This window comes from Lathyrus oleraceus, chromosome 1 (assembly GCF_024323335.1).
Source record: "Lathyrus oleraceus cultivar Zhongwan6 chromosome 1, CAAS_Psat_ZW6_1.0, whole genome shotgun sequence".
Classification (NCBI taxonomy): Eukaryota; Viridiplantae; Streptophyta; class Magnoliopsida; order Fabales; family Fabaceae; genus Lathyrus; species Lathyrus oleraceus.
The window spans coordinates 373,720,881-373,792,094 of NC_066579.1; the positions used below are offsets into that span (position 1 = coordinate 373,720,881).

Sequence of the window (71,214 nt, forward strand, 5' to 3'; positions counted from 1 at the left end):
ACTCCAAAGGTACATTTGTTCGGATTCAAGCGAAGTCTGAACTTCCTTAGACGCTGAAAAAGCTTCAACAAATGCTCAGCATGTTCAACTTCCGTTCGGGACTTAGCAATCATATTATCAACATAGACCTCTATCTCCTTGTGCATCATATCATGAAACAAGGTAGTCATAGCTCGTTGATACGTGGCTTCGGCGTTCTTCAAACCGAAGGGCATCACTCGATACCAGAATGTTCCCCAAGGTGTGATGAATGTTGTCTTCTCCATATCTTTGGGTGCCATTTTGATTTGATTATATCCGGAAAATCCGTCCATAAACGAAAAGACTTTGAATTTAGCTGTATTGTCTACCAACATATCAATGTGTGGTAGAGGGAAATCATCTTTCGGACTAGCATTATTCAAATCTCTGTAATCAACACACATACGGACTTTTCCGTCCTTCTTAGGCACAGGCACAATATTGGCCACCCATTGAGGATATGTGGAAGTCACCAGAAATCCCGCATCAATTTGCTTCTGAACTTCCTCTTTGATCTTCACTGCCATATCTGGATGAGTTCTTCTGAGCTTTTGCTTCACAGGCACGCACTCAGGCTTCAAAGGTAGGAAATGTTGCACAATATCTGTATCTAGACCCGGCATGTCTTCATACGACCAAGCGAAGATATCAGAATATTCTCGTAGCAAACTGATCAACTCCTTCTTGACAGACTCTTCAAGAAGTGCCCCAATCTTCACCATACGAACACAATCCTCAGACCCCAAGTTGACTGTTTCCAGATCTTCAAGGTGCGGTTGAATGATCTTCTTCTCGTGCTCAAGGAGACGGGTAATCTCATCAGGAATCCCTTCAACATCATCTTCCTCTGCCTCGAATACAGGGAATTCAAAATTGGGAGATGGCGTTGGATCATTATGTTCAATGGGTTTTAGGATCAACCTGCATAATGATTTTGGTTAATGAAAAACTTTAGAATTTAAACAAACAAACCATTATGCAGATGAAAAATGTTTGCTTTTATTCTTGTTTTTATGGGTTTTTTGTGATCACTGATTTCATGCAAAAGCAAAAAGTGAAAACAAATGGAAAAACAAATGTTTTAACAATGCATTAATTGAATGAAAACATCATTGTATATATATGCTGCCAACAATGTCATCACTTCTCCTTTTGGCATGGGAGAAGGGTTTTGAACAAAGTGAACAATTACTCTGATCTATGGATGACCGTAGGAACATCTACAGCGACCCAATTGTGGCAGACACCACCAGGTATGATGAAATTGTTCAGATCTTCTGTATCCTCTTCCAAGATAGCAGTAGCTTCTTCAGGTTGATCGTCATGGATGAATCCTCCACTCTTGAACAAACCTTGCTCGTTGAATGCCCCAGAGGAATAGCCAATGCCAGCCCGGGATCTGTTGTCTTCAAGCTCGATCACCTTCCCTAAACCAGCAACTGCACCACATTCAATGGCCAGTTTTGCATCACGATAGGAAGCAAATGAAGGAGACTTCTTCTCAATCGGCTCATCAATAGATAAAGCTTGGAAAGGCGTTCCAACTTCATCCTCGGCATCAATATACGAGAAAGAAGACAAGTGGCTAACCAGGAGAGCCTTTTCTCCCCCTACCACAACCAGTTTCTTGTTCTTGACAAATTTCAGCTTTTGGTGTAGGGTGGATGTCACGGCACCAGCCTCGTGAATCCATGGTCTACCAAGGAGACAACTGTATGATGGGTGGATATCCATTACCTGGAAGGTAACCTGGAAATCGCTTGGTCCAATCTTGATTGGGAGATCAACTTCCCCAATCACCGTTTTGCGCGACCCATCAAATGCCTTCACAACAACACCACTCTGCCTCATAGGAGGACCTTGATATGACAATCTGGAGAGTGTGGTCTTTGGCAATACATTCAGAGATGATCTAGTGTCCACCAGCACGTTGGACATGGCATCAGATTTGTAATTCATAGATATGTGTAAAGCCATGTTGTGGTCTCTTCCCTCCTCAGGGAGATCAGCGTCACAAAAACTCAAAGTGTTGAAAGCAGTAATGTTTGCAACTATACCATCAAACTGTTCTACAGTGACGTCATGATCAACATACGTCAGATCCAGAACCTTCTGCAGAGCCTCCCTATGGGGTTCTGAGTTCAGCAGCAAAGATAAAACAGAGATTTTGGATGGCGTTTGTAGAAGCTGATCTACAACGTTGTACTCATTCTTTTTGATGAGCCTCAGCATCTCATCACACTCCTCATTCACAATGCCACTCGGGCCAACAGAAGAAGCAGGAGTCTTTTGTACAGAGGAGGAGGGTTGTCTGGCAACAGCAAGTGCCGGATTCTGAATATTCACAGCAGTCCCAACCGGACGCTCAACGGTATCAGAAACAACAGGAGCCTTAGCCTGAGGCTTAGGCGCAGAGAATGCCCGACCACTCCGGGTCAACCCACTTGCATCAGCAATGTTGGTTACGGAGGTTGAATGCAACGACACTTCTCTCCCATCTTCAACAGCAACGGGATTATATCTGAACGACACAGCTCGGTCAGAAGAATAAGGCACTGGGCCTGCAGGCTTGATCGTTAGGGAAGGAGAGACCTTCGGCTTGTTGCTATCATAGCGAATAACAACAGGCTCGGGTAGCTTGAACACTGGTGAAATAACATTCACCTCCGGCTCATCCTCATCAACATTGCGATTCTGAAGGATCTCAATGGTACCCTCATCCAGCAACTCTTGAAGTTCTCTGCGCACCTGGTTACAACCCAAACGATTAACCGAACAAATGCGGCACTTGTCGTGGTCATGCTCCATGTGGCTGTATTGACACAGCAACCGATGTAATTCGACCAATGACTGTCTAATATGGCTAACATATTTGACCTTGTATTTCCCAGGGCATCCCTGGACCATATTCACAGATTTCCCATGCGCGGGCAATGGGTTCTTGGTAACATTCGGGCTTGAGTCTTTGAAGCTCAGAATGCCACATCTCATCAGATCTTGCACTTTGGTTTTCAGCTGAAAACAGTTCTCTACATCATGGCCCGAAGCGCCAGAATGATAGACACAGTGCAGGTCAGGCTTATACCACCACTGAGGGTTGACCGGTATAGCCGGAGGATCTCTTGGAGTAATCAGCTTCCGCTCTATTAGAGAGGGATACAACTCTGCATACGACATAGGAATCGGATCGAAACTGATCTTCTTCCTATCATAGTTCATGTTGGCTTGATTACTGGTACTACCACGAGGCTGGTAAGCCTGTTGCTGTGGACGAGATTGTTGTTGACGATACTGTTGAGAAGATTGTTGCTGATTATGTTGCTACTGCTGATATTGCTGATGTTGCTGAGGCTGATAACTGTCCCGGAAAACAGGTGCTATACTAGCCACCTGGTGCTGATGACGCACTGGCTTCCTTTTATCAGAGGGTCTCTTAGATTTAGCATGAGACTGCACAACATGTGCCTCTCCATCCTTCTTCTTAAACGCCCCATACCGTTTAGAAGAAGAGCCTTCATCTTTTGCTAAACGTCCTTCACGGACACCTTCCTCGAGACGCATCCCCATGTTCACCATCTCGGTGAAATCCGAGGGAGCACTTGCTACCATCCGCTCGTAATAAAAAGAACTAAGAGTCTTCAAGAAGATCTTAGTCACCTCTTTCTCTTCCAGCGGTGGAGTAATCTGAGCAGCCAGCTCTCGCCACCTCTGGGCGTACTCCTTAAATGTCTCTTTATCCTTTTGAGACATGGCCCTGAGCTGATCACGGTCAGGCGCCATATCAACGTTGTACTTGTACTGTTTGACGAAGGCTTCGCCAAGATCGTTCAAGGATCGGATATTAGCACTGTCCAAACTCATGTACCATCTGAGTGTAGCACCGGACAGACTGTCTTAAAAATAATGGATCAGAAGCTGATCATTATCTGTTTGGGTAGACATCTTTCTGGCGTACATGACCAGATGAGCAAGAGGGCAGGTGTTCCCCTTATATTTTTCAAAGTCAGGCACCTTGAACTTGATTGGTATCTTAACACCTGGAACAAGGCATAACTCGGCAGCAGACTTGCCGAACAAATCCTTCCCTCTGAGGGTCTTCAACTCCTTTCTCAGCTCAAGGAATCGGTCATTCATAGCCTCCATCTTCTCATTAACATCCGGGCCCTCAGACGGCTCAGAATGATAGATGGTGTCGTCTACCCTAGGCATGGTATGCACGACAGGAGGAGAAGCAACAGGGACCGGGCTAGATGCCGGCATATGAGCAAAAGTTGGAGCAGGAATATCAGGCATGAAACCCGGAGGCATTCCCCAAGGGAACCCGGCTGGCATAGCATGAGACGCGAAATGAGCACTGGCGGCTGGCATAGCCGAAGCTACGATCTCAGAAATAACTGTCCTCTAGACAGGAGTTGCAAGCGGTTGAGCAGGTTGATTCTGAGCAGCAAGGAGTTGCTCCATCAAAGCGCCAAGTCCGGCGACCTCTTATTTCAGTTCATGGTTCTCTTGTTCTAGCTGATCCATAACTCTTGCAGAATTGGCTCGAGTATAATACCGGTGAGTCAGCTTGTCTTCAAAATAAATGAAGAGCACGGAGTTAGGACAAGAAGACCAGAAATAAGGTACCTGCTTATGCAAAATGATGCATGAAATGTTCGTGCATATGCTTTGTTTATTTTCAAGGAACCCTTAGGGTATTATTTGCAAATTTGATCGTTTAAAGCGTTTTAACTTCATATGGAAAATATCTCATTCAATATAATCGAGACAAAGAAGTACAACATTTTTTTGATCATATTACAAAGAGAAAAGGAAAATAACATCCTATGGATCCCTAGAAGCTCGGGATGCTGGAAGACGAGAATCACACAGCTTCTTGATCTCTCTCTCATAGGCTGCTTCCATATCTGCTTTCTCCTTTGCAAGTCGATCATACTTCCTCTTCCAGAATTTGGAAGACTGAGGAAGCAGAGAAGTCCAAGTATCATTCGGATCGTCGATCACCCGATGCTCGAGAAACTCAATCAGAGTGTCCTTCTCTTTGATCTACTGCAGCAATTCTTCTCTTCCACGGATCCAAGCACGTGAAAGGTCTTCTTCTCTCAACTCCTCTACACGTTGGGTAGGGAGGGTTGAAGGCCCAGCCACATCCAAAGGTGTAGGTCTCGGATGATCATATGGCATAAGGTATACAGAAGCTCTCTGTCTGACCCAAGAAGTATATGGTTCCAAAGCGATGCAATTCTTCAGACCCAACTCATTCCTACTCTTCTTGCAGATCTTGCGCCAAGCGCGGACAAATCTGGCTTTCAGGCCTTGGGGATCTTTACCCTCCTGAAAGAATACACCTTCTAACATAATGTTATGAGGTTTATCCTTTAGGGGGAACCCAAGCTGACGTCGTGCTAAGATAGGGTTGTAGCTGATCCCACCACATGTACCAAGAAGAGGCACATTAGGGAATTCACCACAATAATCGATGATCTGAACGGTATCATACACGCGATCATACCAAGAGATATTATCATTAGTGAGACACATGAGTCTCTGAGACCACCGTAGATATCCCTTGTTCTCCTTGAAGGCAAGAGTCTGCGGCAAGTGCGAAATAAACCACTTGTACAGCAAAGGCAGACAGCAGACGATAACTCCTCCACCCTTTGCGTTCCTCAGATGCAAAGAGAAATAGGCATCACCCAACAGAGTCGAAACGGGATTAAGAACTGAAAAGATCCTAATGGCGTTCGCATCCACAAATTTGTCGATGTTGGGGAATAATACCAACCCATAGATGAGCAGCACAAATAAAGCCTCAAAGACATCCTCACTCATGGACTTCCCATAGATGGTAGCTTGAGCGATGAGGAAATCAGAAGGAAGACCCTGAATTCCACCTTTGGTAGTCAGATAAGCTTTAATCAAAGAGTCATCTATGTGCAATAAATCTGCAATCTCTCGAGCAGTCGGAATACTCTCTAAGCCGCTGAATGACACCTGATCCAGAATCGTGATCCCAATAAGATGAGAATACTCCTCCAAGGTAGGCAGCAGCTGGAAGTCCGGGAATGAGAAGCAGTGATACAGAGGATCATAAAACTGTGCCAGAGTACTCATCAGTCCCTCATCAACCTGAGTAGTCAACAGAGGCAGAAGCTTCCCATAACGAGCTTTGAAACCCAAGGGATCTAATACATAAGATGTCAGATTCCTTAACTCTTTCACATCGGGCTGTCTAAAGCTGTACTTCTTTGTATGCCTTTTCGGTCTTTCCCTGTCTGAAAATTTTGCAAATAAACCCTTTAAGTTCCTTGGAAATTTTCTTTTTTCTGATGACATGAATGCAAATGAATGCATGAATGCATGAATGCAACAATCACACTCAAGGATCAAGCAAGTCACACCAAACAAAGGTCATGGGAAAGCTCCTTGTATCCCTAATATCAATCATCCATTTTGGTGGATTTAGGTTTTCACCTTATCAACACCCAAGTTCCATTGATATTAACGGTACATGAACCGGTTCAATCATCCTTAATATCAACCATCCATTTTGGCGGATTATGGTTTTCACCTTATCAACGCCCAAGTTCCATTGATATTAAGGTTGTCTGAACGACTCAACCATGAATCACGGGTTTGCTGAGAGTCACGAGCATGGAGTCTCGGTTAAGAACCACCCAAAGGGAGTGTACTAGGGTTTAAACCTGCCAGACATGTTCTACCAGAGGTTCCCATAATCATCGTCCCATCTTTCGGATATTATCGGAGGAACGAATACTCGTATTCCAAGAATATTCTCAAGAGAGACTCTTATGAGTGTAGTATCGCGTGACAATCGCATCAGAACTGACATCTGAACGACCTCCGCACTACGTCCTAAAATAGGCCAAGATGGGCTTGGTAAACTACAGTCCTTGGCTTCTAAGGCACATGATTGAAAGAATAATGCCTAACCACAAATAACTTGTGTGACATTATTAATCCAACATGACCTCCACCAAGTGAATGGACTCGCAAGTCAACTGGCTAAGGAATACTCCACACCAGTCAACAAGACTACGCCATTCTCCTATCCTAGAGTGCACTCGAGTTCGGGTATAGAACTCATCTCACAGAGATCACCAAAGCAAACAGCAATTGTATATCAAGCAATTCAAACATTACAATCAATACAGTTATCCCAAATTGTACAAAAATATGTCAAATAACACATAAACAAATATCATACAACAAGGGTGAAAAGTAGGCAATACCACCAGGGAAGGTCTAATGTTATCCCCAGCAGAGTCGCCACTTTTCTGTAGCAGTGTATTCGTCGCTATATGATTTATTGATTAAACCATAAGCAAAGCATACAAAGAATCGAGTCGCCACCGCACTTTTATTTATCCAAAGGATTGGCTAAAAAGCGAACAAAAGCCTAAGAAGTTTTACACATAGAAAACTAATGAAAAGATCAGAGAATCTGGGTAAGGGGTAAATTACGCAATGGGAAGGTGTTAGGCACCCATCACGTCCTAGGTACTCCTAGGGAGCCCTTTTCACACTCGTTGTATAAGAAAATGTTTATTTGTTTATGACATATTGTGCAAACATGAATGGGATAATGAGAAAAGAATGTACAATTTTATTATTTTTGTGTTTGAACGGATGAACCCGTTGCCTACGTACCTTCCATCAAAGGTAAGGATCAAAACGCCGTAGTTCGGCTAAAAGATTTCCAAAAGTGTGTGAATTGATTTTAAAACAAAAGCATTAAGGTTTTTCATTACCAATGGGAGAAAACTCAACCTGAATCAACAATCCACCATGCGAGGACGGCTTCGACGTACTAGAGGGGTTAACCCTGTTTTCAGTACGGAAGTCTTACAATCAACTCACTAAGGATAAGGTAAGATTTACATCAACCACTATGGTAATTGAAACCTATGGCTAATGTATGAAAACATATTAACAATGGACAAAGCCACAAAACAATTGAATGGGTGAAGTTAATCGATTATGAGTATTCACAAAGTATGGTTAAGATATGATTAGGATTGATTCAAAGAAGTGTTATGAAATGGAGTTTGAAAAGTCAAGGACTTAGGGTCCAGGTTTCTAATTTGACAAGAGATGAGAATGTTTGCACAATAGCATTACGAGTTTTAAAAGTCAACAAGTGAAAGGGGATTTTGAATCAAAAGGGATGTGGATGAAGGAGTGTAAAACTTCCTAGAAGTTCACCTCTTGAAATCATATAGAAGATGATTCAAGTGTGTCCTTTGGAATGAGGCAACAAAACAAGCAAGCAAATAACGGCAAGGTGATACCGGATGCCAACAATGGACTTATACCAATCTCACAAACAAAAGCGAATATCGGATACCAATAAATGGATTTACACCAATCTCCTAAAACAAAACAATGATACCGGATGCCAATAAATGGACTTACTCCAATCTCACAAAACAAAAACAAAACAAAAGGGGGGATACCGGATGCCAATCAACTGGTCTTATACCAATCTCCAAAGAATCAAGACATGGATGTCAGATGCCAATCTATCTGGACTTACTCTAATCTCCAACAGATGATCATAGGAATACAAATGCCAACAACATGGTCTTACAATTGCATCCTCACATACAACAAACAAACAGAAGCAATGGACATAAGTGGCCAAATGAAATGGTCTTACACTCTATCCCTTCCAAATCACAGGAACAATGGCCAAATGAATGGACTTACAGTTGTCCTCAATGGGTAAACCAAAGATGGTCACAAAGATATGAAATGATGATCATGCAATAATGAACAATTAATGATGATAAGTGCACAAAGGCAAACAAGCAAACATGTACAAATGAACCAAGTAATCAATCAAACAAAGTCATTTAGCACACACTATATCCAAGCAATCAGGCTCAAGCAAGGGTTAGACTTTAAAGTCAACTGGAATGGGGTAAGTGGTGCTCTTAACCTTAACATTGAGAGTTAAGGTGAAACAGATGAAAGGATATGAGGGGTGTACCTCATGCTCTTATCCCTGGTCAGGGAGAGCTTTGAATGTCAGAAGGTGTGGGAGTTCAGAAAGTTGGAACTCTCTCCACAAGTTAAGGACTCGATAGATCTTGGGCTTTTACTCACTATGCATCAACACATGTGGTGTGAGCAAGGTGAGTGACACACAGAATAGTAGGAGATGGACTACACATCTCTTTTGTCTACCAATTGCCTTATTAGAAGGACTTTTCCTGCTTGGGGACAAAGATAAACAATCACAAACATTGCCTCTTAAGGAGGACTTCAGACAGGTGCCTGGCTAAGTAACAAGCCAGGTCTTCCAAACTACATGGAGACAAGAGATTCTACCTCAATTCTTAAGCTATCAAGCAAAGCAATAGAAAGTTCACAATGAACTATAGCAACTAAATGTACCTGTGGAAACATCAAACAAATTAGTACGCTATACAGACAAACAACCAACAGTTAATGCAACAGACAACCAATATAGGCAAAGGCATAAGCCACAAGTCAATCCCAATTGAATCAACTTCAACCTAAAAAACACACATTAGTAATCAAAAGCAAATATCAAATGCTCTAAAGATGAGGCATCATCAATTGTGTAACTTGCATGTGCAACCTGAAACAAAGCTTCAAACATGAGATGTAAACCCTTAGGCCAAAGCCTAGGGTCCAAGATAGGGAAAAATTTAAAACAGAACATGAAAAATGGCCAAAATCAATATTAGTCAATTAAGAACCAAGTCCAATTGGTCTCATGTCAAAACTATGCACCAATTCCATTTCACAAACAAATCATGTCAAACTAGTCAAGTTGAGAACACATTGGAGTACACAGAATGAACACAAGCATATCCATACCAAAATGGCTCAATAAATTCCAAGAAAAATTAGGCCTAGACAAAACACATTGAATGAGCAACACACCAGAAATCATGTCATTTGGATATGTGTAAGTATGTCAATTAAAATCAACAAGTCAAAGCATGTTCAAGCAAGCTCATACAAGGCACCAAATCATGCATCAACTTCAAGTAAGCATAAAACAGAAATGACATAAGATAAATGAACCAAATCAAAGCCATGTCAAACTTCAAGATGTCTATAATACACATGCCAAATTCCAAGTCCATCCAATAAACACCAAGGATTTCACAAATCATATAAGATCATGACTCACAAAAGGTTCACAATTGGTCAAACAGGGGAGAAATTCTCAAACAAATATAAAATGCATTCCAAAATTCCAGGAAAAATCATGCTTAAACTAGACATCCAGAAGATTCAACATGCAAAAATTCAGAGCAATTGGCAATCGAATGGCATGGAAAATAAAATCAAGAACATGAACAAGAAATGGTGTGACATACATTGTCACACCTCCAAAGATCACATCATATCTCACAATCCAGGAAGGCAAAAATCACAAACCATATACCAAAAGATCACTTAAGATGTCTAGATTATGCATATAAAGTTTCAGCTCCATAGGATCAAGCATCATGGTTTCACAATCAAAATGGTAAAGCATAGGCAAATAGCATACATGATCAAAACCATTAGACCAAAACAAAAACAGGCCGCGCACAACTTTTGCTATCATGCTAGTAAAAAACTAGAGGAAAAATGGAGATCAATGCAAAAATTCCCATTCAATTTGGATCATCCATGAAGTTTCTATGATTTTTTGAAGATGCATGATGAAATGAAATAAAAATTGAGTTGGAAAATGATTTAAATGAAGCGCATGGCAAACTTGTAAATAAGCAGAACTTTTGAATATTGGCGCCTGTATGAAACGCTGCGTTTCATTAAAGGAAACGCAGCCCCAATCATAACACGACAAGTGGACCACTCCATGCGCTGAAAACAGAAAAAACCATGCAAGCACGGGCCAGGCAGATCAAAGAGAATCTGGAAACACAAACCCTAAGAACTCATCGTGTTCTTCAGCATTCATCATCATCAAGAACAAAAAATCACAGAAACTTGCAAACCATATATCAATCGAACCAGCATTCATCCTAGATCACTAATCTAACGTTGATTTGTCCTAATTCTAACCATAACAAAAGGATCGATCAAAACAAGTTTTAACAATCAACATTCAAATCCAGATATCTTCCTCAATTTTGCATGAAATTGCTAGATCTAAAGTGCAGTGTACTCTACATACTAAGATCTACAAAAGCCATATGTGAATTGCAAGAAATGGAGTGGTCGAGGTTTACCTTGATGAAGATGCAGCAACCGATTTTGTTGGATTCAAAGCTTGGAAATATGAAAACAGATGCTCAATGATGCTTGGATGAGTGTATGGAATCAAGACTTCAGCTCAACACAGCTTGATTTCGATGAAATTTCCAAATGCCATGTGAATGTTCAAGCTTCAACAGTTCCAATTCTTCAAGAATCCTCCAATATTTGCTTCAACAGATGTTCAATTATACCTGCAGATGATGATCAACACAAGAACAAGCAAAATGAATGGTGAAATTCGATGCAAAAGTTGAAAAAAAGTTTGAGAGAATTTAAGAGAATTTGAGAGAATTTGAGAGATTTTGAGTTTGGATCTGAAATTGTGAATTGTTGATTGAGAATTCTGTTAGGATTAGTGCTTTATACCACATGTTAATCACACTAGCTAAACATGATTAGGCAAAATGGATTGGATTAGTGAAATGCTCATGTTATGTAATTTGGCCAAAATGCCCTCATGCTAATGTAACCAATGGAACAGTAAAATTTCACTTGCAGCAAGTCACAAATTCTGTTTTGAGGCAATGGCAATTGGTTTGGCATGAGAATTATGTGTACTTTTCAAAATGACCTTTTTTCCCACCAAAATTCAAATTGATTCACTTGAAAAATGCACTTTTTGTATGGTGATTTTTGATGAAATGTAATGCATGATTATGATAGAGGAGATCAAAAGAAATTTGCTCAAAAAAGAATCACATGAATTGGCCTTTTGGTTCAAGAGTTATGCCTCCTTGAAGTTCAATATTTCTTGACAATGATTTGATCATAACTTGCCAACCACACATGAGAAATTGATGTTCTTGGACGTTTTGGAAAGGTAAGAGCAATATCTTCAACTTTCATGTTGGACAAAATTTGATTTGAAGCTTTTTTAATGATGTAAAGTTGAGGAGAAGACCTTTCCATTTTTGGCAGTTTGAAATTACAGGTCACTTACTATTTTTGAAAACTTTTTGTCTGACCTCCAATTCTTCAATGTGGATGTTTGACATGTTATATGAGGCTTGTATGGACATGAATGAGACATCTCAGACCATTTCCCACCATCAAATCCCTGATTTTATGCACAGTTGACCACAGTTGACTTTGCTAGGGTTTTGGTTGACTGAACAATGCCTTGATGAATTCCAAACCTCTACCACTTGAGATCTTGATTCCAAATGATATCACAACTCATATGAGCTCTTGATGAATGATCATGGTGCCCAAATTCTTCAGAATGGCCACCATATATGGCTCAAGGAATGCCTTTGATTGGCTTGACCTAGTTTTGCTTCATCTGCAAGTAACAAGGTTAGACGACAATATTTTTGTACTTTTGGTTAGTAAACAAATGAAAAGTAATGATATACAAATGCTAAACATGCTTGGTGATCAAGAACCACTCTCAAAAGATAACCCACCCACTAGGAGGGAAGCCAAGGTGCACAATGATCCTTGAGGCAATGATGATATGATATGATGCCATGAGGGATCTTAGGGACAAAATTGGGGTCTTACACTGTGTTGGATGGGATTCTTTGAAATATTGATGGCATTGAGATTGTCACAGAACAATGTCATGACATTCTAAGAGACATTGTACTCAGTCAACATCTGTTTCATCCACACCAGTTGGGAACAACTGCTTCTAGCTGCTATGTACTCAGCCTCTGCAGTGGACAGTGATACACAGTTCTGTTTCTTGCTGAACCATGATATGAGATTGTTTCCCAAGAAGAAACATCCTCCTGATGTGCTTTTTCTATCATCAGCACTCCCATCCCAATCAACATCACAATACCCAGATAAGACAGGCTCAGAGCCATGAGAGTATAGCATACCATAGTCACAAGTCCCATTGACATACTTGAGAATCCTCTTGACTTGATTTAAGTGGCTCACTTTGGGTTCTGCTTGGTATCTAGCGCACACACCAACTGCATATGCAATATCAGGTCTACTGGCAGTTAGATATAGTAGACTACCTATCATGCTTCTATACAAGCATTGATCAACACTAGAACCTCCTTCATCTTTAGTTAATTTTAAATGAGTAGGTGCAGGATTTCTTTTGTGACTAGCATTATCCATACCAAACTTCTTGACTATGTTCTTGGCATATTTGCTTTGGGAGAGAAACATAGAATCCTCCATTTGGTTAACTTGCAGTCCAAGAAAATAAGTCAATTCCCCAACCAGACTCATTTCAAACTCAGATTGAATCTGGTGAACAAAATGTTTCACCATTTGCTCTGACATTCCACCAAAGACAATATCATCCACATAAATTTGGGCAATCATGATTTTTCCATCTTCATCCTTCACAAACAAGGTCTTATCTATCCCTCCTTTTCTGTACCCATTAGAGGTTAGAAATTCAGTCAACCTTTCATACCAAGCTCTGGGAGATTGCTTCAACCCATACAAAGCTTTCCTCAACTTGTACACATGTTTTGGAAGGTTAGGATCACAGAACCCTTTAGGTTGTTCTACATAGACTTCTTCATGCAAGTAGCCATTTAAAAAGGCACTCTTCACATCCATTTGGAACAATTTGAAATTCAGAATGCAGGCAACACCTAACAGCAATCTTATTGACTAAAGCCTTGCAACTGGTGCAAAAGTCTCATCAAAATCAACCCCTTTAACTTGTGTATATCCTTGTGCCACTAGTCTTGCTTTATTTCTAGTGATTACTCCTTTCTCATCAGACTTGTTCTTGTAGATCCACTTGGTACCAATGATGTTAGTCCCTTCAGGTCGTGGAACTAACTCCCACACTTCATTCCTTTTAAACTGCTCCAGTTCATCTTGCATGGCATTGATCCAATATTCATCAGTCAGGGCTTCTTTCACATTTTTTGGTTCAACCTTGGATACAAAACAGGAATTTGAGCTATTCTCCCTTGATCTGGTAGTCATACCACTATTGGGATCCCCTATGATAAGATCCTTAGGGTGGTCTTTCTGAATTCTGATAGAAGGCACCTTGTTGGATGCATCTACATCACATTTAGGAGGAGTTTCATGTACCTCTTCAGTCTTGACTGGTATGTCTGTTGAAGTATCAAGGAATGTTCCAACATCCTCTATGACATTGGATCCTTCCTCTTTATCATCCACAATAACATTTATGGATTCCATCAGGACATTGGTCCTGAAGTTGAACACTCTGTAGGCTCTGCTGTTAGTTGAGTATCCTGTTCACAATTTGTAAGAATGAAACATTTGCTTCCAAAGATATGAAAGTACTTCACAATGGGTTTTCTGCCTTTCCATATTTCATACAGAGTGGAAGAGGTTCCTTTTCTCAAGGTAACTCTATTGTGAACATAGCAAGCTGTATTCATAGCTTCGGCCTAAAAATGCATAGGAAGCTTCTTTGCATGAATCATAGCCATGGCAAATTCTTGAATAGTTCTATTTTTCCTTTCAACTATTCCATTTTGCTGAGGAGTTATAGGAGAGGAAAGCTCATGACTTATCCCTTCAGACGAGCAGAACTCATCAAACTTGGAATTTTTAAACTCCGTCCCATGGTCACTCCTAATTCGGACAACACAACTATCCTTTTCCCTTTGAAGTCTGATGCACAGATCTTTGAAGACATCAAATGCATCTGATTTTTCTCTGATGAAGCTTATCCATGTGTATCTGAATGGTCATCAACAACCACATAGGCATATCTCTTTCCACCCAGACTTTTAACCTCCATAGGTCCCATTAAGTCCATGTGCAAAAGTTCCAGAGTTTTGGATGTTGTAGGATGTCCCAGCTTAGGATGTGACATCTTGGTTTGCTTGCCAACCTGGCATTCTCCACAGACTCTTCCTTCATCAATAAGAAGCTTTGGGATTCCTCTAACTGCTTCCTTGGATATGATCTTTTTCATTCCCCTTAAATGAAGATGACCAAGACGTCTATGCCACAACTTCACCTCCTATTCTTCCTTGGCTGAGGAGCAAATTGTGGAGTAGTTTGAGACTTTAGGTTCCCATAGATAGCAGTTATCTTTGGATTTGGATCCTCTCATAACTTCCTGATTATCTCCATTCGTCACAACACATAGCTCCTTAGTGAACTGAACATAGAACCCTTGATCACACACCTGGCTTATGCTGATGAGATTAGCAGTTAGTCCTTTTACTAACAACACATTATTTAGTTCTGGAACTCCAGAACTGTCCAGCTTACCCACACATTTGATTCTTCCTTTAGCACCATCACCAAGGGTCACATAACTGGTAGTGTGAGGTTGTATATCCACCAATAAATTCTCCATACCAGTGATATGTCTTGAGCAGCCACTATCAAAGTACCAGTCTTCTCTGGTAGATGCCCTTAGAGCTGTGTGAGCTAACCTAGCAACCCATTGTCGTTTCTTGATGGGGGCATTATGCTTATATGCCTTATGCTTGGGTCTGACATGAGGGGTTTGGTTAGGATAACCATGCAACCTGTAGCAGAAGGCTTTTATATGACCAAATCTACCACAGTAGTGACATCTCCATCTCTGTAATTTCTTCTTCTGATGGTTACTCATCCTAGTTCCCTGATGTTGAGACATTGGTTGTGACTTCTGCTTGAATTTCTGAACTTCATCCTTTGAGCGTTTGAGTTCAGCAGAGGATTTCTTCACAAAGCCTAAACCAGACATGGTTCCTGACTTCTGTCCCACCTTTAGGATCTCTTCCAACGTGTCAGTTCCTTTATTTAGCATTCTGATGGATTTTGTCATTTGATCTAGCTTGGAGGTCAGCAAGGTTATCTCACCATTTAGACCATCTATGTCTGTCAGATGCTTCTTTTTCTCATCCTCTAGCTCCTTGATGAGTTTCTTCTGCTTTTCTCCTTGTACACATACTTCTGCACTTTTGACACATAGCTCTTTATATGAAGCAGCAAGTTCATCAAAAGTCAGTTCATCTCCACTTGAGTCATCATCAGAGGCACAAACACTGGTTAGTGCAGTGACATGTTTAGCAGATTCTCCTTCAGATTCACTCTCAGAATCTCCTTCAGACCAGGTGACAGATAACCCCTTCTTTTGCATCTTGAGGTAAGTAGGACATTCAGCTCTAACATGTCCAAAACCTTCACATCCATGATACTGGATTCCCTTGCCTTGGTTGAACTTTTCTTCAGATGTTGATCTTTTCCTGATGTCAGACGAAATGTTCTTGACATTAGGTCTACCTTTTTGACCAATCTTCTTTATGAACTTGTTGAACTGTCTCCCAAGCATGGCTATGGCTTCTGATATGCTTTCATCACCTCCAGTACTCCCCTCTTTTGAATCCTCTTCAGTATTTGATACAAAAGCTATGCTTTTGTTCTTCTTTTCAACATTCTCACACAAGCCCATTTCAAAAGTTTGGGGAGAACCAATAAGCTCATCAACCTTCATATTGCAGATATCTTGAGCCTCTTCTATAGCGGTGACCTTCATGGCAAATCTCTTTGGCAATGATCTGAGAATCTTTCTTACAAGTTTTTCTTCAGCCATTTTCTCTTCTAAGCCATCAGAAGTGTTGGCAATTTCAAGAATATTCATGTGGAAGTCATGAATAGTATCTTCCTCTTTCATCTTCAGATTTTCAAACTTGGTGGTCAGCATCTGAAGTTTAGACATCCTCAGCTTGGATGTACCTTCATGAGTTGTTTTGAGAGTATCCCAAACTTCTTTAGCCAGTTCACAGTGATGCACCAGTCTGAAGATGTTCTTATTTATTCCATTGAACAGTGCATTCAAGGCCTTAGAGTTTCCAAGGGCTAGTGCCTCTTGCTCCTTGCCCCACTCTTCTTCAGGAATTTGCAAAATAATTCCATCTTTACCTGTCTTCGTTGGATGTTCCCATCCTTTGTTGACAGCTCTCCAGACCTTGCTATCTAGAGACCTCAAGAAGGCTATCATACGAGGTTTCCAGTCATCATAGTTAGAACCATCCAACATGGGTGGTCTATTTGAGTATCCTACATCTTTGTCCATGGTACTAGAAAGTAACGTCCCTAGATCTCACCCAGAAATTAACAGGCAGGCTGCCTGCTCTGATGCCAATTGAAATTCTAGTTAACGGACTTTCGATGTCACACAGGATGTTATGACATCCGATTCTGTGCAGACAGGAATGTAAACAGCAGGTAAATGTAAGTGCAGTAAATAACACAAGGAATTGTTTACCCAGTTCGGTGTCACACACACCTACGTCTGGAGGCAACCAAGCCAGGGAGGAAATCCACTATTAGCAGTATTAATTCAGGCCTTAAACCACCTGTTTAATCCTATCACTTAATACCTACCCAATGCAATTTCAATCTTAAACTAAGACCAGAGTTTCTACTCACTCCCCCTCAACCACCTCAGTGATTACAACCTTTAATTAGATTAAAGTTAATGGTGAAGTTATACTTCAAACAACTCTTGATTGTGCTTAACAACTTTAATCAAGATACACAACACTCACGCTTAAAAGCTTAGAGTGACACAACACTTACAACTCAATGAACACCCTAGTCCAATGCAATCATCTAGGTGATAATTGCTTGGCTCACAAATACAACCTAATACAAAACACAATAAAAATACAGCTATGAAATACAGTGATGTACTTAAAGCTTCACACTTCGAAATCCCTGAATTGCTGAAAGTAGGATTGCCATCCTTTTATAATGCAGCACTTGGGCCTTGTACTTGAGTTTACTAAAATTAAGGTTAAGCAAGTTAACCTAATTTCCACATATTAGGGTGCTAACAAATAGGCTATTTGTTAGGTTCATTAATTGTAGCTCAGTTGTTAGTTTCCTGGATTTTAGCTCAGCTGTTGGATTCCTGAAAAATAGCCTGAGAAAAATACTGAAACAGAAAAACTAACCATCCTACAATTTAGCATATGCTGTCAGGAATGAATGTCACAACATTCCGTTTGACGTCCAGAACATATGCCATATGCTAAGTCTGTTATTTTCCTGAAAACAGACTGTACTAAATGTTGTACTGTAAAGGACCAACCAGTCTATACTGCAGTATCAGCTGACAGAGATAAATGTCATAACATCCAGTTTGACATTTTAACAATGAGCCTTATGCCAGGTATGTTATCCTCCAGAAGAACAGACTGAAATAAATACTGAACTGTAGCAGAAAAATCAACCTGCCTATTATTCAGTATATGCTGTCACTGATGAATGTCATAACATCCAGTTTGACATTCAGGCAATAGGCCTTATGTCAGGTCTGTTATTCCCTTGATAAACAGACTGAATTAAATACTGAGTTATAACAGACAACCAACTATTCTGTACCTCAGTATCTGCTGTCAGGGATGAATGTCATAACATCTAGTTTGACATTCAGTAAATCCTGTATTAGCTAAACCTGCAGCATACTACTCAAGTATGTCATGACATCAGTCAAGATATCAGAGTACAGTTAGTGTTTTAGCACAACATGCAGCCAATCAAACATCTCCAAGGCATGTCATGACATCAGTCAAGACATTAGAGTCCAGTTAGTGTTTTGACATAAAATGCAGCCAATCAAACATCTACAAACTCCCCCTTTGGCAAATTTTTGGCTAAAACAACTTGGTATCACAGCAGCGGAAAACACACATCTAGCAGGGAAATTAACCTAGCTAATACACTCAGAGCAGCAACACACTCAACACACATAGAAGTTAAATAAAAACTTCAACCAGCAGCACATACACAGAAGTTAAATAAAAACTTCTAACAGCAGGACACTTACAGAATGCACACATCAACACACTCACATCACACATAGGAGTTAAACATCAAGCTGTAGCACAACCTCTGGATTAGAGGATCTTCAATATCCGTTCAAGCACATAGCAAATCTGTTGTCCTGGGGCACCACAGGTGTTACTCCCCCTTTTTGTCAAAAATGTTGCCAAAGCAACACTTAAAATTACAGACCAAAATAAAACAAAATTACACAGACTTGTCAGAAACCCAATCTTGATCTTGCTTCTCAGCCTTGATCAAGACAACATCCACTTGATCTTGCTTCACAGCTTTGATCAAGTAGACACACACTCTGTCTTCATAGCAGGTATATCAGATGCCATGACTTTGTGTATGACATCTTGAACCACTCCTACATGAACTTCAGCAGGTACATAGGCTGTCTCATGTTAGGACATCCCCTTAACATCTTGTTAACACACTTGCAGCAAGTGAAATAGCTATGATTTGTTGACCAATCAGAGCACACTTTCAATTGTTTAATAGTTAAATTATTAAACTATACATTCCAAACATCCTTGGTTGCTATAAATCCTCAGAAAGGCATATTCCCAATTTGCCCCTTAAATTTTCAAACTGAGTAGCATCCAAAGCCTTTGTGAATATGTCAGCAAGTTGTAGTTCAGTAGCTACATGTTTCAAGGTAATCACTTTGTCTTCCACCAGATCTCTGATGAAGTGATGTCTAATGTCAATATGTTTCGTCCTGCTGTGTTGGATGGGATTCTTTGAAATATTGATGGCATTGAGATTGTCACAGAACAATGTCATGACATTCTGAGAGACATTGTACTCAGTCAGCATCTATTTCATCCACACTAGTTGGGAACAACTGCTTCTAGCTGCTATGTACTCAGCCTCTGCAGTGGAAAGTGATACACAATTCTGTTTCTTGCTGAACCATGATATGAGATTGTTTCCCAAGAAGAAACATCCTCCTGATGTGCTTTTTCTGTCATCAGGACTCCCAACCAAATCAGCATCACAATACCCAAATAAGACAGGCTCAGAGCCATGAGAGTATAGCATACCATAGTCACAAGTCCCATTGACATACTTGAGAATCCTCTTGACTTGATTTAAGTGGCTCACTTTGGGTTCTGCTTGGTATCTAGCGCACACATCAACTGCATATGCAATATCAGGTCTACTGGTAGTTAGATATAGTAGACTACCTATCATGCTTCTATACAAGCATTGATCAACACTAGAACCTCCTTCATCTTTAGTTAATTTTAAATGAGTATGTGCAGGAGTTCTTTTGTGACTAGCATTATCCATACCAAACTTCTTGACTATGTTCTTGGCATATTTGCTTTGAGAGAGAAACATAGAATCCTCCATTTGGTTAACTTGCAGTCCAAGATTATAGAGAGGATTAGATAAGTAGCCTACAAATTAGCCTTACCACCTTCTCTACCAGAAATGGATGACGTTTTTCACGAATCTCAACTTCGAAAGTTCATTCCAGATTCTCTTCAGCCTATTCTTCCAGATTAGATAGAAGTAGAAGCAGACCTAACTTTTGAATCTCTACCAAGTTTTATTACAGGATGGGAAGTTAAGGTATCGTGGAATAAAGAGATACCCATTGTCGCACCTCGAAAAAAATGGGGATACGACTTCAAAGCGAAGCGCGATCGCACGCTCGCAATGATGGACTGAACAGAGTCGCCACCGAACTTTATTTATTCCTAAAAAGGAAAGGGGAAATATCGATAAAACCCAAGACAAAGGAAAGGATAAGATATGGTCATCGCAACCAATATCAGGGTTCGGGAGTCGATTACGCAAGGGGAAGGTATTAGCACCCCTCACGTCCGTTGTACTCAACGGGAACCATTAGGTCTGTTGTGTGCGTTAGTGTTAGTTTGAAATGTTAGGCTTTTCAAGTTATTAGGTGGGAAAGAAAGAATAGAAGAGAGAAGAAATGTTTTTGTATTTTTGGACGAAGGACTAAACCTAAGTTTTTTATTAGTGGGCCTGACAAGATTTACAAATCCTGCTCCTACGTATCTCAACAGAGAAATCAAGGCTTACGTAGTTCTGGGTAGAAAAATGTTTGTTTGTTGGTCGATTTTAGCGAAAGCTATATTGTATTAATCGACGAAAACATTGTTTTACCCAAAACAGATGAGGAGTGGACGCATACCACACATCAAACGGATTTATAGATCTACATTCGGAAAAGCGTCGTTTATCTCTACTCAACAATCGTGGCCGAAACATTGTTTTGTATCACTTAAGACAATATATCTTTCATTTATGAAAAAGGTTTTTGATTAGTCGCACAGCGGCGAGAGAAGAGTTTGATTGGTTGGATGTATTTTGAGTGATGGCGAGAACTTGGATGAGCGAGATATACATCTCGAATCCTAGCCTCAGGAGTGCATGGTATACACCATGTTCCATTTCCATCTTTATTGAAAGAGGTTAAGATAGGAATTAGGTATTTTGGAATTTGATTGAGAAAGGGTTTGAAGAAACCGCATTGACAATTTTAGACGATGGCGAGAGTTAAGATTGGCGAGGCATACGTCTCGAATCTTAACCTCAGGAGTGCATGGTATACACCATGTTCCATTTCCACCTTTATTGAAAGAGTCTTAAATAAGATTTAAGTATCTTAGATTTGATTGAGAAAAAGGTTTGATGAAACCACATTGACAATTTTAGACGATGGCGAGAGTTAAGATTGGCGAGGCATACGTCTCGAATCTTAACCTCAGGAGTGCATGGTATACACCATGTTCCATTTCCACCTTTATTTGCAAAAATGTTTAATAAGCATTACGTGTTTTTGAATTTGATTGAGAAAAGGGTTTGAAGAAACCGCGTTGACAATTTTAGGCGATGGCGAGAGTTAAGATTGGCGAGGCATACGCCTCGAATCTTAACCTCAGGAGTGCGTGGTATACACCACGTTCCATTTCCATCTTTATTGAAAAAGTCTTGAATATGAATTAATATTTTTTTGAGTTTTTATTAGGGAAAATGGCTTGACGTTGAATCAAGCATTTGATGAAAGTTTGAAAGAGATGGGATGGAATGGGATGGAGGAATGAGTTGATTTGTTTATTGAGAAAATACTCGACGTTGGATCGAGTCATTTGTTTTTGTATTTTTGAAAATGTTGATTTTATTCTTGTGTTAGTAGCTAACTAAACAACCAAGCAATAAAGAAATGAAACAGTACAAGATTATTACACATCGGGGGAATGGGGTATATTTTGTTAAATGGGGATTAAAAAATCATGAAATAATAAAATCGGGCCCAAACAACAAATAATGCATGAGTGTAAGTGCAAGAGAACCGGCTCATTGTAAGAAAGCCCAAGAGTAAGCTATGTGAGGTTGACGGCGATTCTTGAAAAAGCAATCGACTTACAAGGGTGTGAAAAAGGGGCTCGATATTAAATCGAGAAAAGTATGATTTTTATAGTTTTCAAATGGTTTTGCAATGCATGATGGATTTAATAAAAAACATGGTCATAAAAAATATTAAAAGAAACAAAATGCTAAAAGACAATAAAACACTAAAAAATAAAATGCTGAAAGAAAAGAAAATGAAATACTAAAAGAAAAAGAAATACTAAAAAAGTGCTACATACGAGTATCGAACCCACTCCTCTTGAGACTATGAAAACCACCCTCTCTCCACTAGGCTATTTACCAACTAGCTATTATTTTATTACTAACTTAAATATGTGAACTAAGATAAACTAAAAAGGAATTAAAATAAAAAACTAATTAAAACTAAATGCAAGGAGTCTGTTACACTTCCAACTAAATGGTGAAGGAACCAAAAAACAAAACCCAGCCGCCTGGCTGTTGGGTATGGACTATGAAGATTCCCAAGACTAATAATTATTGTCACTAATTAATAAAAGATTAATGCCAAAGAAAACCAATAGGTAGACTTAAAGAGGGCACAGTAAAAATATAAGATGACATTAGATGGAATAAAGCTAATCCCAAAACCATTAATCCCATCACCGAGAATTAAAATAAACTTTTAAAACCAAAAAAAACGATTTTCTGCTCTCATAAGCAAAGGAACAGTCATCCCCTTCCTTCGATCAAAAGGTTTTTTCGGCTCTCAAAGCTCTCAATCTTGTCCTCTCCATATCTCGCTCTCTCTCGAAACCGCCTCTCCCTATCTCGTTTCTCTTTCTCAAGCGTGTCCTCAACCTCAACCCTTTCTCTCAATCACGTCTCTCTCACCCTCAATCGCTCTCAATCTCCGCAAGAAATCGTGGCTGAAAAGAAAGAGGAGCTCACCTCCGGTGATGGCGATGGAAACGATGGGGTTCGAACCTCCCTCCTTCTCCTCTTCAAGGTTTGCTTTTTTATTGATTTCTTTTGATTTAGGGTTTTCGGTTTGGCCGCCTCTCTCCCAAATTTTTTTTTGTCCCTGAATCGCTCTGCTTCCTATTTATCTCACAGATTAGGGTTTCAGATTGATGCTCAAAAATTCGAAAGGAGAAAGTTTCCAGAATCGCTTTTTGATGCTCAGAATTGATTGCCCTCTTTGATGCCTGGAATTGGAACGGGTAAACTGAGCATATGCTTTTCCTTCTGGCTTTTGTCTTAATCCCAAATTGGGGAATTTCTGGAACTTACTGGCTTGGTAATTATTTTGTTTACTGTAGTGAATTCGGAGCATTGGTTTAATTTTGCCTTGTGATTTCAATGTTTTTTTGCTAGGTTTGATTTCTCACTCCCACCGAGTCCGTGATAACAGCAACAGCATTGGATGTATCACTTGCATTTGACACCATTCCCTGGCTAATGGTTTTCTGCGCTTGCTCACGAGCCAGTTTGAGTTCTTCTGGTATTGTCCACGTTGATTGCTGTGGGTTGTTGGTTGTTTGCTGATGAATGTTGTGATAAGGTGAAGTTCTAACCCTTCGTTGTTGATTAACATAACAATCCTCAAATCACACCCTAAAGCTTGCGTTGATTTGATTGCAGGTATGATTCTGTGATGGAAGCGGTAACTTTGGCGGAGAGGACGACAATAGCGAATGCTTGCCAACAATTTGATTAAAGTTACACCAACCAAAACACCCCTGCTCAGACCTGCTCCTAGCCGACAAGATTTTTGTTGCCTTATTTCAGACAGTAGAAACAAATCTAAAATGGAGATTAAGGTCTCTTAATTTAAACCGCCATCTTCAACTCAATCTTTTGGTGAGGATTATAGTTAATGAGCTTGAAATCAGTAGTCACAAAAGCGTCTATATCTTTCTTTTTTGCATTGATTTTTCTGAGTTGGAAAAGGTTTTGGCAGGTTATGAAGATGCTCCTGCAGTTTTGTTCGATACCTTCCATCGACATTCCAACTCCAACCATTGTTGAGTTAACACTTGTTCGTGCTTCAATTGGACCAGATGCTACATCATCTAATATCCCATGCATCTCAATGTTTCCTGCAAAATTGTGCAGACACCAGATGTAAGGAACACCATAAAACTGCTCTAAAGTAATCCATATGGGTTTAACTTCAGCAAACAGATCAAGAACCACCAGATTTCCCACAGGAACAGAGTGCAAAAGAGCCTTCATTTGAGGAGGTCTCCAGAACGGATCATATGTAAATAGCCATCCCTGCATTAACCAGATAGCATCATTATCACCACTCTGCATTCCCTTGAAAATTGTTGCACCTAATGAAGAAATGTACTATGGATCATCAACGGGTGGGGTGTTCTCATCAAAGGTATCGCAGTTGTATATGTGGCTGGATCTTATGAACTGGGATGAAACCGTAATATGGCTTTGTTATGTTCCATTTATTTTGTAGGTATTGAACTATGTTGGACATGTTGATTGTGTGGACTTAGATGCAAGGCTATGAAGTGCATTGGATGGGGGCTGTCTGGAAGGGTCCTCTTGAGTTATGGGAAAGCAAAGTCGGCAGCTGCTTCACCAGACATTTTCTCAATGTCTTTGGCCAGCCGCCCGGCAGGCACGTAAACAAAGAACAGGGTGATTAGCAGCTTTGTGAAGATTAAGAAAGTAGCTGCATCCATAAGATGTATCGGCAACAACTCCCAGGAACTCAACATTGGGCCAAAATACATTTTTAAAAGGTAATATTATTTTATTTTCAACTCCGACCCCAATATCAGCACACACAGCTTCTTTCCATTCTGGAAGCTTTGGCTCAAATTTTATGATGTTTGCTTTCAGCACTCCAAGGGGTACGACAATGATAGCAGCATCAGCAACAGATGTCTTCCCATTTTCAGCAGTCACCTTTACTCCATTAAATCGCCTATCTATCTTTGTCACCCTGCGTCCCAATATTTTAATGATATGGAATCAGAATCTGCGGCAAACCAGCCCTCCATTCGGCACAAATACCATTGAAGCACCTTGTGTGAAAGGCCCTCCAACCTGAGTTCTGGCTTTCTTTCAAAAAAACAATTGAAAGTGCTCGTTGAATGGACATGCCTTCACTGCGTTCCTGTCTTACATTATCCGTCTCTTGCAAAATTGTTTCAAAGATTTTACCAACTTCTTTGTACATACGATATGCTTGGGCTGAACTTATGATTCGTTTTCCACTGTTGTTGGCAGGTCTGATGTATGAGCTGAAGTGAAACCATGATATGGCTTTGCTATATGGTTTTTCTGCTGGTTTTGACATGTTCCTTTTTGTGCAGGTTATGCTGGGCTTGTTGATGGGACGGATTGTCATGCCAAAGTGTTAGTCCGTAGTGATCATGAAGTGTAGTATTTGGAACATGTCATGTAGCATAAGAGCTAGTGTAGGAGTAGGACCTTTTTGTAAGAACAACATGTAATGTCACATTTTAGTATCAATGCTCATTCTCATGGATAAATACTAGCAATGTATTGATATGGAAATGGTTCTTTATTGATTTTCATGGAAAGTTATGAATGAGAATGTAGTTGAATGTATGGAATGTTATGAATGAAAATGTAGTTGACTGTATGAAATGCATAATTATTTGGATGGTTATGGTTTAAATTGGTTCCAAATGGATAATGAAATGGATATGGGTTTTGGATATGGATTTAAAAATAGATATGGATGTGATGCATTGTTATGCTTGAATGTTACATGAAAATGTATGTATGAAAATGAGTTTGGAGATGTTTGAATGTTAAATATTACTGAATGTTATGAAATGTATGTATTATTATTTTGATTTGGGATGCATTATGGATACAAAATGGATTTTAGATTTTTGGATTTTGATTATAAAAATGGATGTGGATTTTTAGGAGTAATCCAATATCAGTTTGAATATCAATTTAATTACTAATAACAAATCAGCAAAAAAAACCAAATTAAAAACAAATTAATCTATAATTCATTTAAAATTACTTGGATATCAACTCTAACATTCATTTGGAAATAAAAATCGATTAGAGTTTTAATCATTAGTAAAAATAAACAATTAAGATTAAATTGACAATTGGAATTAAACTTAATTTGAAATTAAAATCAAATTAAAATAAAAAGAGTCAAGATATTAAAATCCATTTTATACTGATGAATGTATGCAAATGCAAAAATAAAAGAAAAAAAATGAAAAAAAATTTCAGGATCAAAATCGGGGTATGACAGTTGCCCCTATTTAAGCGTCTTCAACTAGAGAATATGAAGCAGGACACTCTTCATATGATCATAGTGGGAGATGGTTAAATACTAAGAAGACCCGGATTTTGATCCTGAATCCCTATGACATGATGTGATATGATATGATATGATATGATATGATATGACATGATATGACATGATATGATATGCATGGATGCATGAATGCATGGTTCTTTTTTTTTTGTAATTTTCATCTGCTAGGGATATGATGGACCCTTGACAGGAGATGCTACTAGACAGACCAATCTGTGGGGAACGCTGATGATCCACAGGGAGACAGACAAATGGGGTAAAAAATAACTTGCTGGGGAAACAGTCCTGCTGGAGAATTAGACACACACTGGGGAGTATTCAAAGTGAGGTTTGATGAACGACACTTAGAAAACAAGGGATTTCGGTAGTAAGTTCACACATGACTTACCGAACCCGAATAAAGGAAAAGATACTACAACAGGTTCATATATGACCTGACAACGCTGGGGAATAATCAAGGAGAAAACTCTTCAGGACAAGTTCATGTATGACCTGACACCGGAATAAGGGTTCAACAACAGGTTCATACATGACCTGAATGGTATTGAACAAAGAGAGAAACAAATTCAGTACAGGTTCAAGTATGACCTGACACCGGAATAAGGGTTCAACAACAAGTTCAAACATGACCTGAATAGTATTGAACAAACAGAGAAAAATCTTCAGAGCAGGTTCAAGTATGACCTGACACCGGAATAAGGGTTCAACAACAGGTTCATACATGACCTGAATAGTATTGAACAAACAAAGAAAAATCTTCAGAGCAGGTTCAAGTATGACCTGACACCGGAATAAGGGTTCAACAACAGGTTCATACATGACCTGAATAGTATTGAACAAACAGAGAAAAATCTTCAGAGCAGGTTCAAGTATGACCTGACACCGGAATAAGGGTTCAACAACAGGTTCATACATGACCTGAATAGTATTGAACAAACAGAGAAAAATCTTCAGAGCAGGTTCAAGTATGACCTGACACCGGAATAAGGATTCAACAACAGGTTCATACATGACCTGAATAGTATTGAACAAAAAGAAAAACTTCAGAGCAGGTTCAAGTATGACCGGACCCCGGAATAAAAAGGTTCAACAACGGGTTCATATATGACCTGAATAGGATTGAACAAAGAATCTTCAGAGCAGGTTCAAGTATGACCGGACCCCGGAATAAAAAGGTTCAACAACAGGTTCATATATGACCTGAATAGGATTGAACAAAAATTGGAAAAACTCTTCAGAGCAGGTTCAAGTATGACCGGACCCCGGAATAGCAACAATTGGACTTTGACCGTAAGCAATGGACTACAACCAGCTTTTAACGGATTTTGCCAACTACAATTGGACTTGAAAATGACCGGGAAAACCGGATGTTGGTTGAGGGATACCAAAGACAAACTGGAATTAGAGGTCAAAGGATCTAGGATCGACAACAAGACCTGGGTCAATGCAAAATGAGCACGAAGTACATTTCGGCTATGCATGATTTGAATTTCCTTTTATGCATGATATATGAATGATCATGATTATGAGAATGCTGACACTGGGCAGACTGGGAGTTTGTAAAGGCTTTTTATGGAAGCTCATGATTCCTCAACACCGAGAACTCAACCAAATATTTGTGATAGATGTTGTCAAAGGAGAATTCTATCCAGCTTGATAGCCACAACTTAGCCAATGAGATCCTTTTTAAGGATCAACGAATCGTGCTAGCATAGTTTTCGGGCACTCGTCTTAAACTCAATAGTTGTTGACGTATGGCAAAATCTGTTTGAGCAGTTTGAAAGCACGAAGAAAGAAGTTCTGCCCCTCTGTGGCTCATCTTGCCCCAGTTTGTTGGGTCTTTGGAAATGTTCACCTTGAAAGTTGGTTTGGAAACAAATTGCCATGAGACTACCTCGAGATGGCTTGCCCCAAGTGTTTGAAACTTGCAGTGGTCCGAACTTGACTAACCAAATGTTGGAATGGCAGACCCTTGGTTAACTGTCCTTTGGATAGTTGGACTCATTGAGCTCTGAGGTGGCTTACTCCAGTCTAAGTCTTGAAGCAGATTACTCTTGGCTAGATGACCCTTAGGGTGATTAGCTCGAATTAATTGATGCTCAAAGTGATTTGCCCCTGAATAGACTTCTTTCACTCCATCAAGTTCCTCAACTGTGTATTGGATTTCTTTGATGCTAAGTGTTGAATCGCAAATAAGATTGTTCATTCAAAAATGGTAATTTTAATTCCATGCTTATGCAAAAATTTGAAATCAAAGTTTATTGATATGAACGGGTGAAATACAGTGAACGAGTCGTTGATAAGAACACAATGGTGATCGAGTCATTCACAGTATGCAAATTGGTGCTATCAAATGATTAACAAAAATCGTTTGGAGTCAAGTTAACACAACCTTGTTATAGTATGCTTTCAAAATAAACCTTGCCTCAATTAGGTCTTTTAAGGGTTGTAACGTGGTCTGGTTCGCGGTTTCTTGAAACAAAAGGATATAAGGCTCAAAATTTGTTTTTACCCACCCCTTCTTCTTGATGATCTCCAATTCCTACGTTCAGTTAACACGCATTCGACTTCCAAGATGGTTCGAAGGTGTGATGAGGGTTCAAGACGAATTTTCTTGAAATGGCAGTCACCTTATTATATATTTTTTGTTTTGTTGAGGATTTTGGTGACTTCTTTTGATTGATCTTCTTTATCCCTAATTTTGCCTGGACCGCTTCTCTGAAGCTTTTGGTCCATCGGGATGCCCCAACTTTTGCCTAAGTCATCTTGTGGTATTTGACCTAGTGGGCTTTTTTCTATTTTTTTAAAGGTGTTGACTGCCACATTATTGGTGGATAAGGATCAACCAACACTAATTTTAGCTTTTCTTAGCTTCTTCGACACTTCAACATGTGCGCGAAGGATGACATGTGGTTGAACCTAATTGGAGGGCGTTCATATGGACGATTTTTTTTGAAAGATCGAATGCATGATCAAACTATCTGAACATAACTACCCTGCCCCAGGTTAAGATTAAGGGTTTTAGATCCGAAATAAACACCAACTTCTAGGCTCAAAGTGGTTGACTAGGGATTAACTCCTTATTTCTTCAGTGTTTGGGGATTTGAAACAATGCCTTACATCATCGACAAGGTTTTACTCAAAAGCATACCACAATAATTTCAGGTGTTTCGTTTTCATCATCCTCCCTCCAATCTTTGTTAGCACAACGGTTTGATAAACAAAAGTGAATGAGAGGAGTGTTTTAATTTTTAACATAAATGAAAAACGAGTGAATACGAATGGATTAATTCAAAAGATGCATAAACATTTCATTAATCTTACCAATTCAAATAAAACAACAATGCTTAAAAGCAATTAACAGTCAACATGCAAGGAAACTACAAAAGAAATGCTGAAACAGCCAAATGATTGCCAGCTTTGGGGAATGACTTCTTCAAACTTGAAGGTTGGGATCAACAAGCTTTTTGACATTGGCATGATGATCTTCAAATTCTTTTCCTTCAATCTCATCGTTGAACGCAACCTTCTTGAATCCACTACTCACTTCTCCTTTTCTTTCATTGGTATGGGTCGTGACATTGGAAATCCAAGGCGGTATCTCAATGCTCTTACCAGGAAACAATGATAGCTCATTAGCCACATCCCTGACATCTTCCTTGTGGAACAAAACCTTGAGGGTTTTCAAGGGTCCTTTCCCTTTCTCATTACCTAGCCCAGAAATCAAGGTATATGTACTTGAGCCTTCCTCCTTGAGTGTTGGTGACCCTATGTTAATCAATCCTTGCAGCTTGAGCTTAAAACTCTTGCATTCCTCGATGGAGTGCCCCATTGTTCTAGTATGGTATTCGCACTTGATCTTCGGGTGATCTTCTTCAAAGACTAAACTCTTCTTGTTAATCAGTCCTCGTACCAAGGCTTTTAGCGCTAAGCAAGAATCTAGGTCATGTCCCAATGCCCCTTTATGGAATTCACATGTTGCTTTTGGATTGTACCATGGCAGGTATGGTGACACAGGTGTGAGAACTCGAGGGGTCACCAAAGCATTTTGGATCAGTTGCGGGTAGAGCTTGCTATATGGCACCGGAATCGAGTCATTGTGATCCTTGTTCCCCTTGTTCTGATTCTGATTTTTGTTCTGAACCTGGCTTTGGTGACTTTGAGGAGCAATAGCTAGAGGATGTTGATGATGACGTCTTGAGGGAGGTCCATATACTGGTAAATGAGGAGTTGCCACATAGAACTTCCCTTGACTTGGGGTAACACCAGATGGATGCGGGGTAGTAGCTCTCTTTGTTGCAGCAGTGTATATTGGGTGACCCTCTTTCCTCAACAAGACTTGCAGGGTTTCCAAGACCCATCTCATTTGGCTCTTCAAAAAATTAAGTTCCTCCTTCAGCGCTTCTTGGCTTTTCCTTAGCTCGTCCATCATCTTCTAAGACATGGTTCTTTGTTCTAAACGCGTGTTAGGGATCACTTTGCTTGAACATGGACAAAGGATGGATGAGTTTTTTTTGGTATTTTGTCTGGAGAATGACATGCATTATGATGCGATGCAAATGCAATGAATGAATGCAATGCAAGCCATGCATATTTGTGTTTTTTCTTCAATACACGGGTTCAAAAGTCCGAGGTACTGATAAATTTGATTGCTTTTCCAAAACGGGGTTCTCACCGGGTATGGTCTAGTGCTTTGTTACAAAGGATCCCCAGAGTCATTGATTCACAAGAATGTTTGACGCTTACGGGAAATACTTTCCGGTCGTCAACTCCATCAAGAGAATCTATTCTGGGTGAGGTTCTCGTACCGACCCTTACGAAGTATTCACCTCGGGAGTCCGTACTACGCAACCATCGACTGGGTTCTAGATAGGGTACTCAGAGTCATGGATTCAAAAGACTGTTTGACGCTTACGGAAAATACTTTCCGGTCATCAACTCCATCTAGGGAATCTATTCTGAGTGAGGTTCTCGTATCGATCCTTACGAAGTATTCACCTCGGGAATCCATACTACGCAACCATCACTTCTAGTTGGCCAAAGGTTCAATGTTCTAAAAGGTTCTTAGAGTCATGGACCCCTTTGAAACATCGAAGCTTACGAGGTATACACCTCGGGCGACAATATTTGCAAAAGAATCTACTCTAAGTGAGGTTCTCGTACCGACTCTTACGAGGTATACACCTCGGGAGTCTGTACTACTCAACCATCATCTTATCTTATGTTTTTTCACTCTAGACTCGGGTGTAGAGTCTTTCCCACATGGTTTGCAATCAAAATCCAAGTACCCAACACAGTGGAACCAATATACAACAAATATCAATATAACAATAAAGATATTAAAAAGCAATAAATAAGGGAAAAACCACAAAATTAAACAAACAAAGGCACACAAACGTCCTAACTAGGCTTGACTCGCTTAGGGATTGGGTGTTGTCCCCAGCAGAGTCGCCATCTGTCGCACCTCGAAAAAAATGGGGATACGACTTCAAAGCGAAGCGCGATCGCACGCTCGCAATGATGGACTGAACAGAGTCGCCACCGAACTTTATTTATTCCTAAAAAGGAAAGGGGAAATATCGATAAAACCCAAGACAAAGGAAAGGATAAGATATGGTCATCGCAACCAATATCAGGGTTCGGGAGTCGATTACGCAAGGGGAAGGTATTAGCACCCCTCACGTCCGTTGTACTCAACGGGAACCATTAGGTCTGTTGTGTGCGTTAGTGTTAGTTTGAAATGTTAGGCTTTTCAAGTTATTAGGTGGGAAAGAAAGAATAGAAGAGAGAAGAAATGTTTTTGTATTTTTGGACGAAGGACTAAACCTAAGTTTTTTATTAGTGGGCCTGACAAGATTTACAAATCCTGCTCCTACGTATCTCAACAGAGAAATCAAGGCTTACGTAGTTCTGGGTAGAAAAATGTTTGTTTGTTGGTCGATTTTAGCGAAAGCTATATTGTATTAATCGACGAAAACATTGTTTTACCCAAAACAGATGAGGAGTGGACGCATACCACACATCAAACGGATTTATAGATCTACATTCGGAAAAGCGTCGTTTATCTCTACTCAACAATCGTGGCCGAAACATTGTTTTGTATCACTTAAGACAATATATCTTTCATTTATGAAAAAGGTTTTTGATTAGTCGCACAGCGGCGAGAGAAGAGTTTGATTGGTTGGATGTATTTTGAGTGATGGCGAGAACTTGGATGAGCGAGATATACATCTCGAATCCTAGCCTCAGGAGTGCATGGTATACACCATGTTCCATTTCCATCTTTATTGAAAGAGGTTAAGATAGGAATTAGGTATTTTGGAATTTGATTGAGAAAGGGTTTGAAGAAACCGCATTGACAATTTTAGACGATGGCGAGAGTTAAGATTGGCGAGGCATACGTCTCGAATCTTAACCTCAGGAGTGCATGGTATACACCATGTTCCATTTCCACCTTTATTGAAAGAGTCTTAAATAAGATTTAAGTATCTTAGATTTGATTGAGAAAAAGGTTTGACGAAACCAATTTGACAATTTTAGACGATGGCGAGAGTTAAGATTGGCGAGGCATACGTCTCGAATCTTAACCTCAGGAGTGCATGGTATACACCATGTTCCATTTCCACCTTTATTTGCAAAAATGTTTAATAAGCATTACGTGTTTTTGAATTTGATTGAGAAAAGGGTTTGAAGAAACCGCGTTGACAATTTTAGGCGATGGCGAGAGTTAAGATTGGCGAGGCATACGCCTCGAATCTTAACCTCAGGAGTGCGTGGTATACACCACGTTCCATTTCCATCTTTATTGAAAAAGTCTTGAATATGAATTAATATTTTTTTGAGTTTTTATTAGGGAAAATGGCTTGACGTTGAATCAAGCATTTGATGAAAGTTTGAAAGAGATGGGATGGAATGGGATGGAGGAATGAGTTGATTTGTTTATTGAGAAAATACTCGACGTTGGATCGAGTCATTTGTTTTTGTATTTTTGAAAATGTTGATTTTATTCTTGTGTTAGTAGCTAACTAAACAACCAAGCAATAAAGAAATGAAACAGTACAAGATTATTACACATCGGGGGAATGGGGTACATTTTGTTAAATGGGGATTAAAAAATCATGAAATAATAAAATCGGGCCCAAACAACAAATAATGCATGAGTGTAAGTGCAAGAGAACCGGCTCATTGTAAGAAAGCCCAAGAGTAAGCTATGTGAGGTTGACGGCGATGCTTGAAAAAGCAATCGACTTACAAGGGTGTGAAAAAGGGGCTCGATATTAAATCGAGAAAAGTATGATTTTTATAGTTTTCAAATGGTTTTGCAATGCATGATGGATTTAATAAAAAACATGGTCATAAAAAATATTAAAAGAAACAAAATGCTAAAAGACAATAAAACACTAAAAAATAAAATGCTGAAAGAAAAGAAAATGAAATACTAAAAGAAAAAGAAATACTAAAAAAGTGCTACATACGAGTATCAAACCCACTCCTCTTGAGACTATGAAAACCACCCTCTCTCCACTAGGCTATTTACCAACTAGCTGTTATTTTATTACTAACTTAAATATGTGAACTAAGATAAACTAAAAAGGAATTAAAATAAAAAACTAATTAAAACTAAATGCAAGGAGTCTGTTACACTTCCAACTAAATGGTGAAGGAACCAAAAAACAAAACCCAGCCGCCTGGTTGTTGGGTATGGACTATGAAGATTCCCAAGACTAATAATTATTGTCACTAATTAATAAAAGATTAATGCCAAAGAAAACCAACAGGTAGACTTAAAGAGGGCACAGTAAAAATATAAGATGACATTAGATGGAATAAAGCTAATCCCAAAACCATTAATCCCATCACCGAGAATTAAAATAAACTTTTAAAACCAAAAAAAACGATTTTCTGCTCTCATAAGCAAAGGAACAGTCATCCCCTTCCTTCGATCAAAAGGTTTTTTCGGCTCTCAAAGCTCTCAATCTTGTCCTCTCCATATCTCGCTCTCTCTCGAAACCGCCTCTCCCTATCTCGTTTCTCTTTCTCAAGCGTGTCCTCAACCTCAACCCTTTCTCTCAATCACGTCTCTCTCACCCTCAATCGCTCTCAATCTCCGCAAGAAATCGTGGCTGAAAAGAAAGAGGAGCTCACCTCCGGTGATGGCGATGGAAACGATGGGGTTCGAACCTCCCTCCTTCTCCTCTTCAAGGTTTGCTTTTTTATTGATTTCTTTTGATTTAGGGTTTTCGGTTTGGCCGCCTCTCTCCCAAATTTTTTTTTGTCCCTGAATCGCTCTGCTTCCTATTTATCTCACAGATTAGGGTTTCAGATTGATGCTCAAAAATTCGAAAGGAGAAAGTTTCCAGAATCGCTTTTTGATGCTCAGAATTGATTGCCCTCTTTGATGCCTGGAATTGGAACGGGTAAACTGAGCATATGCTTTTCCTTCTGGCTTTTGTCTTAATCCCAAATTGGGGAATTTCTGGAACTTACTGGCTTGGTAATTATTTTGTTTACTGTAGTGAATTCGGAGCATTGGTTTAATTTTGCCTTGTGATTTCAATGTTTTTTTGCTAGGTTTGATTTCTCACTCCCACCGAGTCCGTGATAACAGCAACAGCATTGGATGTATCACTTGCATTTGACACCATTCCCTGGCTAATGGTTTTCTGCGCTTGCTCACGAGCCAGTTTGAGTTCTTCTGGTATTGTCCACGTTGATTGCTGTGGGTTGTTGGTTGTTTGCTGATGAATGTTGTGATAAGGTGAAGTTCTAACCCTTCGTTGTTGATTAACATAACAATCCTCAAATCACACCCTAAAGCCTGCGTTGATTTGATTGCAGGTATGATTCTGTGATGGAAGCGGTAACTTTGGCGGAGAGGACGACAATAGCGAATGCTTGCCAACAATTTGATTAAAGTTACACCAACCAAAACACCCCTGCTCAGACCTGCTCCTAGCCGACAAGATTTTTGTTGCCTTATTTCAGACAGTAGAAACAAATCTAAAATGGAGATTAAGGTCTCTTAATTTAAACCGCCATCTTCAACTCAATCTTTTGGTGAGGATTATAGTTAATGAGCTTGAAATCAGTAGTCACAAAAGCGTCTATATCTTTCTTTTTTGCATTGATTTTTCTGAGTTGGAAAAGGTTTTGGCAGGTTATGAAGATGCTCCTGCAGTTTTGTTCGATACCTTCCATCGACATTCCAACTCCAACCATTGTTGAGTTAACACTTGTTCGTGCTTCAATTGGACCAGATGCTACATCATCTAATATCCCATGCATCTCAATGTTTCCTGCAAAATTGTGCAGACACCAGATGTAAGGAACACCATAAAACTGCTCTAAAGTAATCCATATGGGTTTAACTTCAGCAAACAGATCAAGAACCACCAGATTTCCCACAGGAACAGAGTGCAAAAGAGCCTTCATTTGAGGAGGTCTCCAGAACGGATCATATGTAAATAGCCATCCCTGCATTAACCAGATAGCATCATTATCACCACTCTGCATTCCCTTGAAAATTGTTGCACCTAATGAAGAAATGTACTATGGATCATCAACGGGTGGGGTGTTCTCATCAAAGGTATCGCAGTTGTATATGTGGCTGGATCTTATGAACTGGGATGAAACCGTAATATGGCTTTGTTATGTTCCATTTATTTTGTAGGTATTGAACTATGTTGGACATGTTGATTGTGTGGACTTAGATGCAAGGCTATGAAGTGCATTGGATGGGGGCTGTCTGGAAGGGTCCTCTTGAGTTATGGGAAAGCAAAGTCGGCAGCTGCTTCACCAGACATTTTCTCAATGTCTTTGGCCAGCCGCCCGGCAGGCACGTAAACAAAGAACAGGGTGATTAGCAGCTTTGTGAAGATTAAGAAAGTAGCTGCATCCATAAGATGTATCGGCAACAACTCCCAGGAACTCAACATTGGGCCAAAATACATTTTTAAAAGGTAATATTATTTTATTTTCAACTCCGACCCCAATATCAGCACACACAGCTTCTTTCCATTCTGGAAGCTTTGGCTCAAATTTTATGATGTTTGCTTTCAGCACTCCAAGGGGTACGACAATGATAGCAGCATCAGCAACAGATGTCTTCCCATTTTCAGCAGTCACCTTTACTCCATTAAATCGCCTATCTATCTTTGTCACCCTGCGTCCCAATATTTTAATGATATGGAATCAGAATCTGCGGCAAACCAGCCCTCCATTCGGCACAAATACCATTGAAGCACCTTGTGTGAAAGGCCCTCCAACCTGAGTTCTGGCTTTCTTTCAAAAAAACAATTGAAAGTGCTCGTTGAATGGACATGCCTTCACTGCGTTCCTGTCTTACATTATCCGTCTCTTGCAAAATTGTTTCAAAGATTTTACCAACTTCTTTGTACATACGATATGCTTGGGCTGAACTTATGATTCGTTTTCCACTGTTGTTGGCAGGTCTGATGTATGAGCTGAAGTGAAACCATGATATGGCTTTGCTATATGGTTTTTCTGCTGGTTTTGACATGTTCCTTTTTGTGCAGGTTATGCTGGGCTTGTTGATGGGACGGATTGTCATGCCAAAGTGTTAGTCCGTAGTGATCATGAAGTGTAGTATTTGGAACATGTCATGTAGCATAAGAGCTAGTGTAGGAGTAGGACCTTTTTGTAAGAACAACATGTAATGTCACATTTTAGTATCAATGCTCATTCTCATGGATAAATACTAGCAATGTATTGATATGGAAATGGTTCTTTATTGATTTTCATGGAAAGTTATGAATGAGAATGTAGTTGAATGTATGGAATGTTATGAATGAAAATGTAGTTGACTGTATGAAATGCATAATTATTTGGATGGTTATGGTTTAAATTGGTTCCAAATGGATAATGAAATGGATATGGGTTTTGGATATGGATTTAAAAATAGATATGGATGTGATGCATTGTTATGCTTGAATGTTACATGAAAATGTATGTATGAAAATGAGTTTGGAGATGTTTGAATGTTAAATATTACTGAATGTTATGAAATGTATGTATTATTATTTTGATTTGGGATGCATTATGGATACAAAATGGATTTTAGATTTTTGGATTTTGATTATAAAAATGGATGTGGATTTTTAGGAGTAATCCAATATCAGTTTGAATATCAATTTAATTACTAATAACAAATCAGCAAAAAAAACCAAATTAAAAACAAATTAATCTATAATTCATTTAAAATTACTTGGATATCAACTCTAACATTCATTTGGAAATAAAAATCGATTAGAGTTTTAATCATTAGTAAAAATAAACAATTAAGATTAAATTGACAATTGGAATTAAACTTAATTTGAAATTAAAATCAAATTAAAATAAAAAGAGTCAAGATATTAAAATCCATTTTATACTGATGAATGTATGCAAATGCAAAAATAAAAGAAAAAAAATGAAAAAAAATTTCAGGATCAAAATCGGGGTATGACACCCATTGTTAAGGTTTAGTGGGATGAATTACATCCAACAAGCTATGGGATCAAAGTTGTGTGTGAGTATGTCTAATCATCCTCAAACGGATGGTCATACTGAGAGGACGATACAGACACTGGAGGATATGTTAAGAGCTTGTGTACTTAAAAGTGGAGGAAATTGGAAGGAGCTCTTACCATTGATTGAATTCACATATAACAATAGTTATCATGCAAGTATTAGGATGACTCCTTATGAAGCCTTGTATGGACGGAAATGTAGGACGCCTTTGTGTTAGACGGAAGTTGGTGAAGAAAGAATCTTAGGACCAAAAATTATTCAAGAGACTACAGAGAAAATAAGGATGGTTCATGATAAGATAAGGAAAGCACAAGATCGCCAAAAGAGCTATGCAGATCACAGGAGAAGACCATTGAAATTTGATGAAGGTGATCATGTATTTCTGAAGGTGACTCCAAGATTGAGACTGAAGGGATCATTTAAGTCACAGAAGCTAAGTCCGAGATACGTAGGGCCATACCAGATTATAGAGAGGATTAGAGAAGTAGCCTACAAATTAGCCTTATCACCTTCTCTACCAGAAATGCATGACGTTTTTCACGAATCTCAACTTCGAAAGTTCATTCCATATTCTCTTTAGCCTATTCTTCCAGATTAGATAGAAGTAGAAGCAGACCTAACTTTTGAACCTCTACCAAGTTTTATTACAGGATGGGAAGTTAAGGTATCGAGGAATAAAGAGATACCCATTGTTAAGGTTTAGTGGGATGAATTACATCCAAGCGATGCTACCTGGGAACTGGAGTCAGAAATGCGAGAAGTTTACCTCACCTCTTCCAGGTAATATTTAAATTTAAGGATGAATTTTTATTTAAGGGGGGGGGGGGGATGTAATACCCCGTATTTCCTTAAATACCCAAATTCCTATTAATTGAGATCAATTGAGTTCCTATGTGCTATAAAAGTTATTAGTTGGGATAAATATGATAAATAGTGAATTCAGATTCGCTTAATTAATATTAATTGGGACTGACCTTTTATTAATTGGACATTTTGGTAACACTACTAATGGATCAATAGCTCTAGTAGAACAAATATTACAAGTATGGTGCCAATTGAGATATTTGTTACTACTAGCAACATATCTAACCACATATTTCTTGTGGAAAATGGTGGCCATATATATCTATCCATTACCTACCAACCTTGTGCCATTTCATTTCTCTATGTATCAGACAAGTTAGTGGAGAGGAAGAAGAAGCTCAAGAGAAGAAGAGGAAATAAGCTAGTGGAGGAAGAAAAGCTTGGAACCCATCTTCATCACCATCTCATCTCATCATCTTCTTCAACCTCCTCTTCCATTTCTCAAGGTGTGCTCTAGTTAGAAACCCTAATATTTCTCGGGATTTAGGTTGTAGAATCATAGGTTGACTATAAGAATCCATGCTATATGATGAATGTTTCCTCTTGATTATGATGAGTTTCTCTATGAATCATGTGAAATTTCATTAATGTTGTCTCTATGTGTGTTCTTGCATTTATTAGATTCTTGTGACATAATGATGTGGTTGTTGTTTGGAAGTTTGTTGATGTGTTGTTATGTTCATGTCAAGAGATTGGTAGTTAGAAGTGAAGCAAATATTATGCAGGTTGGGATTTTGGAAGTTGCAGAAGAAATGAAGTCTCTGTGTATGAAAAAGTGGCAAATGCTTAGGACCAATCGGTTGGTCCTTAATGACAATCGATTGTGTCAAGTTTATGTTGTGAAGAAAAGGAAATTTTAGCAGGACCAATCGATTGATAGGGGAGTCCAATCGATCGCACAAACTTACTATTTTGGAAAATTGGAAATTTTTGTGGTACCAATAGATTGACATTGAGGATCAATCGATTGATCCTCTGTATTCTTGGAAAAACAGAAATGTGAGAGGAACCAATCGATTGGGCTTCCCCAACCAATCAATTGGCTTATTCCAAACACTTCAAAATTCATTTCTTTGATGTTTCTAAATGCATTTCATCAACCATTAATCAATTGTGATGTTATACTTGAATTGAATCAATGTTTAATGTGAGAATTATATAATGAATCTAGTGAGTTAACCAAGTGATCAATTTAGGCAATAAGTTAGACTTATAACTTAGATAACAGTAGAAGGCGACATTCATTCATACGACACTTATGTAGAGGTCGTGAACGAATGGTTGCCATAGTTGAGAGTGAGACGCTTTGTATGGAACATGCCATGTTATTGCTTGTGTATTTTGGTGAATGAAGTCATCTGTGATTGATGAATCTTGTTATGATTTATGGAATCGATCATGTATTCAAAATGTTTTTCCTTGGTGGTGCACATCTGTATTTGATATGGTTAGATGCGTAAGCAATAGGATGTGAGACCGATGATTCGTGCCTCAATCGGGTTTGAGCTCCAAACACGGCGGACATGGGGGAAAGGTGAACACATAAGTGGGTTAGAGCCTCATACGGTGAAAGATACCCTAAGTGGGTTAGAGTCCCATACGGGTGACGGTCGCTTGAAATGAGTTTGGAACTCATAGAGGATCCAATATCCACCGCGGAAGTCGAATCATACGGGCATGCATGAACTGGGCTTGCCTTAGATGTAGGTCCGCTCAGGGATTGATGTTTCGTGAATCTGAATAATGATCTTGTTTTGAGTTGCGAGAACTCAGGTGCATGTTGCCATATATTGCGAGTTAGTTCCCCATCACTTAAGTCTTCTTTCCCTTGTTAACTTAAGTTGAATATTGATTAGAAAACCCTGTAGAGCCGAGTGGATCCATAAATAGGGAATCCACTGAGATTATTATCTCACCCCATGTTGTTGATTATTTTTCAGTTGGTTCTGAGCAGGCGAAGGGTAAGGACAAGATAGAATGATGTCTTGCTTACCTGATGTTTGGATAGCTACTCCACTGTGTATATATTTTTGAGATCATTGTATAATGATCTAGCTCCTAGTTTTTACTTTGGGCACTTTTGTGTACGTTTTGTGCCATGTTATGTTTCTTTTGGACATGTAAGTATGCACCCTGTTGTCGTTAGGCGCTTATGTATTTCAATACCAGTATTACACTATGTATAATATGTATTTTAGATATATATTATATGTGGGTGTTACATCGAACTTCTTAGTTTTTCTATGGGTCGATCCATGCTTGAAACTCCACGAAATCTTTGTTTGTCTATAGTCCGTTCATACCTCCTCCCGTGCCTTCACGGGAACTCAAGTCGTTTTTATGTATACAACCTCCACCTCGTACTCTTTTAGTGACATGAGGAAGCAGAAGTAGTATACCTCTAAGTCAGTGTTGATTACAACTACTTCCTAGTTATTTGTGTGACACTTAACTTTAAATAAGTTATTGATGACACCACACTTAACTCCATTATATTGATGACACCACATTTAACTCTGCCAACACATGCTATTCGATTATGTAATTGAACACAAATTTGAAATCGATCACTAGAAATTGATTTTGATAGTCTTTTTTATCTCATGTTTTTCGTAAATGACCAATGGTTCCAAATAACCCAATGCTCAATAGTAGAATCATTGAACCATATGAGGTCAATGTCGTGGCAGAGTTACATGTGTTAAGCAATTTGTATTTTATGGAATATCTTGGCGTGAAGTCCTTATTTGTTATGTGTTATCTAGACACATAACAACTTTAGAAGTCACCAAGTTTACCTTATGAGTTATTTAGAGTCCCTTACCTCTGAATAAGTTGTTATGTGTCTAGATAATTCATGACTTCAGCAACAAACTTGATCACCTCATGTAGTTGTTATATGTCTAGATAACTTATGGTTGTCTTTGAACAATCTCCACGAGGTTTATGAGAAGGCCATTGACTTTCTTATTTGAAAAGAAGTCAATTGAATGATGCATTGGAAAATGTTAAATGTTAGTATTGATTGATACTAGTCGACAAAAACAAATACGTTAACCAGAGCGTTTTGACTAGCGTGCTAAAGTATGGTTTAGAAGAATCTCAAGAGCAGATCTTGAAATATGGTTTAGAGGAGTCTCAGAAACAAGTTTAATTAATCACTCGACGCGATGTCGAAGTTGAAGTGTTCGACGAGCTTCAGAACTTAGATTTTTGGAGACCAAAGACGTAAGAGAGGTCTTAACAATAATGGTTTTTAACAACTACCTCCGAAAATCAGGAAATTACACGTTTGAAGCAGTTACGAAGTGGGATACTAGTTTTCAGCAGTTGTTAAGTTCTGACAACGTGGAAATTCTTCATAAGACTAAGTTGCATATTCTAAATATGTGTGTATTTTCTAGGAATAAGCTGATGGAGACTACCTTTATTTTAGTATAAATAGCATATTCATATATTGTAATCAAGATCGTAAAATTTATATACTTTCTCTATAGAACTGGAGTACCCGAGTCAAAGAACAAAACAATTTGTGAATCACATGTGAGTTGTGTCCCTTTTCTTTATTATCTTTATGCTTTCTTAATTGAAACACTTTCTATTCTTATCATTTATTATGTTTCTTTTAATGTCATTTATTACATTTTCCTTTTCCTTTAATTCAAACTTTTGCGTCATTAAAATCTAACTTCATTTTGTTATTCAGACGTTCACAATACTTCACACATACTTTCTTGTACACGTGTTTTTTCACAAATTACTTTAAAGATTTTTGGAATTAATCTTACATACTATTTAAATCAATCACATGTATATGTGGGATAAGTATATTCTTGCAGCACTCACTAATCCCACTTGTTTCTGATTTTTCCTTTTGGCCATCAGATTCTAAGGTAGCATTAATGCTAGAATCATGTATCATAACACATCCATTACCACAATCAATTTATGCTTTTTCTGCATGAGGACTTGTTACAACAGAATCCCTTGCTCAAAAGACAAAGAATACACAGGGTTTGATTACAAATTTAACACACAAAATTTCTATAATTCAACCCTAGGTTTATAGATTACAACTTGTGCTGAAATACTAATCTATAATTTTTACAACATTACCTTGAACCGTACCCAATTTTTTTGTAAACTTTAACCATTGCAATGCTTCACAACATGAACTTCAACAAACATAAAGTTTCCATTATCATTTCCATTGAGTAAACTCATCTTTGAAACTCCACAAGATTCATCTTTGTTTTCTTTTGAAGTTTCCACATGATGAGTAACACTTATACAACACTCTTTACCACACTCTTCACCACTAATAAGTCCTTTTTCTTCATCAATACTACTTTGCTTCTTAAGTAATGGTTTGGTCTTATCTTCCAAAAACTTTCCATATTTAGACCTAACCGATTCTCTTTCTTCATATTTGTGATTCTCTTGTAAAAGCAACATGCTATTGAGAATCACAAGTAAACATGTTCCAACATCTGTCAAAACCGCAAGCCAAACTAATGGATATCCTGCAATTGCCAATGCAAGTATGCCGCATTTAAATCCAACCGAAATGACCACATTCTCAATCAGCTTTCTAGTTGTTTTTCTTGCTAGACGAATCGCTTCAGGCACTTTTCGGATGTCGTTCGACATGAGAATCGCGTGGCTTGTCTCATTTGCAAGAGCTGAACCTGATATTCCCATTGAAATGCCTATGTCAGCAGTAGCTAACGCCGGAGCATCGTTTATTCCGTCTCCTATCATTGCTGTTGGCCCTTCTTTTTTCAAATTCTCAATGATTTTTGCCTTATCATGGGGTAGAAGCTCCGCATGAACAATGTCTATAGCATTGTTTAACTGCAAAGAATAAGTCTAAGTTCAAATCCGTAGAAACACGAATCGACAAAGTCTAATAGAAAAACACAATCTATAAGCATACCTGACTCTGAACATACATAGCAACTTGAGAGGTATCTCCTGTCAACATGACTGATCTCACACCTAACAACTTCAACTCTTCTATTGCCTCTAAAGCACCTGTTCTGCATGCATCCACTAGGCTCAACACTCCAACTAGAGTTTCTCCGCCGCATTGTTTCTTCGACGAAGAAATCTCATGGCTTTGAATACAATCACCTCTTTCACAGACAGCTCTGAGACCAATTCTCCTATTCCCTATGTAGATATCCTTCCCATCAATTCTGCCGAAAATTCCTTCCCCCGGAAAATTTTGAAAATTCTCCACATTTTCCGGGACTGGTTTGATAGAGTTCAACATTGCATATTCAACCAGTGCACCTGCCACTGGATGACTTGATTTACTCTCAATACTCGAAATCCTAAAAAAGTTTTCATTATTAACTAAATTAAGTTATTATTCTTCAAAAGCACATTTGAACCATGAATAAAGAAGCATACCAGTACAATAAGGTTTCATTGTTAAATTCATCTGCAGAACTAAAATCAGTTACGACGAACTCTCCTCTTGTTATGGTGCCTGTTTTATCGAAAGCCACTGTCTTGATTCTGGAAAGTGTTTCAAGATAATCTCCACCTTTCAATAGTAATCCACTTATTGCAGCTTTTGTGAGAGCACAAAAGATTGCAACAGGTGTGGAGAGAATAAGAGCACAAGGGCATCCACTCAATAAAACAACAAGTGATAGGTGAAACCAATTCTCAATATCAGTAACATTTAATGCAGCTGGAACCACTGCAATGCTAGCTGAAATCAACACAACCGCTGCAATACAACATAAACAGAAGAAGAAAAACTTGTTGAAAAGTTATTTTCTCGAACTTCAAAAGAAGAAGAAAGTTGATGATGTACATGATACATACCAGGAATATAGTATTTTGCAAAATTATCTATGAATCTTTGTGCTTTTGATTTTCTGCTAGAAGCTTCTTCAACAAATCTTGACATTCTCGCCACTACGGTGTCTTTTGCCAGCACTGTAGTTCTTACACTTATATATCCTGAAAAGTTATGTACTCAAAATGATGAAAGGCTCTTGGAGTGAAAATGAAAACATGAAACATGAAAAATGAGGTCTTAACCATTCATATTAATAGTTCCGGCCCAGACAAGTGAATCCGATTCTTTGGTGACAGGGAATGATTCTCCTGTTAACATTTTTTCGTCAACTTCACACTTTCCTTCAACCACAACTCCATCAAGAGGAATAGCCTCACCAGCCTTGACAGCAAGGATGGTGTTGATCTTAACATCATTGACATCGACGCGTTCCCCGGTCTCGACAACAATGGCCATTTGAGGAGCCATGTTTGTTAAAGAAGACATTGCAACCATTGCCTATATATAGATAGGAAACACAAATGTGGAATCAAACTTCAGATCAAAAGTCTATCTGGTGTCCGACATATGTCAGTAACATCCACACATGCGAGTACCCTCAATCATTACATTTTTTAAATTATTACGTAAGAAAAAATCAAAAGAAATGATATCGCAAAACCTTATGAGTTGCTCTTGTCTCCAGCCACTGAGCAATGGAGAAGAGAAAGATTATGACTCCACCATCTGTAAAATCTTGTAAAGCAACAGTTCCACATACTGCAAGATACGAATGATGAGACATAAACCGAACATTCAATCAAATTCACAACATGCAAACATGATAGAAAACCTTACCTGCCAATATAACTAAAATGTTGATATTAAGAGTAAGAGCTCTAATAGAAGCTATAGCCCTTAATAGAACTTTAGGGAATCCTATAACAACAGAACCAAGAGCCAACCATTCCAAAGATGGACATATATACTTCAAAAATGAAAGTAAGAGTAACAAGCCACACGCCATCGTAAATATGTCTGGCCATTTCTTTTCATTATTGGTCTCTCCCTTTGGCCTACAACTAGCTTCAAGCCTTGCCGTATTCAGCGCATCAACTGAAATATTCACAGAAAAAAAGATCATGAGATGAAGGAAGTTATGATCCATCACATATAGAGAAAGTCAACTTCAGTCTCCTAGTAATATATCATTTCCAATTCATGTTGTATAAATTTAGAGGATGAAAAACATAGAACTAACCTATTTGCGATTCGGAAATGAGGAGAAGATCATGAACCACAGTAACTGTTCTGGTAGGAACAATGACTGAGACATGTTTGACACCATGAAGAGGGTTCAGAATTCTTTCAACAAGTGTTGCTTCTGTAGCACAACACATTCCCAACACTTCAAAGTTACTTCTATTCATATTCTCAACCATCATGTCTCTTGATTCACTCTATTTCTAAAACAAAAAACACAACAAAACAAAGAGTTTTGAAGACTAAAATAAAAAGACTAATTCACTTTTTTTTTTTTGCAATTTATAAAATAAGAAAGCAAGAGCTGACTTTGTTGAGGAAAATGTTGCTGACGTTTTGATAAACTTGAAGTTCATTGCATGACATCTTAATTTATTTAGTGTAAATATATTTTATATAAATTAATTACTCAATTAATATAAACAAGGCATGTTTAAGGCTTCATCATATGATTGACTTAAAAAATAATATAAAATAAAAATGACTACGGTACAACTCCATTTCACATATAAAAAAAAAATTTTTTTAGATTCAGTATTTGGTCTATATTTTGTTCAAATTCATTATTTATTCAATAAATCTAAGAAGTAAACTCTTTGTTATAAATAAAACCAGAAAAAAGTATTGAAACATGAACGCCAATTCAAGAGTTCGGTATCAGATGAATCTAAGATTCTCATTAGTGCACCTGACTATCACATGCCTTAAAGAAGAGGCCGTGACAATGGTTCTTCATTCACATCTAACAACAAGAAAATTTGTACACATTGTGGAAGAAATGGCCACAGTGTTTAACACTTACTATATGAAACATGGTTTTCCTCCATATTATGGAAAAAATCATGTACCGGCTAACCAATCTTGTGTTTGGTTGAAAGGGAGGATGCCGATGAATGCAAAAGTTGTAGAGGAGATGATAACTATGGATTCACTCAAGAGCAATACGATCAATTTGTGCATTTACTGCATGCATCAAACTCGACTCATAATGCTTCTAATAGCAAAGTGAATCATGTATATCATAACAACAATCATACTACTTCAGGTATTGCTCGAATATCATACACTTTTAATCATTCAAATCTTGGATCATGGATAGTTGATTCTGCTGCTAGTGACCATATATGTTCATCCATGAGATTCTTTGATGATTACAAGACAACAATGCTAGTTAACATTAGACTACCTAATGGAGAAATGGTTGTAGAAAAGGATGCAGGAACCGTAAAACTCTCGTCAAAACTGATTGCTCATAATGTTTTACTTGTGCCTGATTTCAATTTGAATTTGCTATCAGTTCCTAGAATGTGCCTTGATCTTAACTGCATAATAATATTTGACAATGACAAATGTTTGATTTAGGAAAGAAGGAGCTTGAGGATGATTGGTACGACTGATTTGATAGAGGGACTATATTTTCTTGCGACACAAGACACATCCCAAGCCACCATAACATCACCCCACTCACAAGCTCCACATGACATCACTTCTATCCCCAAACAAGCCATTTGACATTTTAGATTGAGACACCTTTCCAATAAGAGATTATTGCTTTACATCATCAATTTCCTTTTATAACCTTAGATACAAATGTTGCATGTGATATTTGTCACTATGCAAGAAATAAGAAACTTCCATTTCAAATTAGTAATCACATAGCTGCACAATGCTACGAGCTTTTGCACTTTGATATACTGGGCCCTTTGTCTATTCCATCAATCCATGGTCACAAGTATTTCATTACTGAATTTGATGAGCATAGTCGATTTACTTGGATCATTTTATGTCAATCTAAGTTTTAAGTTACTACTCTTGTTCAGAGACTCATTTGATGATTGAAAAACAACATAATTGCAATGTCAAAACTGTTAGGACAGATAATGGGCATGAGTTTCTCATACTTGAATTTTATGCTTCCAAAGGCATTGAACATCAAACAAATTGTGTTGAAACTCCCCAATAAAATAATAGGGTTGAAATAAAACATCAACATATATTAAATGTAGGTCAAACCTTATTGTTTCAGTCAAAACTACCTAAAGCAATTTTGGTCATATGTTGTAACATATGCCACGTACCTAATCAGCCAGATTACTAATATTACTCTTCAAAACAAATCACCATTTTACTTTAGGTTTGAAATTAATCCTAACCTGAATGAATTGAAAGTTTTTGGATCATTGTGTTATGCATCCACTATCTAAAACCATAGAACAAAGCTTGACCCTCGAGCAAGAAAATGTGTTTTCTTGGGTTACAAGTCAAATGTCAAAGAAGTAGTTTTGTTAGATATGAATATCAAAGTTACTTTCATGTCAAGACATGTTACACATCATGACCATATTTTATCCTATCATAACCAAAATCTATAGACAAAATGGATATATTACTCAAACAATAACTAACACCATGATGTGGAAGTCACGCTTGATTCAGTTAGCAGCCATAACCAACCCCAATCCAAAAATCCTGATAAAATACAATCCGCAACACCTATTACACATGAACTTGATGATCAATCTACACATACACAAATTCATGACCTTGATGAAAACCAAATACTTAAGCCACAAAAATTGAGAAGATTAAATAAAGCCATTCATAATCCAAGCCATCTATCAGATTATGTATGCAGTCTCTCAAAGTAATTAGTTGATCCTACATCTTCAGGTATTCTTTATTCTATTGAGAATTTTCATTCCTTGAATAAATTATCTGCTTCACAACAACATTTTTCTCTTTCCGTGACTTCCAATACTGAACCAACAGATTACAAGGAAGCAAACAAGCATGAGTGTAGGATCAAGGCCATTAATTATGAACCGGATGCCTTGAAACTCAACAAGACCTGGGTTTTTGTTGATCCACCATCAAATGTTAAATCTATTGGTAGCAAATGGGTTTATAAAGTGAAACACAAATAAGATGAGACAATTGAAAGACACAAGACTATACTAGTAGCCAAAGGATATAATCAAGTCGAAAGGCTTGATTTCTTTGACACTTTCTCACTAGTTGCAAAGATCACCACTGTAAGAACACTACTTGCTCTAGCATTCATTAATGGCATTTAGATCAAATAGATGTAAACAACGCCTCTTGTATAGAGACTTACATGAATATGTGTACACGTGAGTTCCTCAAGGTGTTAAAAGTGTAATCGTCTTCTTCATTACATACTTGGTACATAAATGCTTTCTCCTTGTTTTTTCATTGTTGTTTATTCTCTTTATATTGGTACATGAAGTCTTAAACTTTGTTGTGTCCGTCTCATCCAACATTTATGGTAATATCATGGATTCTCCATTATTGGCAGAAGAATTATAGACAATTTTGTTCATAAAAAGCTAGAAAATAAGGAAAAGAATAAGAACACACATGCATGATTTAAGTTTAAACTTCTAACTAAACTAACGTGTTTTTATGACATTATAACTAAACTAACGTGTTTTTATGACATTATAAGTATTGTGAAAACGATGTCGGAATTAAAAAGTATAGTTAACTTCTTAATCGGTAAGAAATCCACAAGGGTAGAAAAAAAGAAAATAATGAAATTTATTATAAAATGATATTCTTTATTTTCTCTTTGAAATAAGATTACAAGTGTTGCAGAATACCAAATAACCTCTTTCACCCTAATTAGGATTTGCGTTGTTGCAATAATGAGAGACTAGTATGCTCCTTATAAGAAAACTAACACACTAAATTGATGGGCTTTTACACACATACCCATTACACAACTTAACTTAGAGAACAAGCTAACTTAAACAATTGAGCATAACAAACATGCCCAATTTGACATGCTAACAATCCTAGCATACTTCGACTACAGTATCGTACCTCAAAAAATGAGAACACGACGCTCGCGAAGCTCAATCACACACTTGCGGGATGGACTGAACATAGTCTCCATCGAACTTTATTTATTTCCAAAATAGGGAAAGGGGAAATATCGATAAAATCTATAAAAGAAAGGATAAGATATGGTCATCGAAACCAATATCAAAGTTCGAGAGTCGGTTACGAAAGGGGAAGGTATTAACACCCCTCACGTCCGTTGTACTAAACGGGAACCGTTTAGTTAGTTTCGATGTGAATGTTAGCTTATGTTAGTTTATAGTCTTCTACTTATTTGGGATAAAAAAAGAGAGAAGAGAAATGTTTTTGAATTTTTATTAATGAGATAAGACCTAAAAAAGTTTTTATTATTAGGGGGGAAAAGAAACTAAACTATTTTTTTATTAATGAGCCTGGCAAAATTTCGCAATCTTGCTCCTACGTATCTCCAGGTACAATAGAGAATTCAAGGCTTACATAGTTCTGCATAGAAAATGTTTGTTTGTTGGTCGATTTTAGCGAAAGCTATTTTATATTAATCGACAAAAAAACATTGTTTTATCCAAAACAGGTGAGGAGCAGAAGTTTGCATCACATCAAATGGATTTACAAATCAACATTCGGAAAAATGTCACTTATCTCAACTCAACAATTGTGGATGAAGCATTGTTTTGTATCATCTTAATACAACATGTCTTTAATTTGTTTCTAGAAAGGTTTTGAAGATCGCACGGCGGCAAAAAAAGAGTTTGATTGGTTAGATGTTTTTTATAGGTGAATGACAAATGTTTGATGAGAATGAAACCTAAGCCTCGAGATCAATCATTTGGGGTTCCGCCAGAATGCTAGATTCCAACAGTTCTTTTTCATTCAAGGTTATTATAAAAATTATTTTATGGACAATGAACACTCGATAAGAACAAGACATATGTCTTGGAATCAATTGTTCAAAGAGTTACGCTAGAATCCTAGATCCCAACGATTCTTATTTTGTCCAAGTTAATTAAAGTTTTTTAAAAGCGAAAGAAAGAAATAAATGGCTATCCCAAGATGTGTGTCTCAGGACCAATCATTCGAGGGTTCTGCTAGAATGCTAGATCCCAACAATCATCTTCTTTCGCTTTTGTTTAAGAAAAGGAATTTAAAGTCGTGCTTTAATTGGGAAAAGAAAGTTTTCTCGACGTTGGATCAAGTTTATTTATCTTGAAAGAAATGATTTTAGAAGTTTCAGTTGCTTAATTAAGTCAATATGAATTAATCGGAAGACAAGATTTTTAATTAGCAAAATTAATTAATTAAAATTGGTTAAATCAATCAATTAGATTAATTAGAATTAATTATCAAGAATAATCAAATAAAAATTAATTTAATTAATTAATCAAGTTAATTAAATTTAATTAGCAAAATTAACTAGCTAAAATAATATTTAATCAATTAACTTTTACTAACTAAAAATAGATTAATTAAATAAAATTAAAATTAAACTTAAAATGGAGGATGGATGCAAATTGAAAATAAACGAGTGAACAACAACCTATATGATCCAAAAACCTATTTTAACAAAATCCTAATTAATTAATTAATTAAAACTAAATTAAATTAATAAACTAAAAAAAACTAACTATAAAAAAAAGAGATTAATTGGAATACATTGTTAGTGTAAAACCATTTTACAGTATCATCCAATTAAAATTATTTATTTTGACATATAAGCATGTAATTAAAAATAAATATAATTATTATTATTAAATCATAATAATAACAATTTCTCCACGTTTTTCTCTTTCTCTTTCTTCTTTCACGTTTCTCTCACTCTCTTTCTCTTTCTTCTTCCACGTTTCTTTCACTCCCTTTATTTCTCATTTCAGTTACCTCTATTATTCTTCCCCCACTCCATCCATCTATTCAAAATTGATCTTTATAATTTCACAAATTTTATCTCACAAACTATATTTGCAAATCTCTACCTACATGAGGTTAAATCCTAAACTAATAATATTTTCTACTTTTTTTATAATTGTGTGACTTTTCAATTTTTTCTTGTTTTTCTTCTTCTTTTAATATTAAATTTAAGTAGAATAATTTATGAACTTATACTGATTGTTGAAACTTTATAAAATTTAAAGCAATTGTAGCTTGAGTTTTAACAAATAATATGTGATTTGATTAAAAGAGAAAGATATAATAAATTGTCTCTATAGATTGAGCATGAAAAAGAAAATAAAAATTAACGATCTCTCTACATAAAAGCATTCAATATTAGACAAAATTTGAAAAAAATTCAAAAGTTAAGAATAAATGGATAAGCACATAACTTTATAAAGAATGAGAAATGTTTCTCTAATCCCTCATAGACTCCAACATAAAAAAAAAATCAACAAAAGACCATTTGATCTAAACACAAAAATCACAGTAGAGTAAAATAGTAAGTGCAAAATGCCAACAACTTAAATAAGGCTACAATGAAGTCTCCAAAGAGTATAGAAGCAACTTGTTGAATTTTTTGTTCTAAAAGGCTTGATAAGGCATGACTTGAATAAAAACCTTCAATTATAATATGAAGACAATTAATTATTAAAATTAACACTAGTATAAATATAAGCAAAAGTAGTAACATTAGAAAAAACTATTACCTCTTAATCAACTAACAATATAGAAGTTTCAAAATAGAGTTTGAAAATTGAATTTATCACCTAAAAATCATAAGTATGTTGTTAGTGAATAAAATTAACATGATAAAAAAAATGAGAAGACATGTACAAGTAATTTTAAGATACCTTGTTTGATTTAAATTTGGACATTTAGATTTAGAATGACCCTTTTTCATGCAATAACGACAAGTAGAGGAACTTTTTCTGACCATCTCCAAACTACTTTTCATTCGCAAAGTCCGCGAACGTCCTTTAGTTGCTATAAGTGGAGGGTCATGCAAAGCTATGTTAACATCAGATACTTTTGGCATATCTTCAGATGTTGAATCAACAAACTTCTTATTTGACTCTTCAATACCCAATAAATCAAGTTTTGCAATCCCATTTTGCAAACTTTGAATTGCAATATCGTGATATTTTTCGGATTGTGAACCTCTTTCTGATAGTTCGAGGGAGTGAACCATAATACTACTAAACAATGAAGTGTCAGAAGCGTTGCTGCTTCCTTCTTGAAATCCTTCAATTGTCACTTCTTTTACCTTTTCTTTTTTAGCATTAATAGACCATCTATGGAAAACATATTGTGAAGGGAGACAATAAACCTTTTTCTTTATGAATACACATAATACATGTCTACTAGGAATACCTGAATGTTCAAACATGTGACAACTACAATTTGCTTCTTTTGAAGTGACATGAAAATTCACATAGTAGATAGGCTTCTCTTTGTAAATTTCATGAACTTTATACGTTGAGACTTCAATAGAAAACTTAACCTTTTCTGTGATAAATAATTGAGAATCAACCAACTCATCTTGAAATATTCTAAACTTTTTTCTTGTATAAATTTTTGAAGTTTCTTCTTCCATGGGATATAAAGTTCGTAAAAGTGGCTTTGAATTTCTTGTTTTGAAAGTCTTCTCTCTTTCCTTGTTGTAACGTGCATCAAGAGCTTTTTCATATTGTGTCACAAATTGGCTTAATGAAGTACTTGAATTCAAAAAATCCTTAAAATATTTATTCATACTTTCACTCCTTTGAGTGGTAGACATTCCTGCACAAAAATTGTGACGTACATCAGTGGCGGAGGCAGATAAAAAAATTTGGGATGGTCGCTAACATAAAATAAAGATTATAAATAAAATGTAAATAGTATTTTAAATAAAACATTAAAGTTAAAATAAATACAAAGTTAATTACTAAAAAATTAAATTACATGACTTAAAACTACCTTAAAGTAATGCTTTACGCGTTCCGAGTGACTTGAAATCGTCAATAATTGACTCTGAACTAATGCTTGCACTAATCTCCCTTTCAATATATACTGTCATGCTATCTTCAAGAAACCCATCATCCATATTATTTCTCAACTTAGTCTTAATAATTTTCATTTCTGAAAAAGACCTCTCAGTTGTGGCCGTAGAAACAGGAAGAGTCATGATAAGACGAAGTAATCTATCAATCAAGAAGTTTCAGCCTGTCCAGATGCAACCAAACATGAACATAGTTCTTGAATAGTTGATAAATTATTCAAGTTTGATGCTTGACGAGCAACAAATAGAAAATGTTGGAGTTGAAATTGCAAATTATTCTTCTCTTGATCACTAAAATCCATAGGATAATATTTTTCAACTAAAGAACAAATAGTATCAATGCTAAAAGCTTTATATCCATCCTTAGGAGATAAATAAAAAGAAAGAGTTAACAAATCCATTGCCTGCTCACTGAATCTGCTATTCAACTCTTGTAACTGTTTGTCAATGGTAGTGAAAAAGATTTCAACTTTAAAGTAATGTTGAATTGTGACTTGATTCTCTTCAAGATGGGAGCGTCCAAATCTTGTTGTTGAATGAACATCATTAAGATCAGGAATCTCAATACCATGCTTTTCACTAAAAGATACCACTTTAGTAAAAAATATATCCTAGCCATTTTCTCTCAAACCTTGAATAAGATGTTTTGTTGAGCGAACCAAGTTCATAGCATTAACTACATCTTGATTTTTTTTGTAAGGCTTGACAAAGCGTATCTGTTATTCCCATGATTTCTTTCATCAAGTGCAAAATAAATATAAAATCAAATGCCTTCAAGTAATTGTAACAACTATCTGCATCCCCACGTGTAGCATAACTCCCTCTATCTTTTGCAAATTTTTTTAAAACTAAACAAGTTGCTTCATACATGTTTATCAAGCTAGAAATTAAATCGTAATGTGATCCCCAACGAGTATCTCCAGCTCGTTTCTATGTACCAGCTTGATTTGCACCTTTACCAGTTACAATCCATCAATCTCTAACAAATAAGCAATTTCTTCTAATTGGGCAGCTTGTAACTCATCATGACGCTTTGTAGAAGAACAAACAACATTCACAAGAAATATCAGCTTCTCAAAAAAATTATGAACAGGTTTGACTTCTCTTGATGATGTAACTAATGCAAGTTACAATCGATGAGCAAAACAATGAACATAGTATGCATAAGGACAATCCTTCATAAAGAGGGCTTGTAAACCATTCCATTCTCCTCTCATATTGCTAGCACCATCATACCCTTGGCCACGAATGTTAGAAACATCAAGGTTATGTCAAGAAAGTATATCACATATTGCTTCCTTAAGAGTTAAAGATGTGGTGTCTTTAACATGTGCCACATCAAAAAATCTCTCTTGTATTAAACCAACTTTATCAACAAATCTTAATACAAGAGCAATTTGTTCCTTTTTTGACTCATCACGAGCTTCATCAACAATGATACAAAATTTGGAATCACCAATTTCCTCACGAATACTCTTTTTCACCCTACTAGAAAGAATTTGCAAGAGCTCTTTTTGAATTTGATGTGAAGTATACTTGCAATTTTGTGGAGCATTTTCCAACACAAATTTTGCAACTTCATCATTGTAGGATGCTAAAAGTTTCAATAACTCAAGAAAGTTACCTTGATTTCTTGATTTGCTACTTTCGTCGTGACCCCTAAAAGCACAAGCTTGTAGTGTTAACCAACGAACAATGTCAATTGAAGTCTTGAGTCGTAACCGATTATTCATTCTTTGACTTGAACTTTGCACTTGAATAACATTTCTAATATGACCATCTTGATTCAACAAGTCTTGACAAGCTTTCATTGCATTGTTGTGTGGTGAGCAAGGATCCTTCCCTATGTGTTTAAGAAAGGGACAATGTTTTCCATTCCTAACTTTCTTCCAATTTCTAAAACCCATAGAAATAAAGACAAGTGATCCGGGACGTCCACTTAGTTTTTTGCTAAAAAGGTAACATGGTAAACAATATGCGGCATCTTCAGATGGTGAATATTCTAACCATGATGGAAATATGCTAAACCAAGTATGTTGAAACCTTCTCGGATGATCCTCGTTACCGGACAAAGGATAGTTTTCTAAATGAATTTGATATGGACCCCATTTTAGATAAGCTCTTCGTATTGCATCCACTTGATTTGGTGGATATTGCCAAATCGGAGGATGCTTTCCAGGATCGCGTTCCAAAGAATTTTCAAAACCATGATGCTCTTCAATTGTTGGATTCTCAAGAACTGTTTCAGATTCGGATGTCGGGATTATAATTTCTTCATCTCTCTGTTCTCTTTCAATTTCACATGCTTTCCTTTTGAAAAAAGAATCAATTTTCCTATTATTCATCTTTACTCTTCCTATAATATCATATCAGATCCAAAAATCAATTTAGAGAACATAAAAATTAAAAGAGAAAAAAATTAATAAACTTAATTAATCAACTTTAATCCGTTTTCAAATACCGGTAACTTCACTATTAGAAATTAGCAGCAACAATGATTAAATAAACCTTATTACAGTGTATAATTATATTTGTAAATTACAGTGTTATGAATTGACTTAATAAACCTCATATAGATTATTTTAACACATCAAGAAAGAAGAACCCTAAAAATCTCAAAAACACAAATCAAGCAATCACTTTAATTTGTTACTTTTTATAAAAGAAGAATGAATAAAGTTTTTTACCTGTTAGATGCCGATCACTTTAATCCGTTCCGATTTCGGTGCCGGTAGCAAACCCATATGAGAAAGAAAGGAAAGGTAGGAGCTTTTTACCTTATCCGTATTTTAACCTAACTTTGAATGAAAAATAAAAAATAAAAAATAAAAAATAATTTTAATTTAAAATAAGGATGTTTTAGTAAATTAATATATATGAATTAAAAAAAAAGTTGAGGGGTGGTCGTGGCCTTCCCACGCCCCCCCCTCAGTTCCGCCACTGACGTACATAAGCAGGAATCCATTTTTCTCGAATGGAGAATATCTTGTTTAGCCATTGATTATCTTGTAATCCATATTTATCAATCATTGCTTGCCAATCAGAATCAAATTCTTCAACATGGGTAGATTGGTGGATGCACTTGTAAAATTAATTTTTAAATTCACCATGTTCATGATAGACACGATTGAAGTATTCAAGAACTTTTTTCTCAATATGCTACATGCAATATTGATGATTAACCTTTAGAAATACCTTTGCAACTGCATTACTAATAGCAGCATCTTGATATGTGATGATAGTTTTAGGAGAAATTCCACTCATTGCTTCTAACCAAGTACTTAGCAACCAAAAAAAACTCTCTATAGTTTCATCCCATAATAGAGCACAACCAAAAAGAATGGATTGTTGATGATGATTAACTCCTGTGAATGGAACAAAAGGCATTTTATATTTATTTGTCAAATACGTCGGATCAAAAGTAACAACATCACCAAAGTATTTATATGCCATTTTGGACCTTGAATCAACCCAAAAACAATTTGCTAATCTTCCTTCAGTGTCCATTTGAAAAGCATAGAAAAACCCAGGATTCTTCAATTGACAACTTTTAAAATATGATAACATTATTTGAGCATCTCCATTTTCTAACTTTTTTTGTCTATTTTCAGTTAAGTAATTGATAACATCTTGTGGACTAAATCTAACATTATCAACACCACCACTTTCAGTACACAAGACGGATCTTATTTTACTAGGGCCTAAACCAGAATCATGTAACACATCAATAAGTTTTTTCTGCACATTAGTCTTCTTTCTATGTACTCGAAGGAACTGTGAACTTTAGGAGAAAATAGTTCATGATTATGCTCCCTTACAAATCTTGAAACAATTCATATTTCTCCATTTTTCTTTAAATACAACATTGCCTTGCATCCTACCCTTGTTTCATCGTGTACGATAATACTATTACTTTCTTCTTTCACATATTTTTTTGCTCGAAATCCCTCCTTTGAACAGAGATATTCTCGACCTATTATCATACCATTTGTTCTTGATTTAGTAACACGACCCATACGAAAACTAAAACCAGTATTCTTAGCATACCTTGTGTAGTAAATTCTTGTCTCTTCAATTGATGCAAACTCCATTCCTTCGTATGGCTCTAAGGGAGGCTCTGTTGGTAGTCTGCTATTGAGAGGATCAATACCAACAACACTTTCAAGCATGTCATCAGAGCTAACTATGGTTGAATCTTCATGTATGTTTTGCATCTCTTAATCTGTTATAATAATACAAACAATATTTACACATATGTTAAACATGATAACAAAAATAATATTGCACTAGTAAAGCTAGTAAAATTGAATACAATACTTATATCTTTCTCTTTTAATCAAATCCCATATTATTTGTTAAAACTCAAGCTACCATTGCTTTAAATTTTATAAAGTTTCAACAATCAGTAGAAGTTCATAAATTATTCTACTTAAATTTAATATTAAAAGAAAAAAAAACAAGAAAAAATTGGAAAGTCAGACAATCATAAAAAAGAAGAAAATATTATTAGTGTAGGATTTAACCTCATGTATGTAGAGATTTGCAAATATAGCTTGTGAGATAAAATTTATGAAAGTATAAAGATCAATTTTGAATAGATGAATGGAGTAGGGGAAGAATAATAGATGTAACTGAAATGAGAAATAAAGGAAGTGAGAGAAATATGGAAGAAGAAAGAGAAAGAGAGTGAGAGAAACGCGAAAGAAGAAAGAGAAAGAGAGAAACATGGAGAAATTGTTATTATTATGATTTAATAATAATTATTATATTTATTTTTAATTACATACTTATATGTCAAAATGAATAGTTTTAATTGGATGATAGTGTAAAATGGTTTTACCCTGACAATGTATTCCAATTAATCTCTAAAAAAACAAAGAAACGTGGAGTTATGTGCCCCACTTTTCATTTAGTAAATAACAAAATCTCATTTACTTTGAAAAATAAGAAAAAACAAGTCATCCTATCATATGGTGACAAGTGGAGATGAATTAAAAAAAACTACTTAAATGGAATAAAGGGAAGAAAAGAAGAAAATAAAACAATCAGAATGTCCCTTTCTCTTTGTTTCCCCAACCTCGTTTCTTTCTCTCATATGGTCGAAAACAACCGCCCCTTCCGTCACGGGTTCCAGTGACGATGGCCGGAAATGAGAAATGAGTATACCAATTTAATCGTATCTTCTCCCTCATTACGAATCCGGTCTCAAAATTTATCAATTCCTTACCAAAATCATTTAATTTCAAATTCTACACATAAACCTTAAACAAATAATGTGAAATTAAATATCCATGAATCACAATTTCAATCAATTATTATGGGGGTTTTGATCAACACAACGCAAGGAACAAAGTGGTATCAAGAAATTAAAAAAAAGCTAAAGACTCACGTAACCGGAGCTGGTCCGGCGAGTTCCAATTCCGACGACAGTTTCCCCTTCAGGTAAGCACGAATCCTCTTCACTCTACTCCGTATGCTCGTGTTCTCTTCTTCTCTGGAGTTTCTCATATTTGGAAATGTTGGGTTGTTGTTGTTCTATTTTTTGTGAAGTGTCTTTGAACTATGTGGTTAAGGTTTTGTTTATCTTACAGTGAAAGATTTTTCAGAAAGTATATGTGTTCTTCATGTGGTGGCTGATATTTATGATTTTGATGAATCTGATTGTGAAGTTTTGTGATTTTTTCTTTGAAATTTTGAGTTTCGCTGCTGAGTTTCCATGTGGTTTTCTTTGAAAATTGGCCCCTTCTTATCTGTGGATGCTTCTGTTTTTATAGTGAAAAGTCATAGGATTTTTGTGTGATATAATAATATAACATGATTCATCTTATGCTATCTGAGCAAATTCCTGCTGAATTCTAAAACTGTGACACTCTGCTTGCTCTTTTGCAAATTGATTTCTTGGTTCAAATGTTAAGTAACTAAAATATGTTAACTGCGTGCTGTAATTTCTGCAGCAACAAGACAAAAATGCTTTTCTGCTCAAAGACAGAAGCAGCAGTAAATGGCAGGATCAACTTACTGTGTTATTTTTTGGGTTACTGCAAAATTGGACTGATATGTAACTGATATAATTGAAAGTTTTTAAGTTTTGCTTTGAAATGTCACTGTAGAAATTTGATTATAGTGGTTACTACTCAATTGAAATCCCTCTGTTTTGTAATGGCTACTGCAAACAACCTGTAAACATATTGTAATAACTAATGAATTGGAAACCAAACAATTTTGTTTATTTAGTTACTGTAAAAAAAGTGCAAACATGTAATTAAAGATTTCTTCTTTTTTAATTGTTTTTTTATGATGTAGAAAACACATATATAGAAACAGATTTTCTGGAATCCATACAACCTGTATAATTAGAGTCGACATACCATTCGATTTCTACTTTACCAGTTTCACCACATGCTCCACCATAAATCAGACTCTATTCAGAGACCCATTTACGTACCTTAGAATCCACTTCAATGCTTGCCAGTGAGCCTTTCCAGGGTTCACTATGTACCCGCTTACAAAACTACTGCATATCATACATACCATATCATACATCAAAGAACCTATTATGTTAGCATATGGGATGTTATTCATATAAGCTCTTTCGACCTTAGTATTGGGACACTGATCTGTACTCAACTTGAATTAAGGGTTTGTCAAAGTCACAACAGGATTTGAATTCAACATACCAAACTTGTCGAGAATCTTCCTTAGGCATGTCTCTTGAGATAAGCATAATTTTGACTGCTTTCTGTTTCTTCGGATGTAAATCCTAATAATCCTGGTTGCTGCTCCCAGATCTTTCATATCGAACTCCTTATTGAGTTCATCCTTCACCTTCATTACATCCTCGACATTGTTGCTTGCTATAAGAATATCAGCCACATAAAGCAACAAAATAAAAAACGAATTTCCAGGTCGAAATATGAAGTAAGTACAGTGGTCGAACTGACTTCTAATGAAACCTACGTGTGCCATGAACTTATCGAATCTCCTATTCCATTATTGAGGAGATTGTTTCAGTCCATATAAAGATCTATTCAGCTTCCACACATAATTTTCCTTACCCTTTTCTGCATACCCTTCAAGGTATCTCATCAGGACTGTTTCATCTAGATCTCCACACAAGAAAGTTGTCTTCGCATCCATTTGTTCTCGTTCTAGGTAGAATTGTGCCACTATGGAAAGTAACATTCGAATGGACATGTGCTTCCCAACAGAAGAGAACACATCATTAAAGTCGAGACCTTCTTTCTGAGTGAAACCCCTTGCGACCAATTTTTCCTTGTATCTATTCGACGTCACTTCTTCGATTCCCAAGTGTGGTTATCATGAAAGTCCACTTACAGCTGACTAACATGGCTCCAAGAGGTTTCTTGATCAGTTCCCAAGTGTGGTTATCATGAAGAGACTTCATCTCATCATCCACGACCTTCAGCCATTGTCTTATTTTGACTCCTCATAACTTCCTTACAGTCTATAGGTTCTTCATAACCATACTTGCAGAGGTTAAGGCATAAGCTATGAGATCTGCATACCTAAGTCTTTAAGGCGGTTTGGTGACTCTTCTTGGCCTATCTCTTGCCAACAGGTAGTGATCGACAATTTCCTCATCTTCTTCAGTATCTTCAGCATCTTGTGCTTCTTCTTCAACTTGATCCGGGATACGCAATTCAACATCGACATGCTCCACCTCAACAAGAATCCCTTCTTGTTCCATCTCTTCTTTAGATATCTATGCACTTCGACTAACGTCAACAGTTTTATTGAAAGCCGTCTCAGCTTCATTGAAAACTACATCTCGATTGGTGATACACCTTCTGTGATCTAGCTCTAGGCACCATAGCCTATAAGCTTTGACTCCTTCAGGGTATTCCATGAACATGCATCTCAGAGCTCTAGGTTCAACCTTGTCCTTCCTAATGTGATCATAGGCTATGCAACCAAATATTCTAATTTTGTCGAGATCTAATGGATGTCCCGACCAATTTTTTTTAGGTGTCTTCATATCTAACGCGGTCGAAGGACATTTGTTCATCAGATATGTTGATGTCGTAACAACCTCTGCCCAAAACACATTCTTTAACCCAACACTAGTCAACATGCATATAACTCTTTCCAAAATGGTTAAATTAAACCTTTCATCCAAACCATTTTGTTGGGGAGTACTGTAAGACCCCAATTTTGACCCTAAGATCCCTCATGCTATCTCATCATATGCATTAGCATTGGGATCACACCTTGACATCCTCCTTACCCCTCATTCATTAGGTTTGCATTGGGAGAGATCACCAAGCATAATTTAATTGTATCATACTTAGTTTTTTTATCATTTACTAACTAAAATACCAAAAATATGTCATTGTATAATTTAACTCTTTTTTAGGTAGTGCACATGCTCACCTATGCTCTATCAAGCTCATATATAGGGTTTGAGACCCTCCATGCAATGAGCTCAATCAAGAAATGGTTCACATTTTCTATAGACATCATATATGAATCCCTTTGATCTTCACATGTTATTTTGATCAAGGAATCATTAAGAGTTTGGAGTTTGTTTGCCTTGGAAACCCTAATTCATCTGGGTATCTTGTGTGACTTCTTCAACAAGTTTCTTCAACAATTGATCAAATATTTCAAGGGATACTTCACATTACATCATCCTATGCATATATGATCCTCCATGAGTCCCAAAAGTAAAGAGAATATCAAGCTAGCAAGTTGGTTCATGGTGGTTGACCAGAGAAAGTCAACTGGTCAAAACTGGGGTTCCCTACACCCTATCTCCTATAATGTTTGTCATATGAAAATGATTCAAATAGAAAAGTTACTCTAAATGACATTCCAAACAACTTTCATTTTTATGTTAAGAGCTAGTTTTTCTTGGAAAGTCATTTTTTATGGTGAAAGATTATAGGTCATTTTGTCTAAACCCTAGTTTAGAGGTTAACTTCCCAAGACCATAACTTGCTCAATTTTTATGATATGAAATCTGTTCAAGTTTAATGATCATATTCAAGATGTCTACTTCAACTTTTATGTTTGGAGGAAGTTCAAGTTCAACTTGAAAATGCATGTGCTAAGAGGAAATATTATAGGTCATTTTGGGCCAATACCATTGAACAAGTGATCTTCCTCAACTTCTAAAATACATAAGTCCTTCATTCTAAATCCGAATGAGGTAACATATATGACCGAATTGAAGGTATTTGAAAGAGCTACAACTTTGATGAAGGAACATTTCTCATCTGAAGACCATAGGAAAAGTTATTTAAGGTGGAAGAAGTGAACATATGGCTTGATACTTAGATTTTTTTTTGATATGTTTGATTTTCAAAAACTTCCACCTCAAAATTCATCATGATCCAAGCTTCAAATGAAAATATGTTCAAAATTATAGTTGTTCCTCTTGATCTAACCTTTCCAAAAAGTCCAAAATCATCTCATTTGGATAAAGTATGAGGCACTTGCGCATGGGTGAAAGTTGAAGGACCATTTGGATGATTTCCACTTCCACTTTTCATACACGAATGCATGGCTTGGCAACATGATTTCAACATGGCTTACACTCAATTTTGGACCTAACTGCATCACTTGATGGGCCTATCACACGCCCATGCAAGCATGCAAGAGAGATTTTCAAACTTTTGCCAAAAATGGAAGTGTGCAATTATCAATCTCATGGCCTATAAATAAGACCTCTCTTGCTCAGAAATAAGGACCTCATGCCCAAGCTTTGATTCAGCAACCCCTAACCCTCACCATTAAAGGATAAGCTTGAATATTTTCTTTAAAAATCGAGTTCCAAATCTCCAACTGTTTTGAGATTGAAACTCCAAGAGTCCATCCCTTTCCTTGATCCATTTCCATTTCATCAAGCATCTGAAGCAAGGCCAAGCATAATTAAGAGCAAGATCGTGCCAATCTGAAGCTCCATTGAAGGTGAATTTTCAGATTTTTCATCTCTTCGATTCTCACTTAATTCTCCACTATTCTTGTTGATTTTTGGTTGTTTGAAGTCCTACCAATATAGGCAACAAGATTGAGTTGCTTTGAGGTCAAATCGAAGTAACTCAGTTCATGATCCTCAAAATTCAAATCCCTGTATCTTTTTATATACTTGGAATTGGACAAAATTGAGGCCAGATTCGAGCTCCTGAGCATTTTTCCTTCAAAATAGTGTACTCATTTTCCATTTTTTTTCGTTTTGGTTGGACCAGTCCGGTGGCCCTCACCGGAGAAGATGACCGGAGCTAGGGCTCCGGTGGTGCGCTGGATCTATCCAGGCCATCTGACCCTTTTGAAATGTTTTAATCTTGTGCGTTGCTTCTAATTACCATCCCTGCAACGTCTTTGACTCATGACCACATGGAACGCTCGTTTTCGACCATTTGATCTGCCACCTCAATTAATGAGGGAGATCAGATGGTCCACATATTTTTTATTTTCTGATTTTTTATTTTAATTGCTTTATTTTCATTAATTCATATTAATTTCATTATTGATCCAAAAAAATATGGGACTTTCACCAAAAAATTTCAAATATTTTCCTCTTTCATTTTCTGCATTAAAATTATTTTTTGGATCAATATTGAATTTTTTCATGATTTTATTGTTTTTATGCATATTTTTCATTGTTTAAAAATACTTTTGACTTTCCAAAAATTATGAAATTTTTTGACCAAGGTCCTTTGACCTTCAATGACCTAGGATAAATTTCTTGGCCATTTATTTGGTGTTTTGAAGAGATTTTAGGTTTTTGATCAAACATCATTTAATTTAATGCATTTTTAATTGATTTTTTAATTGTTTAATTGTGAACAAATTGTGTTGAGCCATTTTTATTGACTTGTGAAGTTTAACTATTGTGTTTGGGCCTTGGTCAAGGTTGATTTAACTTTTGTTGGATTAAAATCATTGGATTTAGGGGATTGATGAAATGTATATTTCATCTACCAAAATGAATAAATGATTTTAATTTGATAAAATTCCTCCCATGACCAATTTGTGTTTATCTCATTTCTCCTCCCTCTTCATCTTCAATCCCATTCTATCCTATCCATTCCATTGACCAATGATATCTCTATATCCTAAGGCTAATTGGTTCATAAATCAATACAAGTATGGATGAGATTAGGTCCATCCTTTTGCCATTTTCTTTTAAGTGTGGTATGTTTTAGGAGTGTGGTGCATTATACCATATCTCTAACATGGATTAACACTAAAATTTCTATTGCCCAACCTCAGATAATTGTGACTTCTACATAAGTCCAATTACGATTGCTTAACATAACGCTAAATTTTGACCCAAAAGGCATAACATTCTAGTAAGTGGGATTGTAAGTCTCCCCCCTTTCATGGTATTGTGTGGAAACTTGTCCTTTTTCCCTTCCTTTGGAATATGTCTTGGTTCAAGGATCCATGCTTGTGAATAGAGGGTTGAGTGTTCTCCAAAGAATGACTTAATCAATTGAGAAGCAAAGACAATACTAACATCTAATCAACTAACATTTGACTAACCTTTATTCTGTTTGCTTTTAATTTCAAGTCGTTTACTTTATGTCATTTAGAATTCAAGTCATTTATCATTTTTCCATTTACATATCATTTAACTTGTTTATGTTTATGCCATTTTTCACTTTGCTCACTTGAGCCATATATTGTGATTGTATATATTTGTTTGTGTATCTTGTTGGTGTTTGTGGTCTTAGGACCCCCAAAATACCTAATAACAACAAAAACCCTAAAAATGTTTGTGTGGACTGTTGGATTTGATCCGAGCTTTGGACTTAGAATTAGGCAACACTCCCTATGCAAAAGGACCTGCCAATGCCAACTTTTCTGATAACAAGTCATTATGAATTGAACCTTCATCTGATGCAAGTATTGGGATCCACTTGAGTTCATCTGCTACATGGTCTTGATGCAAATGTTACTTTGAACCTGTGTCTAATGCCTTATTCTGAGCCATTCAAGGAGTATGTCATCTGATACATGGGAGATTAAGAAGAAGACTATTGAGTTGCTAGCTTGGATGTGGCTATCTTTATTTGATGTCTTTCTCTTCATCTTTCTATTTGTGTAATGATATTGCTTGATTCCAAAGTCCAAAGGATAAGTGAGTTTTTATATGACACTCTTGTCTATTGGATTGCATCCCACTGGTCAGATCTTTTTAACTCTTAACTTTTAAATTTCTGCTTAGGGTTAGTCTCTTCATCTCTTTCCACTTCTTAAATTTCAAATCTCTCCTCTCTTTCAAAATCTTCTTTGCTTGTTATTTTTTAAACTTCAACTTTATTGCAAATTAGAAACTTTGGCCTTATGCCATTGAATTTTTAAACTTCTTTTCTTAATTCAAACTTGTAAATGAACTTAACCATACTTGACTTAAAATTTCAAAAGACAAAAATAACTAACACTTGTTCAAAATCTTTTAGGCCTTTTGTGCCTCTTTTAAACTTAAATTTTTGTTAAAAGCAATTCACTCACTTTGAAATTGATACCACAAACTATGAGGTTTTGATCCCTCATTTTTATGTTGGTACGCATGCACAAGTCCGAAGGTATTGTCAAACACAAAAATATAATTAATGAATTCTTTTCTCATCCCTCATTCTATTTATTGCAAACATCTTTTATACCAAAACACATGCATACATAAAAAGGGCTTCCTAGGAGTACATAAGACACTTTGGGTGCTAACACCTTCACTCTATGTAATTAACCCCCTTACTTGTAATCTCTGACATATTATTAGTTTTGATTTGAAAACTTCTTATCTTTGGGTTTTGTTCGTAATTTTCCCTTTTCCTTTAGAAACAATAAAAGCGCTGTGGCGACTCTGGTTTTATTGACGATTAAGTTTATCCATAGCTTAATGGTCATGAATTTACTGCTAAAGAAATTAAGTGGCGACTCTGCTGGAGAGTAGTCCTCAATGGGTTTAGCCTACTTTTTTATGTGTATATATTTGTATATTTGATGTTTGTATATTTGTTTGTGTGATATAATCTGCTTGTTGTGCTTGGTGATCTCCGAGTGGTGAGATAAGTTCTAACCCAAACTTGAGTGCAATTAAGATAGGAAAATGGTATAATCATGTTCGACTTGTGTGGAGTAGTCCTTAACAAGTTGGCTTGAGACCCATCTACTCAGTGGAGACCCTTTTGGAGTTACTGATGTCACACAAGTTATTTGTGGTTAGACATTACTTTCTCTGATTTGGGGTCCGAGAAGCTGAGGACCGTAGAACATTTAACCCAACTTGGCCTATTTAGGACGTAGTGCAGAGACTGTTCAGGTGTAGACTTGATAACAGTTGTTACGCGGTACTACACTCAGACGAGTTTTTCTTGAGAATATTATGGGTTGATGAGTCAGTTATCCTAACCTGTAATATTCGATAGATGAAATTAAGACTCTGGGAACTTTTTAGGACATGATCTATAGATTTTATCCTTAGCACACTCCTTTGGGATGGTTCTTAACCTGAGTCCATGCTCGTGACTCACAACAAACCCTTGATTCTTGGTTGATCCAATCAAGTCTTGTCAATATCAATGGAACTTGGGTGTTGATAAGGTGAAAACCATAATCCACCAAAATGGATGATTGATCTTGACAATGACTTGATTCATCCCTTGACCTTTGTTTGCCTTGTGTGTGATCCCTTATTTGTGATTGTTGCATTCATGCATACATGCGCATCATAACATTCATCATACAAAAAATAACTTCAAGGAACTGAGGTTTTGTTTACAAATATTTTCAGACCATGGATTGTGGACGAGGAACACTAAGAAGTACAGTTTCAGATGTCTGGGCTTGAAAGAGCTAAGGAAGCTATCATATTTTGGTATTAGATCCCTTGGATTTCAAGCAATGTCATGGGAAGTTGTTATCTGTGTTATCTACTGATGTAGTGGAAGAGCTCTTGAGTGTGTTCGTTCAGTTTTATGACCCTCTCTACCATTGTGTAGCGGTGTATTCGTTGCTATATGATCTATCGATTAAATCATAAGCTAGGAGATACATTGAAATTTCGAGTCGCCACCGCACTTTTATTTATCCAAAGGATTGGCTAAAAAGCGAACAAAAGCCTAAGAAGTTTTACACGTAGAAAACTAATAAAAAGATCAGAGATTCTGGGTAAGGGGTAAATTACGCAATGGGAAGGTGTTAGGCACCCACTACGTCCTAGGTACTCCTAGGGAGCCCTTTTCACACTTGTTGTAAAAGATTATTATTTGTTATGACATAAACATTGTGCAAACATGATTGGGATGATGAGAAAAGAATATACATTTTATTGGGTTTGAACGGATGAATCCGCTGCCTACGTACCTTCCATCAAAGGTAAGGATCAAAACGCCGTAGTTCGGCTAAAAGATTTCCAAAAGTGAGTGGATTCAGTTTTAAACAATAGCACTGAGGCTTTTCATTATCAATGGGAGAAAACTCGACCAAAACAACAGATCCACCATGTGAGGATAGCTTCGACGCACTAGAGGGGTTAACCCTGTTTTCAGTACGGAAGACTTATAGTCGACTCACTAAGGATAGGCAAGATTTACATCAACCACAATGATAATTGAAACCTATGGCTAATGCATGAAAAGATTAATGGACAAAGCCAAAACAAGTGAATGAGTGAAGTTAATTGATTGTGATTATGAAAGTGAAGTCAGAGTATGATTAAGATTGATTCGAAAGAAGTATTATGAAATGAGTTTGAAAAAAGTCAAGGACTTGGGGTCCAGGTTTTTAGTTAGAAAAACATGAAGATGTTTGCACAACACTTATGTCAAGTTTGAAAACTAATGTGTGAAAAGGTTTAGGACATAATGAATGATGAATGGATGAAGATGGAAAGTAAAACTTCTTAGAGGGTTCCCTTCTTGAAATCATATGGGAGATGATTCAAGTGTGTCCTTTGGAATAGCAATGGATAATAATAAACAAACAAGCAAGAAAGCGGATATCGGATGCCAATCACTGGTCTTATACCAATCTCCTAAAACAAAATGGATATCAGATGCCACTCAATGGTCTTACACTAATCTCCACAGGCAAAGAAATAAAAGCGGATACCGGATACCAATAGATGGATTTACACCAGTCTCCTAAAACAGAACAGGATATCAGAAGCCACTCAATGGTCTTACACTAATCTCCACAGAAGAAAACAAGAATGAGAAATGGAAGTCAACTGCCAATTTGTCTGGACTTAGGTTAACTTCACAGTATGCTCACAGGAAATCCAATGCCACATTGCAGGGACTTACAGTGGATCCTCACATACAAGAATAAAAGCAACAACATGATCACAGGTATGCAAATGCCAACTTGCTGGGACTTACAGTTGCAACCTCACATAACAAGATAAAGCAAAACATGGATGTCAGATGCCAATCTGTCTGGACTTACTCTAACATACACAGTATGATCCTAGGAAAACAAATGCCAACTTGCAGGGACTCACAGTTGTTTTCTCTCATACAAACAAACAAAACAACATGTGATCATAGGAGAGCAAATGCCAACTTGCAGGGACTTACAGTTGCTTCCTCACATACAATCAAATGCATCAAGCAAAGATAAGATGAGTAGCCAAGGTGATGGTCTTATACTCACTTCCATATCATAGGAGCAATGGCCAATGAATGGTCTTACAATTGTCCTCAATGGGTAAACAACAATGATAATGTCACAAAGACAAATGAGATGATTATGCATGGATGAGCAATTAATGATGATGAGTGCACAAAGCATGAGAGCAAACATGTGTATATGAAGCAATCAATCAATCAATCAATAACAAACAGCACACTCTATAGCCAAACAAGGGGCTCACACAAGAGGGTTTGACTATGAAAGTCCACTGTAATAGGTAAGTGTCGCTCTTAACCTTGCCATTGCGAGGCTAAGGTGAAGCAGATGAAAAGGAGATGAGGGGTGTGCCTCATTGCTTCTATCCCTGATTGGGGAGAGCATATAAGAAAGTGTGGGAGCTCAGAAAGATGGAGCTCTCTCCACATTATTGACTCGATTAGATCTTGGGTATTTATCTCAATGCTTCAACCATGTAATGGGAGCAAAGAGAGGACACACTGAATAGTGGGGGATAGATTGCTTATCCCTACCTTCCACCAATTGCCTCAAATGAGGACTTTTCCTGCTTAGGACAAATTTAAACACACACAGGCATTGCCTCTTAAGGAGGACTTCAGACAGTTTGCCCGGTCAAATAACAGACCGGGTCTCCAGACTACATGAAGAAGAAAGGTTTATACCTCAAAGCAAATGCTAAAAAGCAAAGCAAGCAACTAAAGCAACTAAAGTGTACCTGAAAAAGTCAAACTCATTAGTAAACAAGTCAACAATCAAAATCAAAAGAAAATGAACCAATAGTCAACCACAAAGGGACCAATTGTGCAAGGCACAAAGACTCAAGTATGTGAGTCACACCTACAAAACAAAGGTTAGCACAATATATAATTCAACTCAAACAAATTTGAATGGTCTTTGAGGCATTGGGGCTTAACCTGAAACAATAGCTCAATTGTAAGCTCAAAAGACCACTAGGACTAGCCTAGGGTCAAAGGTGAAAGAAAAAAGTCAAACAGCAAAGGAAAGTCAACCCAATTCATATTCAAACATGTAAGAAGTAATCTCAATTGGATTCAAACTCAAATCATGCATCAATGTCATTTCATACACAAAAGAATGCAAAGCATGGCAATAAGAAGCACAAATAGGTCAACAGCAAGACTTCATTCAAAAGTCAACCCAAACAAACTCAAAAATTATCAAATAAATCACACTCAATCCTAACATCTAGCATGGTAGACATGTCAAATTTCATGGCATTTGGATGAGAGGAAGGCAGTTAATTAAAATCAAGAAGTTAACATAATTTCAAGTAAGCATAATGAAAGTCAACAAACATGGGTCAACTTCAAAAAATCATATCAAATTGAAAACAGAAGAGAAATGAATGAGGTTAACACCAATGCAAAGCTTGAGAAGTCTAGTTATCACATATGAAATTTCATGGTCATACAATATGGTATGAGGATTTCACAAAGGAAATGGCAATGTATAGCACAAAAAGTCAACAAATGTCTAAGCATGGAAGAAAATTCTCAAATAAATTGGAAACAGAACAATTAATTCCCAGAAAATTCATACACAAACTAGACATGTGATAGATGATTCATGCAAAATTTGAGGTCATTTGGATGTAAGGAAGCATGTGAACAA

General features: G+C 37.0%; 2 protein-coding genes and 2 pseudogenes across 2 annotated transcripts; all 4 read right to left on the bottom strand.

Moving 5' to 3' along the window:
- Positions 1 to 24,833: 24,833 nt before the first annotated feature.
- LOC127107813 (polyamine oxidase 2-like) lies at positions 24,834 to 25,693 on the bottom strand (annotated as a pseudogene).
- Positions 25,694 to 36,366: 10,673 nt separating this feature from the next.
- On the bottom strand, positions 36,367 to 37,226 carry LOC127107823 (polyamine oxidase 2-like; annotated as a pseudogene).
- A 5,833-nt stretch (positions 37,227 to 43,059) lies between these two features.
- Positions 43,060 to 46,382, bottom strand: LOC127137493 (putative inactive cadmium/zinc-transporting ATPase HMA3). Its single transcript, XM_051063956.1, has 8 exons — positions 46,156 to 46,382; positions 45,753 to 46,010; positions 45,577 to 45,674; positions 45,158 to 45,413; positions 44,939 to 45,076; positions 44,516 to 44,840; positions 44,037 to 44,436; positions 43,060 to 43,954 (listed from the first exon to the last, which is right to left on the bottom strand). The coding sequence occupies exons 1-8, from the start codon at positions 46,337 to 46,339 to the stop codon at positions 43,247 to 43,249; spliced, it is 2,367 nt and encodes a 788-aa protein (XP_050919913.1). The 5' UTR covers positions 46,340 to 46,382; the 3' UTR covers positions 43,060 to 43,246.
- A 6,304-nt stretch (positions 46,383 to 52,686) lies between these two features.
- Positions 52,687 to 58,175, bottom strand: LOC127107830 (protein FAR1-RELATED SEQUENCE 7). The gene is made up of 4 exons (XM_051045163.1): positions 57,843 to 58,175; positions 57,157 to 57,735; positions 52,775 to 53,763; positions 52,687 to 52,690 (listed from the first exon to the last, which is right to left on the bottom strand). Exons 1-4 carry the CDS (start codon positions 58,173 to 58,175, stop codon positions 52,687 to 52,689), a joined length of 1,905 nt encoding a protein of 634 aa, XP_050901120.1.
- Positions 58,176 to 71,214: the final 13,039 nt, after the last annotated feature.

What these genes read in the sequence shown, in the direction of transcription:
- LOC127137493 (XM_051063956.1), bottom strand. Translation starts at nt 46,339, where the DNA reads ATGATGGTTGAGAATATGAATAGAAGTAACTTTGAAGTGTTGGGAATG. An exon ending in CATTTCCGAATCGCAAATAG is followed by an intron (nt 46,011 to 46,155) that starts GTTAGTTCTATG and finishes TGAATATTTCAG; the next exon opens with TTGATGCGCTGAATACGGCA. An exon ending in TGCAAAATACTATATTCCTG is followed by an intron (nt 44,841 to 44,938) that starts GTATGTATCATG and finishes GTTGTATTGCAG; the next exon opens with CGGTTGTGTTGATTTCAGCT.
- LOC127107830 (XM_051045163.1), bottom strand. Translation starts at nt 58,175, where the DNA reads ATGCAAAACATACATGAAGATTCAACCATAGTTAGCTCTGATGACATG. An exon ending in TCGTACACGATGAAACAAGG is followed by an intron (nt 57,736 to 57,842) that starts GTAGGATGCAAG and finishes TAAAGTTCACAG; the next exon opens with TTCCTTCGAGTACATAGAAA. An exon ending in TTAGTAATGCAGTTGCAAAG is followed by an intron (nt 53,764 to 57,156) that starts GTATTTCTAAAG and finishes ATTTTATGTTAG; the next exon opens with CGACCATCCCAAATTTTTTT.